This window comes from Megascapheus bottae, chromosome 10 (genome assembly GCF_031878675.1).
Source record: "Megascapheus bottae isolate mThoBot1 chromosome 10, mThoBot2.hap1, whole genome shotgun sequence".
NCBI lineage: Eukaryota > Metazoa > Chordata > Mammalia > Rodentia > Geomyidae > Megascapheus > Megascapheus bottae.
The window spans coordinates 27371225-27442586 of record NC_143518.1 but is presented as its reverse complement, the minus strand read 5'-3'; the positions used below and the strand labels follow the sequence as shown (position 1 = coordinate 27442586).

The 71362-nt window shown below is 42.1% G+C and overlaps 2 protein-coding genes and 1 non-coding gene across 9 annotated transcripts in view; 2 read left to right on the top strand and 1 right to left on the bottom strand.

Moving 5' to 3' along the window:
* Window positions 1–19686, bottom strand: part of Vamp4 (vesicle associated membrane protein 4) — a 23802-nt gene extending 4116 nt beyond the window's left edge. For 2 of the 5 annotated variants that reach the window (XR_016536840.1, XM_090340440.1), the window contains exons 1-6: window positions 19513–19685; window positions 14896–15011; window positions 12615–12661; window positions 9529–9579; window positions 4592–4692; window positions 3855–3934 (exon numbers count right to left, since the gene is read on the bottom strand). Coding sequence is in view for 4 of the 5 variants with exons in the window: in XM_090340440.1 (XP_090196566.1) it covers window positions 3855–3934; window positions 4592–4692; window positions 9529–9579; window positions 12615–12661; window positions 14896–14961 (345 nt within the window). In the remaining variant the exon portion in view is untranslated. Of the gene's footprint in view, window positions 1–3854; window positions 3935–4591; window positions 4693–9528; window positions 9580–12614; window positions 12662–14895; window positions 15012–19161; window positions 19200–19344; window positions 19387–19512 lie in introns of those variants that run through there. The other 3 variants (XM_090340444.1, XM_090340442.1, XM_090340443.1) reach the window with 3 other exon arrangements.
* Window positions 19687–27499: 7813 nt separating this feature from the next.
* On the top strand, window positions 27500–27606 carry LOC150057776 (U6 spliceosomal RNA). The gene has a single exon (XR_016536944.1). It is a non-coding gene; the product is annotated as a U6 spliceosomal RNA (small nuclear RNA).
* Window positions 27607–36683: 9077 nt separating this feature from the next.
* On the top strand, window positions 36684–53374 carry Mettl13 (methyltransferase 13, eEF1A N-terminus and K55). 3 transcript variants are annotated; one of them, XM_090340437.1, is made up of 8 exons: window positions 36684–37097; window positions 39066–39822; window positions 40967–41166; window positions 43514–43709; window positions 45133–45300; window positions 49011–49226; window positions 51335–51466; window positions 52925–53374. In XM_090340437.1, exons 1-8 carry the CDS (start codon window positions 36927–36929, stop codon window positions 53197–53199), a joined length of 2115 nt encoding a protein of 704 aa, XP_090196563.1. In that variant the 5' UTR covers window positions 36684–36926; the 3' UTR covers window positions 53200–53374. The 3 variants fall into 3 exon arrangements, with proteins under 3 accessions (XP_090196563.1, XP_090196564.1, XP_090196565.1); XM_090340438.1 differs by lacking the exon at window positions 36684–37097 and adding an exon at window positions 38057–38147; XM_090340439.1 differs by lacking the exon at window positions 36684–37097 and having other exon boundaries at window positions 39305–39365.
* Window positions 53375–71362: the final 17988 nt, after the last annotated feature.

Below are 71362 nucleotides of genomic sequence, written 5' to 3'. Positions count from 1 at the left end.
AGAAAACTCAAGGACAGTGCTCAGGCCCTGAGCTCAAGCCCAGGACTGGCAAAAAAAAAAAAAACAAACAAAACTGTACTGCACAAAAACTGTAACTAAGCATTCATATCCAAGCCTTTTCAAAGGTTTGACCTATGGTCTGTTTCTTATGCTATTTCTACTGTGAGATTACATGAAAAGTGTATACTTCAACAACTCTGCCCAAGTGCCACAATATGATGAACCTACAGACAACAAACCCAGGGTTTAAACTCCATGGTCCTTCCTTATGTAAGGGTTACAACCTCCCGAATGTGCCTGCCCCATGGATGCCTGAGGTGGTACCAAGTCTACATAACTATTTGTTCCTGTATATGTATATCTATGATGTTTAATTTGTAAATTAAGTACTAAAGACAGTAATAACTAATATTAAGATAAAATAACTGTAACATTATTCTGTAATAATACTAGCTTCTCTCTTGAGTCAGGACATTTTTATATTACTGTTACTGTAACTGTTACTGTGGCTTGAGAGACTACTGTACATATGGAAACATATTTTATAGCACTCATGTTCAGAATATATAAGAATAATTTTCTTCTTGTTTTCTCCATGGTGTTTTAATTGCCATTTCAAGGAATCTTTTTAGTATTACGAATACTTTGTTGTTTTGGTTCAAGGACTTACTATAGGCCAAAGCTGGCCTAGAACTCATTATGTATGCCTGGCAGTACTCAAACCCAATCCTTCTGCCTCAGCATCCCCTAGTTTTAAGATTACCAGTGTGAACCACTGTACTGGTTAGGAACACATTTTAGATTCTGCATGAATAACCTCATTTATAAATAATTTGCTAAAGAGTTTTCTTTCCGTCAGTTTCAGTTAAGAAAAACCGGAAGTCGTTTTACTCAACTGACATTTTACTCAATTATCTATGGAAAATTGTCACATTCATTGTTTAATTCTAAAACAAATTCTAAATTTATCTCACTTATTTTACTTATTTGTTATTTGCGTCAGTCCTGAGGCTTGAATTTAGGGCCTGGACACTGTCCCTGAGTTTTTTTTGTTCAAAGCTAGCATGCTACCACATGAGCCATAGATCCACTTCTAGTTTGGTGTTGTTTTTTTTTTTTTTTGGGGGGGGGTGGGTTTTTGGTAGTTAATTGGAGATAAGAGTCTCATGGGTTTTTCTGCCAGAGCTGGCTTTGAACTTCAATCCTCAGATCTCAGCCTACTATGTATCTAGGATTACTGAGTATGAGCCACCAGTGCCCAGTCTGACCTTCAATTCATGATGAATTAAAGTCCTGTTTTCATAAACATTTTCAGATATCTGATTAAAATTGAATCACTTGTGACACTTTGGTGTCTTTGTGTTTATGACAGTTACAAAGTAATCAAGAGAATAACATGAAAGCTATGCAATTTATTCACCAGTTCCTATTAAAATTACTTAATATGATAACCCAAAGTAGGCTCAAACTCAAGAACATCTGGAAATAGGAGCTAAATTTTCAATTGGTGTCTGGTCCCATACTGCACTGTAATGTAAAGAACTTTTTTTTTTTTGGTGGGTCATGGGGCTTGAACTCTGGGTCTGGGTATTGTCCCTGAGTTTTTCAGTTTACCCTGGAGCCAAAACCCTACTTCCCTTTTCAAATGATCAACTGGAGATGAGTCTTTCGGTCTTTTGTGCCAGGGCTGGCTTTGAACCGCAATCCTCAGATCTCAGCCTACTTAGTAGCTAAGATTACAGGAATGAACCACTGGTCAGATTACATCAAGAATTTTAATCCCTCACTTGTCTCTTCCGTAGCAGCTCGTGCAAATTGCGTACAATGGGTAAAAAGGAAGGTAAGCATTTTAGAAAATAAATGGAAACTCCTGGCTGCTCAGCCTGGGCGCTGTCCCTGAGCTCTTCAGCTCAAGGCTACCTCCCTATCCTTGAGCCAAGCCCCACTCCCCGTTTTCTAGAGGTTAACTGGAGATAAGAGTCTCAGGTCCTTTTGTGCCAGGGCTGGCTTGGAACCTTGATGCTCAGATCTCAACCTACAGAGTAGCTAGGATTATAGGTGTGAGCCACCGCGCTGGCTCTAAGTGGTCTTTATAAAGTTATGGAACAATGTTGTTCATTACGATAAATGCTATGGGTGGAACCAAAAGATCATATAGAGACTTCTTCGCAAAGAGTTAAATTATTTCAAAATTAAAAATATATTCTTAAAACCATTTTGTTTTTCATTTGAATCTCCAGAAGTACAAATCTTTAGATATGGTTAAGAAGGTAGGCAAACTGCACATGGGACTATGTGGAAAGAATGTGTATATGCTGGGGAAAAGAAGCGATGGCTCATGAGTCCAGTTTTCCTAAACTAGTGTAGAGAAATATCTATAGAAATAACAAAATTACAGAAAAAGTAGGAAATTAATATTTTTAAACACTGAATGTAAAATAGAAGGTTTGAATTCTACACAAGGAGAGCAATGAAACAGCTCTACTTCAGGAAGTGAGGATAAGACAACAGACAGACAAAACTAAGTAAATCCAAGGCAACTCCTGGAAGAAACCCTTAGCATATGGCAAAGTCAAGGTTAAAACATTATTTTTGAACTTGAAAATGCAAGATCGTACTAAGCTCATGTCTACATTTTTCAATTAAACCTAGAATAAGGAGAAGACAAGATTTGCTCACAGAATGAGAGATTCATTGTAAAATTCTGAACACTTTCTGCTTAATGACTGGAGTCATACTTGATTTAAGAGATAAATTCACTACCATTAGGTATTCTACAGGAATATATATGTTTGTAATATAGTGGTTCTATATTTTCCTTGTTAAAGAATTATTTCTCTGGGGCCGGGAGTTTGGCCTAGTGGTTAAAGTGCTTGCCTAGCATGCATGAAGACCCGGGTTCGATTCCTCGGTACCCCACATACATAGAAAAAAGCCAGAAGTGGTGCTGAGGCTCAAGTGGTAGAGCTCTAGCCTTGAGAAAGTCCAAGGACAGTGCTCAGGCCCTGAGCTCAAGCCCAGGACTGGCAAAAAAAAAAAAAAAAAAAAAAAAAAAAAAAGAATTATTTCTCTGGAATAATGCATGAAACTTTTTTCCTTAATACTTTTTCCAGAAGAGATTCTGACTATACAATGCTTTTAATTTTTCCTCTCTGAACAGAAAATCCAATTTTTCTCTAGCTCTTATTTTTTTGCCAGTCCTGCGTCTTGAACTCTGGTCCTGGGTGCTGCCCCTGAGCATCTTTTCCTCAAGCCTAACTTTCTACCACTTGAGCTATAGCACCACAGCTTTTTTCTGTGATTAGTTGGGGACAGTATTGCCAAGGGGGGGGAAAAACTGTAAAAAGAGTTAGCTAAGCTGGGTGCAGTAGCTCATGCCTGTAATCCTAGCTACTCAGGAAGCTGAGGTCTGAGGACAGTGGTTCAAAACCAGGGCATTAAAGAAGACTCTTATCTCCAATTAATCCCTGGAAAATGGGGTTGTGGCTCAAGGGGTAGGGCGGTAGCCTTGAGCTAAAGAGCTTAGAGTCAGTGCAAAAGTCAATTCTTCAAGCTCCATGATGCACACACAAAAAAGAGTTGGCTAAACTACGGGTAAGATGTGTATTCCTTTCATGAACAAATCTAGTCAATACTTTTTAGGCACTGCTTGAGTCCTTTAGTTATTTGTGTCCCCAAAGGAAATAATTAACTCAACAGGCATTTACTGACTTCCTACCATGGCCCATGTTCAGAAGAAATAATGCACAAGACAATTATAGTTTCTGTCCTCACAGAGCTTACATTTTAGAGTACTGCTTCCTCAAGTCTTTGAGATCCTGTCCAATCTCCCTAATATTTACTGACTTACTCACCTTGCAGCCACGCCACCACATTTGCCTTCTAAGTTGTTTGGATCTGTTGCTAAAAGCAGTTGCATTGTCCGATAAGCTTTCTGTATCACATAGATGGAGAGAAAGATTTAATGACAGAACAGGATTCTTTAGTCACACAAAGATAAGAAAATATTCATTTCAATAGCTGCAAATTAATTCTCAGTATAAGAAAATAAACAAAACAAAAAAAGCTTGGCACATCCCTAGAAAAAATTACTCATGAAGTGATTCGATTCTTAGAGACCTTTAAGTCATTCTGAAGTAAACTATGAAATTTTTAAATGACTGCATTTTGATTAAACAAGTCTGTCAAGAATTAACCATTCACCATTTGAATGACTAATATGTGCCAGGGATGGTTACAGCTCCTGGGGCCAATATATTCAGTTGGTAAAGAAAGATTAATAACTTACCAGAGAAGGCATAAAATAACAATATCAGATTTAAAGTAATGAAAATCAATGTAGCAAGTCATAAAAAAACAGCTCTATAACAATGTATTTTAAAATTCTGCATTCTTGCCTAAGCAATTAGGAAATGATTCAATAATAAGATGATTCAACGTAAAGGGAACTAAAATTATATCATGAAAATTATAGCTTTCAGAATCAAATATTAATTTACTAAGCCAAAAATTTTAAGCAACAGCTAAACAAATAGGAGGCATACATTAGAAAGCATGGGTTAATATCAATAAGTATGTGTGGTGTCTGTACCTGATTTGTCCTGCAGTTCATCTAGTCTCTCCCCTCTTTCAATTACCTTTGTAATATTTTCTTGCATGACATCAATAACTTCATCCACCTGATTCTGCACACTAGTTTAAAAGAAGATATAATTATTGATTATCCTAGACTGTTCATAACTTCTGAAACTTTTTTTTTTTGGTGGGTCACTGGGCTTGATCTCAGCCTGGGCTCTGTCCCTGAGCTCTTCAGTTCAAGGCTACCACCCTACTCTTGAGCCAAGCCCCACTTCCCTTTTTCTAGAGGTTAACTGGAGATGAGTCTCAGGTCCTTTTGTGCCAGGGCTGGCTTTGAACCTTGATGTTCAGATCTCAACCTCCTGAGTAGCTAAGATTACAGGTATGAGCCACCACACCCAGCATAGTCCTGGGTATTTTAACAGAGAGAGAGAGAGAGAGAGAGAGAGAGAGAGAGGGAGGGAGGGAGAGAGAGAGAGAGAGAGAGAGAGAGGGAGGGAGGGAGGGAGGGAGGGAGGGAGGGAGGGAGGGAGGGAGGGAGGGAGAGGGAGAGGGAGAGAGAGAGAGAAAGAGAGAGAGAAAGAGAGAGAGAGAGAACTCAAATTAATAAAATTAGAAAGATGAAACAGGAAATATCACAAGGGATATATCAAAATAATCCAAAGGATTATAAGGGAATACTTTGAAAACCTAAACTCAAATAAACTAGAAAATCTAAAAGGAAAAGATAAAAATTTAAATATAGCTGACTTACCAAAATTGAACCAAGAGAATATAAGCCACTTAGGGAGCTATAGTAGGAACAGTAGAATCTCCAACAACAACAAAAAACCCCAAGGCCATCTGGATCTAGCCAAATTCTACCAGACCTTCAAAGTAGAGCTAACACCAGTCCTCTTCTCACACTTCCCATGAGATAAAAAAGGAATACATGTTACCAACACCTCATTCTATGTAAAGTCAGGGATATTTCAGGGTATTTACCCTAAATGACAGGATAAAAAAGTGAATAAAGAAAATACATTATAACTAAATTCATAGTCTGGTAGCTAAGTGATAGTAGAAACATAATGGTATTTAACTGAACTAGAAAACTTGAGAGCTCAGTTGAAAAGCGAGTTTGGAAAGGAGGAGTAAGATTCATACCATGGCATTATTGTCATATAGGAAGACAGGACAGGGACAGATGGAAGAAGGCATTTTCAGTGCTGGTTACATCCTCTTGTAGTAGTACAGAGACTACGTTTGTATGTGGTTTTGCAATCCAGCTTATCACTTATTATGTTTGTGACTATGGAAGTTACTTTGCAAGTCTCTCAACATTAAAATGATGGTGATAATTTCTGTCAATAGAGTTAAAAGTTATAGTTTTTCAAAGACTCAGTACAGTGCCTAAGTATGTGCTTTATGTACTTTTCCATTAGGAAAAAAAAAATTGTGTTCTGTAAGACTTAGTCATCCCTTATTTTATAAAGAAAACATGTATTTTCATCATTAACATCCCCATCTTGTGGCCTTTTAAGGTACTGCTGACAAAAGAAGTTTTAAAGTTCTGTTTATTGTTGTAACTACATACATTGATGCTTACTCATGAATATTAACCATTCAACAGAGTAGCATTAAAAAATGCTATTATTTAACTTAGAAGCAAAGGAAACATCCTAAAGAAAAACCAAATCTTTATATAGCCACACGAATAACTAAAATCTTGCCCCCCTACATTCCCTAAAAAGTGATATTGGTATTTTTGTTCTTTTAATCAGTTATCAGCATTAATAGTGAAAAAAATAAAATCCTTCATATTAAAAGTAATAATAATTAATGGAAAATCATAGTCAAATAAATAAACAATGCTGATGATCTATGCAGTAAAGAAATGCTCCCTTTAAGTGTTAGTGGCTCACATCCGTAGTAACTACTTGGTGGCTAAGATTGTGAACATATGGTTCAAAGCCAGCCTAGGAAAAAATTTCATGGGTGTGGTGGCACATGCCTGCCACTCCAGCTAGTACAAGGCTGAAAATAAGGGGAATCATATTTCCAGACAAACCTAGTAAGAAAAGTACAGAAGATGACTCTATTTCAAAGGAAGAAGTGAGGCATGGTGGCTGTGTCTGCCATCCCAGGTAGGTCAGGAAGTGTAAGATAGGAGGATCATAGTCCAGGGAGAATATAGCACAAAAATGGTTTCATCCATGGCTCAATAGTACAGCACCTGCCTAGCAAGAATGAGACCCTGAGTTCAAACCCTAGTACTGCCAAAAAAGGAAAGAAAAAAAAAAAAGGAAATTTGCTTTTGAAATGTTAAGAGGTAATAAAATACCTTAATGAGAACGATCAACTATGGGTCCTAAACTAATGCCAGAATTTTTTTTTTGGAAAGTGGTATGACATGGTATGACAAGTTCTGCTGTACCATGTTGAGCACAATGGTGAATGTTGTCCTGTTTTGATTAGCAATTCATGGGGCCGGGAGTTTGGCCTAGTGGTAGAGTGCTTGCCTAGCATGCACAAAGACCCGGGTTTGATTCCTCGGTACCCCACATACATAGCAAAGAGCTGGAAGTGGTGCTGAGGCTCAAGTGGTAGAGTGCTAGCCTTGAGAAAGTCCAAGGACAGTGCTCAAACCCTGAGCTCAAGCCCAGGACTGGCAAAAAAAAAAAAAATGATTAGCAATTCATGAAGTTAAGCCATTAAGGCTTAATTTGAGCATCTGATGACTGCTAATTACTTGTGGCCAGTCTCCAACTTCAGAGTAAAAGCCATTATATTTTCTCAGTTAAGTCCTTACTACTCTAAAAGTCTTTGACAAAGTTATCGTCCAAATTTAAGTACCTATACATATATTCTATGCTAACTACTGTGTACAGCTGGCAGTGGTTTTAAGGTTCAACTGGAAAATCAAACTGAAAAGACCTTCTTTCTTAGGGATTACAGATAGGTAAAGCATAATTATCAGGGCAAAGACATCAGTATATCATCACTACTGCCCTCTACTTCAACAACAAATGAAGTGTAAGAAAAAGGGGCTGTGGATGGACATAGAAGTCATTCTGGCTCAGCTATAACACACTGGTACCCTTGCAGGCACTCACACATCATATAGGCTTGATTGAGCACAGCAGCTCTGACTCTTTGTAGAATGCCTTGGTGATTTTTCTGGAACCTTAAAGGGTGGTTTGAGGCTATTTTCCATGCACAGCCATGTCTCTCTTAGGAGACTGTCATAAAACAGTTTCTTATCACAGTCCAGGTACTGATAAAGTATGAACACATTTCTGCAGGCAATATTTGCAGAATGTAAACACCACTTAACTAAGCAGGGCTATGCTTGTGGCTCATGTATGTAATTGTAGTTACTCAGGAAGCTAACATCTAAGGATTGCAATTCAAAGCTGGCCCAGTCAGGAAAATTTGTGACACTCTTATCTACACCACCAAAAATCAAGTGAAGCTCTGCCTCAAGTAATAGAGCACTAGTCTTGAGCAAAAGAACTCAAGGGCAGTGCACAGGCCCTGAGTTCAAGCCCTACAACTGAAAAGAAACCAAATAAACCCACTTAACTGCAGTCTAGAAATGGCTACTCTTCCTTTTCTCTGTGGTATACTGTATGAATTAGAATCAAGTGATTTACTGCTATCCATTCCTTTTCCTTTTTCATCAGAATTAATATCTTCCCAATATCAGATATTACCCCAGCATATTACTCATCATCTCATGCTAAGTGATACATATTGCAAAAATTTTAAACTAAAAATTAGTTAAGCCCTAATCTAAAATTTGGATTAGGGTTCATAACAGATATGAAAATATGTAGAAGTAGATTAAAAATGCTATAGAAAAATTAAATCTATTCTCTTATGATTCTGAAAATGCGAATTAAAAATAATTAAAATAGATCTTCAGGTTATGCTAAATCTAATAGATCTGACAAAATATAAACAAGAAAAAACCCAAATCTTACATTTACTGAGTATAATTCAAGGACAGCTTTGTAAAAATTAAAAAGAATGAGGTTAGCCAGGCACGGTGGCTCATGCCTATAATCCTAGGTACTCAGGAAGCTGAGATCTGGGGATCACAGTTTAAAGGCAGCCTTGGCACTAAAGACAGTGAGACTCTTACCTCCAATTAACCACTAGAAAACTGGAAATGGCACTGTGGCTCAAGGGGTAGGGCGGAAGCCTTGAGCCTAAAGAGCTCAGGAACAGCACCCAGGCCAAGAGTTTAAGTCCCAGGACCAACACACACACACACACACACACACACACACACACACACACACACACACACGAATTAGGTTACATTTAGTCTACAGGAAGGGTCAATAATTTCTGCTGCTCTTTCTCTCTTTTTCCTCCCACCAACCTCTTTTTTTTTTTTTTTTGCCAGTCCTGGGCTTGAGCTTAGGGCCTGACCACTGTCCTTGGACTTTCTCAAGGCTAGAGCTCTACCACTTGAGCCTCAGCACCACTTCCGGCTTTTTTCTATGTATGTGGGGTACCGAGGAATCGAACCCGGGTCTTCATGCATGCTAGGCAAGCACTTTAACCACTAGGCCAAACTCCCAGCTCCCCTCTTTTTTTAAAGACAGGGTCTTTCTATGTAGCCCAGAATTGCTTTGAACTCCTGATTCACTGAGTGCTGGGATTGTGGGCTGGTGCTTTCACATCCAGGTAACCATTTTTTTTTTTCTGTATAATATCAAATGTCAGGCAATTTAACATTTGTGGGCCACAATTCTCAGTTGTGAGAACACTCACCTCTGCCATTGCTACTTAGAAAGAAACAGAGGTAATAATAAAACAAACTGGGCCATGCTGCAATAATACTTTGTTTACAAGGACAGGCTAGGGCCAGACGTGGCTCATATCCTGTAGTTTTCCAAATTCCTGGTCAACATAGAAATACGACAATTATTCAAACAAAGGAGTAGCTTGAGAACTTACTGCTTAATTTTATCATTTCTAACTCCAAATCTTGGTCCAGATGGTCCCCTTCTGAAAAGAATACACCAATATATATCAGTAATGATAGACTTAAACAAAAACAGAACGCACACATCCATACACCTAATCAACCTGATTGCATGTTACTATCAGCCCAGATGGGTTGAGATCCTTGTGTAATCTAGTCAAGTGTTTCCCTACCCTTAATTTTGTGAAAATAAGCCTGGCCCCCAAATCAGGGTAAAAGTTAAGTGATAAGATGACAACATTAGAGTTGTTGAAAGGTGGCATACTGTAGTGCAAGTTGGGGGTATTATAGAAAAAAATAAATCAGGCACTCACAGAACACTACTGAACTTTATGCTTAAGCATTTCTTCCTCATGGGCAGTCTCCTTGGAACCGTATTTGATACTAAGCATCTATTGTCTTTTTTTTTTTTTTTTTGCCAGTCCTGGGAACTGAACTCAGGGCCTGAGCACTGTCTTTGAGCTTTCTCAAGGCTAGAGCCCTTCCACTTGAGCCACATCACCAGTTCCAGCTTTTGTTCTATATATGTGGTACCTAGGAATCGAACCCGGGTCTTTGTGCATGCTAGGCAAGCACTCAACCACTAGGCCAAACTCCCAGCCCCTAAGCATCTATTGCATAATCATGTTTGTTTTTTTAAACTGCATTGGTACACAGGCAGCCATAATTAACCTAATTATTTTCAATGTTTTTGAGAAATCGGGGCTTATATAATTGGTGGCAAACAGTTTTTTCTTAATCATTAAATTCTTTTTTTTTTTTCTGGTCCTGAGGTTTGAACTCAGGGCCTGGGTGCTGTCCCTGAGCCTCTCTGTGCTCAAGGCTAGTGCTTTACCATGTTGAGCCACAGTGCCACTTCCAGTTTTTCAGCCTAGGCTGGCTTCAAGCCAGGATCTCAGATCTCATTCTCCTGAGTATAGGCGTGAGTTACCAGCACCCTGTTTAATCACCAAATTCTGAAATATGATATTCAAGCCAATGTTTTTGGGAGCTGGGAGTGTGGCTTAAGTAGCAGAATGTCTCAGTATCAACAAAACAAAACCATAGCACCTATACTATACCAATTAAACTGCCAGTAAATTACAAGAAAAACTAAATGTTACAATTCACTTTTAATTTAGGGTAGGATGAAACGTGGACCAAGAGGGACAATGCAAAAAAAAAAAATCATTAAAAATACTAAAGTTTGGCTTTTTCACTGCTTGTTTAAGCAACAGGTACAGCCCAAAGACCCTTTGCTATCTTAATAGAAAAAGTGAAGATGCCTGTAATCCAGCACTGCGGAGTCTGAAGGACTGAGAGTTTGAAGCCAGCTGGAGAAAAGTTAGCAAAACCTTATCTCAAAAAATAAAACAAGGGCCAGGAGTTTGGCTTAGTGGGAAAGTGCTTGCCTAGCATGCATGAAACCCTATTCCTCAGTATCACATACACAGAAAAAGTCACAAGTGGTGCTGTGTTTCAAGTGGTAGAATGCTAGCCTTGAGAAAGCTCAAGGACAGTGCCCAGGCCTTGAGTTCAAGCCCCAGGACCAGCAAAAAATAAAAATAAATTTAAAAAAAAAAACAAAGTCTGAAGGGATGTAGCTCAAATAAAGGGATATTTGCCTAGCAAGTCCAAGGCCCTGAGTTCAAGCCCCAAGATAGTCAAAATTAAATAAAAAAAAATAATCTCAAAGCTTTAATCTTTCAGTTATACTATTATAAAAATTACAGGTTAAGTTACAGATTCACAGTAAACATATGCAAACATATATGACAACTTGTATACAGAATATTTGAAAATTTTTAACTTAGTAAAAAGATATTTCCAACATTACTTGTCATTAGTGAAATGTAAACTAAAACCAAGAATTACTACCTGACTCCTATGAGACTAGCTGAGTGAAACAGACTGGCTTACTGGTATTAATGACAATTAAATGACAATTAATGGCAATTAAACTTTTTTTAAATAAATAATCATTTTATTTATTTATTTTTGGCCAGTCCGGGGCTTGAGCTCAGGGCCTGAGCCCTGTCCTTGGACTTTCTCAAGGCTAGAGCTCTACCACTTGAGCCTCAGAACCACTTCTGGCTTTTTTCTATGTATGTGGTACTGAGGAATTGAACCCGGGTCTTCATGCATGCTAGGCAAGCACTTTAACCACTAGGCCAAACTCCAGGCCCCGCAATTAAACTCTTATACATTACTGTGGAGCATATAAAATTGTATAATCATTTTGGAAAATGGTTGTAAATATACAGTAGCCTTTCACTTCTAGAAATTAGCATTATGTCCACATAAAAAAACATACTAATGTTTATAGCCCCTTTACCTGTAACTGTCAAAAACTAGAAACAATTGAAAAATCCATATGCAAGGGAATAAGTAAATTTCAATATTTACCACATTACAGTGTTAATTAAAATATTCATCAATTGTAATACTCATTGTAACATAAAAATACTTTATATAAAATATATTTATAAATGAATGCTACTGAGAAAACCCCCAACTACTGACACATGGGTGAATCCTCTAAATAATTATTATGAGCAAAAGAAGCTTAAAAAAAAGGAGGGGGTGGGAATTTGGCCTAGTGGTAGAGTGCTTGCCTAGCATGCATGAAGACCCAGGTTCAATTCCTCAGTACCACATACATGGAAAAAAGCCGGAAGTGGTGCTAAGGCTCAAGTAGTAGAGCTCTAGCCTTGAGAAAGTCCAAGAACGGTGCTCAGGCCCTGAGTTCAAGCCCAGGACTAGCAAAAAAAAAAAAAAAGGAGGGGATATATTTTATAAGTTCATTTATAGAAAGTGCTACAAAACACAAGCCATAGGTTCCATAGTTATAGAAAGCAGAGCTGTGATTACTCTGGAGTGGATTACCAAGAATTATAACTGAAGAAACTTTGGGGGTGATGTTCTTGTTCATTATTGATTTTGGTAAGGATTTCCTAAGTTTATAATACATGTTACATTGCATACTGTACACTTTGAATACATGCATTTAAAGCTATGTCAATTAAACTCTGATAAACTTGTAAAGCAATAAAAAAAAACAAAAACAAACAAAACTTACAGAAAAAAGTCTTCTTCTTCATCTGAATCATCTTCCAAAAGATTTCTCTGTCAAAAAAAGAAAGACTGAGATTTCAGATTGACAATGAAAAACTTCACTTGCTAACAGCTCAATGGGAAGTGGAAGAAGGGTAGAATAAATGTACAGGGCAGAGTGTGATACTTAAGTTGAAAAGTGAGAGAATGCCATATTAAATATTCACTTAACAATTCTTTTTTTTTTTTTTTTTTGGCCAGTCCTGGGCTTGAGCTCAGGGCCTGAGCACTGTCCTTGGACTTTCTCAAGGCTAGAGCTCTACCACTTGAGCCTCAGCACCATTTCCAGCTTTTTTCTATGTATGTGGTACCAAGGAATTGAACCCGGGTCTTCGTGCATGCTAGGCAAGCACTTTAACCACTAGGCCAAACTCCCGGCCTCACTTAACAATTCTTGTTGACTATTTTCACATGCTAGGGCATTGTTCTACATACCAAGTACTAGCTGGTGTATAATATAATAATTGAACTATCCATTTATCAGGGTGAGGCACTAGCAGAGACATGGAATGGTACACAATACATCCACACGTATTAGTTATCACATGAATGTCAGGGTGTGAGTGTCTCTACTTAAAAATAAAATCTATACAGCCAGGCACCAGTGTCTTACACCTGTAATCCTAGCTATTCAGGACACTCAGAACTGAGAATTGCAGTTCAAAGACAGCCTGGGCAGTAAAGTTCTTGAGATTCTTATCTCCAATTAACCACTAAAAAGCAAAAAGTTGAACTGTGACTCAGTGGTAGAATACTAGCCTTGAGCCAAAAGACTCAGGGACAGCTCGAAGGCCCAGAGTTCAAGCCCCAGGACTGGCACATACAAACCAATAAATGCTACACTGGATGGGAGTTCAAACAACTCCCTTCCTCCCTTCTTCCCTTCTCCTTTGTAATTCAAAGGATGAAACTCAAGCATTTTACCAGTAAGGTAGAGTCTGAAACATTTTGAATCCCAGATGTGTTTGATTTCAGCATTCTAACTAAGGAGTACATATCTGAACAAAAATTAGGAAAGACTAGAACAATAAGCACAATGATTTTTATCAATAACAGAAGCAAAATTCAGTTGTAAATAATCTAACTACTACTACCACTAGTAGTAGCAGTAGTAATTGTAGTCATAGTCCTGGGGACTGAACACCCAGGGCCTTATATATGGCAGGTAAGTGCTCTACCACTAAACTACAAACTCAGATATAATGTAACTTTTAATATGCTTACTATGAAAAAAACAAGGTTAGAACAGTGTATTGGCAGCTCAGAAAAAATGATACTCTAAGACCTCAGAAGTTTCTGTCTTCTGATCTACTGTTTTATCCCTCATTCTTCCTCCAGTAAAGCCACAGATACTAGAATTCTTCTTCCCCAGGGAAGGACATAGAAACCAGAACCTCCTTTCCCCAAAGACAGCCATAAAACTTAAAAAGGTTATCCTAATCTTCCCCTACCTTTCTGTTTAGGAGGTTGCCATTAAAACCTTCTCTGATTTACACTGTCTGACTGCAGTCATGAGACCTCAGCTCTGGAAAGGATCCAGCCTCATAACTTCCTTCCTTCCAGAAGTCAGTGATGATGCGAAGGGAGGCTAGGGCAAATCTGGATAGATAGGCCTTGATGAGCTTCCCTCCCTCCCACTTAGTCTATTACATTAGATCACATGCTTTTTCAATAATCAGATTTCTACATGGTTGTCAATGTGTCATTGAACTGAGGCATAAAAATGGAGTCAACTTTGGTCTTTAGGCTTAAATCCGAAGGTTCCCATGTCATATAAAACAGACTAAGAGGGGCCGGGAGTTTGGCCTAGTGGTTAAAGTGCTTGCCTAGCATGCATGAAGGCCCAGGTTCGATTCCTCGGTACCACATACATAGAAAAAAGCCAGAAGTGGTGCTGAGGCTCAAGTGGTAGAGCTCTAGCCTTGAGAAAGTCCAAGGACAGTGCTCAGGCCCTGAGCTCAAGCCCAGGACTGGCAAAAAAAAAAAAAAAAACAAAAAAAAACAAAAAAAAACGACTAAGAGCAAATAAACTATTATTCTTTCTCCTGTTAACTTGTCTTTTGACATCTTATATGTCAGCAATGACCAGTTAAGATGAGCAGAAAGAATCTGTTCATCCCTTTTACTGTCCCTGAAACAGCCATGAACTTAACTTGTCATTTTTTCTATTATTAGAATTAAAAATATACTTAGAATTAAAAAACATACTTTGTATCTTTTTTCTTTTTTTAAGATTTTGAACTCACCCTTTCACTTTTCACAGAGCCAGTAACATCATCATCATTTAGGTGGCGCTTGAACTTGGGGGGCATATTTTTACTCACAAGGTACTCTTCTGTTTCCCAGCAGAGGAAGTATTCACCTTAAAGAGAAAATAAATCGGATCAGGTTGGAAACCTTTAAGCAGAAGCTAAATATGAGGCAGTGTACAAGGCCCTGTGTGATACGGACTCTCTCCCCTCTCCCCTGATTCACTCCAGTGACTCAGGCAGCAACACATCAGTAATGTTAAAACCTTGAAACTACCTGGAGAAAATGGACCTCTTCTAAGAGTTGGCAAAATGAAAGCACAGATAGTGGGTCCTAGAGGGGTGCATCCCTGAAAATAGTTTCCTTTATGATTTTATCTTGCAGCTGATGACAATAGTACACTTCCAGTTCCTCATTTTTAATTAGCTCAGTAAGCAATGATTCAGTTTTCTTATCTAAAAAACCAAGTCATTTCTATGCTTTCGCATAAAATTGGATAGTCAAGCTGGGTGCCACAGCCTGTAATCCTAGCTACTTAGGAAGAGGCTGAGATCTAAGGATCACAGTTCAAAGCCAGCCCAGGCACAAAAGACCATGAGACTTTTATCTCCAATTAATCACTAGAAAATGGGAAGTGGCACCATGGCTATGGTATTGTGGCTCAAGCTGTAGCCTTGAGCTGAAGAGCTCAGGGATGACACCCAGGCCAGAATTCTAGCCCCATTACCTACCAAAAATAAACAAACAAAAAAGACATTGGCTGTTCATATATAATACAAACAAAAACATTCAAACTATCATTTTCCACTGGTGCTGCAGGAAGAGAGCTAAATTTTGCAAGTTCTTGTGTGATAATGTAATTTATAATATTATGTACTTGTATATATATTCACTCACAAAGCACTCTATCTACCTATCAACTGACCTACCTACCTGAGGTATTCCTTCTGCTTTGTGACATGCAGTGCCTAAAATCCTCTGGATTGCTGGGTGCCAGTGGCTCACACCTGTAATTCTAGCTACTCGGGAGGCTGGAATCTAAGGATTGTGGTTCAAAGCCAGCCGGGAATAAGTCTGTGAGATTCTTATCTCCATTTAACCACCAGAAAACTGGAAGTGGCACTGTGGTTCAAGAGGTAGAGTGCTAGCCTTGAGCTGAAGAGCTCAGGGCAGCACCCAGGCCCAGAGTTCAAGTCCCACAACCAGTTGACCAAAAAACAAAACAAAACAAAACCAAACAACAACAACAAAAAAAACCACTTGGAGTCTTTGGAAGTGTGGAAAAGTCTTGCATGCTCCTAACATGACTGGTTGCAGGAAGCCCCAACTTTAGAATAAGTGCTAGCAGCAGGAAAGACCAAGGCATGATTAAAAGGTTGGGATGTTTCAGCCCCCTCAATCTCTGGGGTGAGAAGAACCTTGCAGGTTGAATTGACTCCCAATGGCCCATATAATCCAGAACACCTACAAATGAAACTTCCATAAAAATCCAAGGGGATGGAGCTCCAGAGAGCTCCTGGGTAACTAACTGGACACAGAGTGGTTCCAGGATGGTGGCATGGAAGGTGCATGGAAGGTACATGGAAACTCCTAGCTTCATCTACCACACCTTTCCGCAGGCATCTAATACATATAGAATATGGCCACATCCTTTGCAGCATCCTTTATAAAAAAAAAAAAAAAAACACAGCAAACTAAGTGTGTCCCACCATTCTGTAAGACTCTAGCCATTATGGCTGCCCCAGTTTGTAGCTGATAATCAGAAGCACGGGTGCAACAATCTAAGACTCCAGACTAGCATCTCAAGTGTATGTGTGATGGGGGTTAAACTGTGAGACTGAGCCTTCAACTTACAGCACCTGAATCTATCTTCAGGTAGATAGACAGGGTCAGAAATTGATTTCTCTCAAAAATTGGATGCAAACTGCTTGCTTTCTGGAGGGAAGAAATCCCCAAATAAAAATTTGGGGGTTTACGAAAAGTTATGATGGGGGAGGAGAAAATGTGTTTTTGTATATTAAAACAACTAGATTAAACAGTCAGTTCCCTTTGCTATCTCACAGACTTTGGTATATTAATATGCAGTGCGATTTTACAGGGAACTGATTATGCATCATAATCTGTGCGCTGATGGCACAGGCTTGTAATGCTAGCTACTTAGGAGGCTGAGGTTGAAGATCTTCGTTTAAAGGCAGCCCATGCAGGAGAGTCCATGGGACTTTTTTTTTTTTTTGTCCGTAGTGAGGCTTGAACTATGGACCTGGGCGCTGTTCCTGATCACTTCAGCTCAAAGCTAGTGTTCTACCACTTGAGCCACAGCGCCATTTCCTGTTTTCTGATGGTTAATTGGAGATAAGAGTCTCACAGATTTTCCTGCTCAGGCTGGCCTTGAACCACGATCCTCAGATCTCAGTCTCCTAAGTAGCTAGGACAGGCATGAGCCACAAGTGACCCAGCTTCATAGGACTCTTACCTTCAATTAACCATCAAAAAGTGTAAGTGGAGCTATAGCTCAAGTGGTAGAATGCTAACTTTGAGCGAAAATGCTCAGAGACAGCACAGCGAAAATGCTCAGACCCAGACCCTGAGATCATGCCTCAAGGCCAGCAAACAAAAACATCTAAGAAATACTAGTAAAGTCAGCTTCATGCCAAGACAAATTAACACAAACACCTTTTTTTTGGGGGGGGATGTCTCCAATTTGGAAACTTAAGCACTTGTAACACAAACCACTCGTGCCACCCAAGCAACAACTCTAGAATTTTTCATGCCTCAATATTACTGTCACATATAGCTGGCCCATTTTACTTTTCCTACATTGTCTTCTGAATCATTCATGCTGAAATGTTTCAGAATGCATGGGAAAACATGACAAAGCAAACAATTGAAAATCTACAGATTTTTCTTTAATTTTAACTGTTTTATTTATATTTAATCCCTACATAAGGGTGCTTCAACAGTTCAAAGCAAACAACAGGCTTACATAACACTTTTAAGATGCAATAAAACTAAATGAGGAGTAAACCCCATAAGTCCCATAATCCACAGAAAAGCTTCAAGAAACCAAGAAATGGAAGTGCCATTAGCAGAGCAGAAGGAACATTAATTAACTATGTTTGATGAAACACAGGGCAACTGATAATATCTGCAACCAAACAACCAGCAGAAATTAGACTTTCTCAGAATGCAGACTTGGGCATATCTCCTTCAAAAACGACTTGTCAAGCAGGGTGCAGTCACGTCTGTAATCTTAGCTACACAGGAGGTTAACATATGAGGATCTCCATTCAAAGCCAACCTGGGCACTAAAGAGTTGAAACTCTTATCTCCAACTAATCTCTAGAAAATGGGAAGTGGGGCTGAGGCTCCAGGGGTAGGGCAGTAGCCTTGAGCTGAGGAGCTCAGGGGCAGGGCCCCAGGCCCAGAGTTCAAGTCCCATGACACACAAAACAAACAAACAAACCTACTTGTTAGGGAAGTGAAACTGTGGCTCAAGTGATAGAGCATTAGCCCAGAGAACAAAAAAAAGCTCAGAGTTAGGTGCCAGGTGGTGAGTTTAAGCCCCTGAACCCCCACCAAAAAAGCAAATACAAACAAAAACTTGTCAGTTCAGACATTTGAGTCTAGAAACGTAAGCAAGGGAGCCACCACGGTATTATCTCCATATTGAGGGCAAAACACTACACAATTCACTTGTGTGGGGACAAAAACAACAACAAAAACAACACCACTTTCATCATACGATTAAGACATGCATTTTCTTTTTCTTTTGCACTACTACGTTCTCCAGTCGATGGCTTTAACACTGAAACTTCTAACCGGTTTAATTAAGGTCGATTTCTTTTTCTTTTCTTTTGCTTAACAAAGCAAAACACACACACACACACACACACACAACCACAACAAAACAAACATCACCATCTGTATGTATTACGTTGCACAGAAAGCTGAAATTTGGTGGAGCCTTTCCTTGGCCACCCCCCACAACACCGGCCGCCCCCCGCCGGTTTCTCATCAGCAATCTGGGTTGGCTGTCAGTTTCCCGGCCACACACACACACACAAAATATATATATATATATATATATATATAACCGCCCGGAAGGGGAAGCAGATGGGAAATGGGGTTCCCCAGACCCGTCAAGTGTCCGGATTCACCCCCAGCACCTCCGGGTGACTGGAGTCCCAGCGGGGCCGGCGCTCTTCCTCCCCAGCCCCATCCAGCAGGTAGCTCAACCCCACCCCCTCCATCCCCTTCCCCACCTGTCCCCCAGGCTACGACGTCGGCACCCCACTCCGGCTCCGCCTACCCCGGGAGCCCCACTCGCACCCGTGGCCGCCACCCACACCTCACAGATCGCCCCCAGTCCGGCCGCTTGCCCGGCATCTCCCGGGGCACCCCTCAATCCCCAGCCCCCTTCCCATACACCCCAGTCCTGAACCTGCCTTCTCCCCGGCCTCCTCGTCACCGAGCCGCGCACTTCCCGCCCCCCCCCCACCGCCCGCGTCCCGCCAGGCCTGCCGGAGCCCGGCCCCGCCGGACGTTGTGGGGCGACGAGGACGGGGGCGTTCGTCTCCGCTTCCTCCCTCCTCCGAGCCAGCCGGCGCCGGTACCTGAGGCTCCCTAGGAGTCGCGGGCAGTGACAGGCTGCGCTGGGCGGGCGGAGGAAGGTGCGAGCAGCCGACGAAGGAGGAGGCCGGGCCGGGGCTACGGTGGGCGCGGACCCCGCGTCGGCCGCTGCGCCGCAGCTGCGCCCCCGCTCTCTCATCGAGCCGCTCGACGCTCGGCGTCCTGGCGCCAGGCGGAGGGGGCGGGCCCAGGGCGTGCAGACCATTGTCGAGGGAATCGATAGGTCGGTCTCCAGGACGACTGGCCCGAGTTAGGCGGCCGGCGCCTGAGGTGGTCAGTGCTGTCGTGGACCGGCCGAGGTCGGTGGGACAGGCTGCTCGGGGCCGTGTGGAACATTTCCTGAAGGGAGACCTGGTTTGCGGAATGAGAGTAGTTCGGGGTGGTTGGTCCAGCTCTCTCCGCTGCCCCCCCCTCCGTAGGATGCGGGGTGGGGTCGTGTGCACACCGGGAACGGGGCGCCGCTTGCTCGGGCGCCGGGAGGCCGCGGGGCCTGCGGGGGACACAAGGCCCCCGGCCTGCGCGCCTCGCACCGAAACGAACTCCGGCGGCTGCAGGCAGAGGAGTCTTTTTCTTCTAGCTTACCAGCTGTGCTTATCTGGTTCGCTTATCTGCCCCGGGAGGGGCGGGGAGGCAGAAGGTGAACCCACGCAGCAGCGATTCCCGCCAGCATGTGAGTGGGACTGGTAGGGAGAAACGGGGAGCGGGCGAGGGAATCCCCTCTGTAATCACCTTTATTTATCATACCAATTATTATTATTTTTTTTTTTTTTGCTTTTTGCCAGTCCTGGGGCTTGAACTCAGGGCCTGAGCACTGTCCTTGGGCTTTTTCCTCAAAGCTAGCACTCTACCACTTGAGCCACAGCACCACTTCTGGCTTTTTCTGTGTATGTGGTACTGAGGAATCGATCCGGGGTCTTCGTGCATGCTAGGCAAGCACTCTACCACTAGGTCAAACCAAAAGTGGCTCAGGTTTCAGAGTGTTAGCCTTGAGCAAAAGACAGCGTCCAGGCCCTGAGTTCATGTCCCAAGACTGGTAAAAAAAATTTTTTTTTTCTTGGAAATACATGCAGGTAAACACCAAGTTTATTAGTAAACGGAAGTGAGGCAAAGATAGATGGATAGCGCTGGCAGGCTCTGGCCTGTGCAGCACATCCGATACCAGGTGGTGGAAAAGTAGATGAGGATTTGGCTCAAGTTCACCTTACCATAAATGATCTGATATCTGGTTCATTCCTCATTACCCTGTTACACTATCTTATCAATTGGGCCCATAGATCTCAAACTTGATGTATTAACTCTGGGTTATTACAACATAAACGTTTGGCGTAAAGCATGGATTCTGCCAGATGCTTCCTTCCAAATAGGGGTCCATCCTTGAGATAAGCATATTTCTTTTCTTTGCAAACACTTCTTGTGCTTAGAGGAGTTATTTTCCCCAGGAAAAAGATAGTTCCCAGGCAGCACTAACTGGAATCAAATCCAGGGCTTCATGCATGCTAGGCATGCTAGACAAGCACTCTACCACTAGGCCAAACTCCTGACCCAAGGATGTGAGTCTTAAAAGAAAGAAAATAGTGCCTGTGTGCTTTCAGTCTGGCTATTCATATGGTGTTTGTCTCTGAATTCCTGGCTGTGTCCTGTGCCTGGTTTACTGATCCTTCCCACCTTAGTAAACCACCCTTGAATGGCCAGCACCTGCCTTAGTCACATTGCTCCTTACCGCCATGTATTTGTTGAAACCTCAAATCTAGAAATAACTGGGCAAAAGAGTCCAAAATTTACATTTTGTTTTGCTTTCTCGTGTTATCCATTCTTCCCACTCCCACATTCTTGCTGAAATTAACTCGTTTTTTAAAAAAAGAATGTACCTTTATTGTGCCCATCATAGGGCCCTGTCCGTGAGTTTTCTCACTTAAGGGTAGCATGGTAGCATGCTACCACACTACCACTTGAGCCACTGAGCCTGGCTGATTTTATTTTTTTAATAGCAAGCCTAAAAAAACCCTCAACTTTCCAGAAATAGGACATTTTTCAAATAAGTATTATATATCCACCAATGGAATAGTACACAGCCATTAAATGGAACTATTATATATTCATATATATGTCTATATATATCCATATATATATCAGCATGGAATACCTTTGTGGTATGATGTTGCTATGAGGTGAGAAAAACACGGTGAAAAAGAGTTTGTGGATTCTACTTTCATTTACACATCACATTCACACACACACCCACACACACAAGGAAACCTGGTAGTCTGGGAACTGAACTGTGTTCCTTCAGAATTCATACATTGAAGCCCTTTCTCCAAGTGTATAGAGTTTTTTATATAGTAGTGACTATACTTCAATGAAGCATGCAAGGTATGCAAGTATATGGACAGAGAAAAGAGCTGAGAGGAAACAGTAAGAAAGTGGCTATTTATAATTCAGGGAGATGAGTTTCATCAGAAACCAACCTCCATCATGAACCTTTAGCTTCTAAAACTGTAAGAAAACAAATTGTTGTGTTTAAGAAGCCAATCAGCCAATGGTATTTTGTTATAATAGCCTTGGGAGACTTTAGTGCAGAGAGAAACCTTTTCTTGATGTATAGTGTTTCATATTTCTCTCAAAAAGTGGCCACCATATACCATATGCCTCTTTGTAAATGCTGTTTTTATTATCAATATACTCCTTATTTCTGTACAATAACTCACTGCTGTTCAATATCATTTCCCTCATTTTATTGATTTAGAAACCAAGAATCTCAGATGACATTATGTAACTTGTCCAAGGCTAGAGAATGAATACATTAGTCAAGGTTGCTGAGTTGTAAGCTGAAATTAAGGTGAGATAAATATTTTATCTAATAAGTAGACCACATACTTTGCCTAAAATACAAGTAAGGCAGTTTACTTGTAAATATCACCGAGGCAGAATCTACTGAACTTGGGATGATCTTACTTGATCTAGGAGGTTTTCTTTTCCTGAAAGTCAGATACAACTTTAATTTCTTACGGAAGTGGTGCAATCATCATTAGCACTACCTTGACCTATTTATCCTTCTAAGTGAACTCTAAGGGAGGACAGAAAGCAAAATGATGAAATATCACTTTTTCTTTGGTACCACTCCTGGGGCTTGAATTTAGAGTCAGGGCTGTGTCGACTCAGGGTCTTGAGTAGCTCAAGGCTAGTGGTGCTCTACTACTTGAACCACAGCTCCACTTCTGGCTTTTTTCTGGTTAATTGGAGATAAAAGTCTCATGGACTTTCCTACCTGGGTTGGCTTTAAACCACACTCCTCAGATCTCAGCCTCTTGAGAAGTTAGAATTATAGGTATGAGCCAACGAAACCTGACTCTACTTTGAAAACAGCAACAGCATTCTCAAAGCAGGAGAAACCTCTCAACTAGTATGTATGAAGAGGAATCGAAGGAAGAGTACTTAGTCTGTATTACATTGCTATTATAAAGCATTGGAATCTGGGTACTTTTTTTATTTTTTATTTTTTGTGGGTCATGGGGTTTGACCTAGGCCAGGGCCCTGTCCCTGAGCTCTTCAGCTTAAGACTACCACCCTACCCTTGAGCCAAGCCCCACTTCCCATTTTCTAGTGGTTAATTGGAGATAAGAATCTCAGGTCCTTTTGTATCCAGGCTGGCTTTGAACCTTGATCTTCAGATCTCAGCCTCCTGAGTAGCTAGGATTATAGATGTGAGCCACCATGCCTGCCTTGGAATCTGGGTACTTTATAAAGAACAGAAAGTTCGGTTAGCTAAGCCAGAGAGGTTAAGAGTTTAATATCCAGCAGGTTTATTATCAGTTTGGCCTGCCATGAGGTTCCTATTGGTTATTACGTCTTGTAATAGCACGATGGTGGTGGCACAAGTGGCCTATATGAGGGGAGGCCACGTGGCAAGATAGGAAGCCAGCACAGTTCTGTTACATTTCACTTGATGACACCAATAGCAATCCCTTCCAAGAGCACAACCCTAATGACATGTCTTTAGTCTGGTGACTTAGATCACACCTAATAACTACCTCACACTAAGCTCCACCTGTTAAAGGTTCCTCAACCTCCCATCATTTCTAAGCAGCATCTTTGAACAAAGGTATGGTTCTGGAAACATATATATATTTTTTTTAATTTATTTTTTTTGCTGGTTCTGAGGCTTGAACTCAGGGTTTGGAGTCTGTCCCTGAGCTCAGTATCCTAAATAGCTAGGCTCATCCTTGTTTTGTTTTGTTTTGTGGGTCATGGGGCTTGAACTCTACCTGGGCGCTGTCCCTGAGCTCTTCAGCTCAAGGCTACCTACACTCACCTTTGTGTTGTTGATGATGGTGGTGGATGTGGAAGCTCTTTTGCTCATGGATACCACTGCCAGTCTACCACTTTGAGCCACACCACCACTTCCAGTGGTTAATTGGAAACAAGAGTTTCATGGACTTTCCTCTCGAGGCTGGCTTCAAACTGGGATCCTCATTTTGTAGCTCCTGAGTATCTAGGAGTGAGCCCAGCAAACTGATGACTTAAATTTCTCCTTTAAATTAAGGAGTCTTCTTAGATTCCCTTTAATTCTCCTGATACTCTGCATAAATTGAGCACCTAATAAATATTTGTTGAACAGGTTCTAATTTTATACAGTTTTCAAGAGGAAAAGACAATGTGGGGGGCGGAGGAATGTAAGAGCTGGGTGTGGTGGCTCACACCTGAAATCCTAGCTCCTGTGGAGGCTAAGATCTGAGGATCTCGATTCAAAGCCAGCCCGGGCACTGAAAACGGCGAGACTCAAGGCCAGGAGTTTGGCCTACTGGTAGAGTGCTTGCCTAGCATGCGAGAAGACCCTGATTTGATTCCTCGGTACCACATACGTGGAAAAAGCTGGAAGTGGTGCAGTGGCTCAAGTGGTTGAATGCGCCTTGAGAAAGCTCAAGGATAGTTCTCAGGCCCTGAGGCCCTGAATTGAAGTCCCAATACTGGCAAAAATAAAAAGAAAACCCACGAGACTCTTATCCCCTGTCAACGACTAGAAAACCAGAAGTGGTCCTGTGGCTCAAGGGATAGGGCAGTGGCCTTGAGCTGAAGAGCCCAGGGACAACACCCAGGCTCAGAGTTCAAACCCCATCTCACACACATACACATACACACACACAGACACACACACACACACACAATTCTCTTTTAAGAGTATTATACACAACAAAATACCTTCATATTCTTCTTGCCTCATAGACAAGATAATGTAGAATTTCCCCATTATTATAGATTTGCTGCTCTTCTCTGGACAGTTTCATTATTATAGTTGGGTTAGCAAGGGTTTGGGCCCATTGTTACTGATTTTTCTCTTGCCACTTCAAGACCAGAAAGTGAGATAAAAATGTGAGGAATGAAAATATGTGTTTTACAGTGATAACATGAAGAAACAAAAGGAAATGAGATCATTTAAATGAGATCAATTTAAAACATTACCAGTATCTACAGGGAACTCAAGGAACTAATCCCCCCCAAACCCAAGAAACCATTCACTAAATGGTTAAGGGAACTAAAGAGAGACTTACCAGAAGAAGAGATTAAAATGGTAGAAAAGCATATGAGAAAATGTTCATCATCCATGGTCATAAAGGAAATGCAAATAAAAACAACCCTAAGATACCACCTTACCCCAACAAGAATGGCCAAGATTTTGAACCCAGTGAAGATGCTGGCGGGGTTGTGGAGAAAAAGGAACCCTACTGAACTGCTGGTGGGATTGTAAACTAGTTCAGCCACTCTGAAAAGCAGTGTGGAGATTTCTTAAAGAACTGAAAATTGACCTTTCCTATGATTCTGCCATACCACTCCTGGGCATCTATCCTGAACATCATAAGGTATATATCATAAGATATGATAAGGACACCTGCTCAGCTATGTTCATCTCTGCACTATTCACAATAGCCAGGTGATATAAACAATCCAGATGCCTTACTGCAGATGAATGGATACAGAAAATGTGTATATACATATATATATATATATATACACAATGGAATTCTACATAGCCAACAGACAAAATAATGGCATTTGCAGGGAAGTGGATAAATCTAGAGCAAATCATGTTGAGTGAGACAAGACCAAAGGAACAAAAGGCGCATGGTATCCTTAATATGTGGCTATTAGATCCAAACAGTACAAGAGTGAGGACTCAATAGTTGCATACCCAATGCTATGGACATGGTACTGGAAATATAAACACAACTACATAGACATAAAAACTTATGACTCTATAGACATATGTTTTATTACATTGATTAATATGTATCTATGACATACAAACCCTCAGCCTAATTTTGATTATGTTCTAAAATCTAAGTGCCAGTGATAGTATATAGATAGAGATTCCCTTTTTGAATACTCATTTGTTAAACATGTCATTTGAAATCTGGTGTAAAAATCAATGTTAATAAATTATTTAATAAAAAAACTACCAATATCATTGCCTAATAAGTGAAATATCTTAGGATTCCATGTAATCATTCTTCCCATCCTCCCTAAGAGTGGTTAAATTTTTAGGAGAAAGAACGTCAATAAAGATGTTTTTCCGCCATCCAAGGTCACAGAATGTTGGAATTCTACCCATGCATCCTCAAGCATCACTAGATTTGAAACACCTGCTTTACACATTTCATCCTTTCCCATAAAGTTTGGGCAATGCAGAGGGCACCAGATAGTCTGAACAAAGAAAAGCTTCTGCAATCATAGGTCCTATGTGGGAGAGGCCACATGCTGGTAGGACTAAGCTCCCTGCTGGAATGCAGGTCTTCTGCTTAGTCTTGTGCACATAACTCTCTTCTACAGTGCCCTAGCACCATTCCTGAGGATCTTTTGGGGGTGGGATTGACATTTAAAAGTCATCTGATGCAATTAAAAAAAAATCTTGCCCTTAGGCTGAGGTCATAGCAAAGTGGTAGATCATGTCCTTAGCATATACAAGTTCAGCCTTTGTTATTTTTGTGGGTCATGGCGCTTTAAATCAGCCTGGGCAATGTCCCTGAGTTCTTCAGCTCAAGGCTACTCCCCTAACCCTGGTGCCACAGCCCTACTTCCCATTTTCTAGAAGTTAACTGGAGATGTCTCAGGTCCTTTTGTGCCCAGGCTAGCTTGAACCTCAGATCTCAGCCTCCTGAGTAGCTAGGATTACAGGCGTGAGCCACCGTGCCTGGCTCAAGTTCAGCCTTTTGCACCATCAAACAAAAATCTTTCCTTACAATGAAGGGTTAACTTCTTTCTGGGTGGCCAGACCTGTGATGTAGGGGGGAGTTTGCCTGATTCTCAAAGCAATCCAAGAAGACAGATGCTAAGACATTTGTTTGCAAAGACATTGGGTTTTTTTGTTGTTGTTCATTCAGAAAACGTACATTGGCCATTTGCTGTATATCTGTTACTAACTGCCAGGTGTGCAGTTTGGAATCAGACCCAGCTGCTGTCCTCACAGACTTCTAATTGTAGCAAGAAAAAAAACCAGACAAAAATAAATAGGTTATATAATTATAATTTTGTGATGAGTATTTCAGAAAGAACAAATGACTGAGAGAAATTCAAGGAGACCTATTTTAAAAATTAGGGCTGAAAGGCAAGTATCTCTAAAGAGAAGCTGTAGCCAAAAGTATAAACAGGGGGCCAGGAGTTTGGCCTAGTGGTAGAGTGCTTGCCTGGCATGCACGAAGGCCCCGGTTCGATTCCTTGGTACCACATGCATAGAAAAAAGCTGGAAGTGGTGCTGAGGCTCAAGTGGTAGAGCTCTAGCCTTGAGAAAGTCCAAGGACAGTGCTCAGGCCCTGAGCTCAAGCCCAGGACTGGCAAAAAATAAAAAAAAAAAGTACGAACAGGAAGCAATCACTAAAAAGCAAGGGAGATGGTCTTCCAGGTGGAAAGGGGAGCTAGAAGAATGAAGGCCATTCGGCAGGAAAGAATTTGGCACTAAAATTATTTTTAAAATAGTGTTTAGTGCTTGCTTCAGCAGCATGGAAACTAAGATTGAAACGATACAAAGAAGATAAGCATGGTCCCTATACAGGGATGACTGGTAAATTTATGAAGCATCCTATATTTTTAAAAATAGTGTTAAAATCACCAGAAACTTACTACCATAATGGTTCCTATGATCCAATATCATCCTCTCCTATGCTCCTTCCTTACCAAGCACCAGACACTCCCCTGCCTCTGTGTGTGTGTGTGTGTGTGTGTGTGTAATGGAAATTTAGTCAGCCTTTAAAAAGAGAACAGCCCTGTCACATGCAACAATATAGATGAACCTTAAAGACATATGCTTAATCACAGATGAATAGCATACAAATCCACTTAACATGAGCCATCTGTGGTAGAAGAATACATGGAGGTTAAGAGTAGAATTGTGTTGTACAAGATGAAAAGTCCTAGACACCTGTTGCATGACCATGTGACAGTCATTGACATTATTAATCTGTACACTTAAATATAGTTAAGACAGTAATAATCCTAATGTGGAAACAATCCAGTGTCCATCTATTGACAAATGGATACACAATAGAATAGTATTCAGTCATAAAATGGAAAGAAGTGCTGTTACCTACTATATCATTGATGAAACTTCAAATATTGTGCAAAGTACTAGAAACCAGTCACAGCAGATGACACACTATATATCATTCTGTTTCTGTGAAACATCCAGACCAGACATCTAAAGAGACAGAAAGTAGATGAGTGACACTGGGAGTATGTAGAATGGAAGGAGGCATGGGAAACTGGATTAACTATCATACGTGGGTTCGTTTGTGGTCATAAAAATGTTCTGGAGCTGGCTGCTGCTGGCTTATACCAGTAATCCTCACCACTCAGGAGGCTGAGATCTGAGGACTGCTGCTGGAAGCCAGTCCAAGCAGGAAAATCTGTGAGACTCCTATCTCCAATTAATCACACACACACACAAAAAATCCACAAGTGGAGATACAGTTCAAGTGCTAGAGTGCTAGTCTTGAGCAAAAAAGACAGGGACAGTGTCCAGACACTGAGTTCAAGCCCAGAACTCGCACAAACAAAAGTTCTGGAATCAGATAGTGGTTTTGGATAGATAGATAGATAGATAGATTGATTGATTGATTTTTGGTTGCAAAACATCATGAATATACTAAAAACTACCAACAAAGTTTATATTTAAATGATAAATTATATGGCATGTGAAATAGATTTCAAGTTTTACAATAGTAATTGTTTAATTTTTTAATGGGATGAGAGTATTTATTTGACTACAAATATTTAAATGACTAGAGTGAAGAAATAAAAGGAAAAGCTTAGCGATGAGCAGGGGATAGTTTAATTTTTTTTAATATTTGGATTTTGAATGGATTGTTGTGAACAAGAGATGAAAACAGGCCTTCAGACAATAGACTCCAATCAAGAAATTTCACAAAATTCACACTCCAGAAACTGGTGGATGTTTCTTATTCCAAACACCATGTGCACATCCTCCATGTTAAATAGTACTTACAATATATAAGGTTTCCTTTCCTGTCAGATATCTCCAGAAACACCACATGATATTGTCTGAGGACTTTGAGCTTCTGAATCATCATAAAACACAGCTAGTTCCTGGAAGGAAGTTCCTTATATTGGGGAAGTCTCTGTACCCAGAGTCAGATCAATGAGGATAAAAACACACTATTAAAAGATGCATTAAGAAAAATAAAAAGTTCTGGCACTATCATTTGAAATTCTCCTTAGGGGAAATAAAAAGACTTTCTTCACTCTCGTGGGCAAGAAAATCATTTTATTTTGGGGAAAGGATTACACATAACTTTTTTTTGTTGGACAAAAGAGAATTTTTATTTTTTAATTTTCTTTGAGGACTCTGGATCTGACTGTTGAAAAATATTTTGGGTGGAACACTTGAATAAATATTATTTATTAAATCTGTTTTGAAATCCATTCTCTTGGTGGTGAAAAAATTTTGTTGTGAATTGTGGACAGAGCTCATCCCCCCAAAGTGGACACATGAGATCCTCATGACTAAGAATGACGAATGTTAGAGTAAGTTGTTTTGTAGGTGGTTTTCTTATGAAAAGCACTGAAGTTTAGAATGTGATATGGAGAACACATTGTAATCAGTTCCCATGATAATGGACCCCACAATTTAAGCTACAAATGGGACCCAAAGTGTATACTTTAAATGGTAAATGGCATGACATGTGAAATATATTTCCATTAAAATGGTATTAGCTAAAAAATCACTTTAGGTTTTGCATGGTAAATTGATTATTGTGAAGAAGAGATGAAAACAGGCTGGGTCAGGAAGTTTCACAAAATCCACACTCTGAGAAAGACCCAAAGAGTCTGTATATCTCCCTTCATTTGATGGTTCAGTGTACCAGACACAGGCCATAGTGACCTTCTCATATCTGCCCTGCTTTCTAGTTTTTACCATGAATTTTCTCTTGGCCCCAAAGATAGCAACTTCTTATGCATTTGTCCTTTCCTCCCATCAACAAGGACATACATTCTTTGCGTCTAGGCATATGTGGAAATCCATATACCCAGAATAGAAAGCCTGGTAGGGGGCGGGGGAAGGGTGGAGTGTGGCCTAGTAGTAGAGTGCTTGCCTAGCATGCATAAAACCCTGGGTTTAATTCCTTGGTAACACACACACACACACACACACACACACACACTGTACTGTGGCTCCACTAGCCTTGAGAAAGCTCAAGGACAGGGCCCAGGCCCTGAGTTCAAGTCCCAGGACCTGGCAAAAAAGAAAAAAGAGCCATGGAATGAAGAAAATCCAGGGAATCAAATATAATACCCAATGGCAGTTGTGGATGAATTCACTCACAGTCACAAATGAGAGGTTTTATTAGCAATCAGTTCAGGCAATCAGTGTGTGTGTGTGTGTGTGTGTGACCAGTTATAATCATCTTAACTAATGTTGTAATCAAAGGGGTCAAGTCTGTTAATGTGAAAATCTATAAGTCTGAATTTCCTTTCTGTAAATTCCAAGCAATGTATGAAAAAGATTCTTAGCAAATGGCAAATGTTTTACCAATTAAGAAACACTCTTATCCCCATCTTAAGACTCTAATATTAGCTTGAGAATGGCAGGTCAACATTATCAAGAAACTGTTGACACCTAGCTAATAAAAAGGTGAAACATTACCCTTGGGTGTGGTGTCCATTTTCTATTATTCCAAGACACAGGATTTCTCAAAATCCAAAATGTGGAAAACAAACCTATTTACCAAGATTGCCAGGATGAAATAGTTTCCAGTATTATAGGAGCCACTCCCTGTACACCAAGGAAAGATTCCCTTTACCCAACTTTAGAGCCCACTCATGAAGTCCATTCATGCCTTGGCACTATGTCCAACTGGATGGCTCTGTCAGAATGTGAGAAGACATGAGCCCACAGAAATGCAGCAGGGTGAGGAGATGGGGCACTTAGCTCTGGTTTTGAGTTTCACTTGCACAGTGACCTCTACATTCCTTGCAACTCACAGTTCTACAAATCATGCCCCTTTGCTCTTCCTTGGGTCGTCTTTAGGTGATTTCCTAGGCCATCTAGAGGGCAACATGGGCTACAGCCTTTTATTTCCTGCCTTCAGCAAGTCACCAAACATTTCAACCTTTCTTAGATAAATTTCTTTCCAACTATCATGACTTTGGCTCTCTGTTGGCTTCTGGTACCTTGACAGGCCTATTTAAATTCTTACAGTAAATAGACACCTCCAAAACCTGTTTTGACTCAATTTCTCATTTGATCTGCTGCTGTTATGGTAAACTTCTGCCCCAATCTTAAATTTTCTCTCCCCACCATTTTTTCAGGTTTAAGACCTGGACTCAAACTCAGTACCTTGAACTTTTCTCATTGACTGGTGCTTTACCAACTGGACCATGCCTCCAACCCTCTGTTCCTTCTTTTCATAGGTAATTTTATTTAGATTTTTTATTGCTATCGTAATAAATTACCAAAACCATACTGCCTTAAAAGAACACATTTATTATCTTGTAGTTCTGAAGGTCAGAAGTATGACACAGGTGTCACTGGGCTAGAAAAATGGTGTCAGTGCAGCTGGATTCCTTCTGTAGGCATTATAGGAGAATAACATTCCTTCTCCAGCTTCCTTGGTTTATGGCCCCTTCCCTCCCTCTCCAAAGCCACTAACACCTGGCCAGACCCTTTTCATCCTATCATATTGCCAGTTTTTCCTCTTACATTTTAAAAGACCCTTGCCATTACACTGGGTTTACTTGGACAGTCTAATCTTCCTATTTTTAATATTAATGGATTACTAACCTTAATTGCATGCACAGCTTTAATTCCCTTTTGTAATATAACAGTCACAAAGTCTGGTGCTTAAGATGTGGACATCTTTAGGGAGTCTTCAAGATGTTCTAGCCCAATTTATCAGAAAATTGCTTAATTTCTGTTTTTCCAGCAATATATTTTATACAATAGAATCATTTATAACACTTTAAGGAAATACTAATGTGCATGACAACCCCCCCAAAAGTTGAGACAAGAGGTGTGGGATGGGATAAAGGCAGTTGAATTTTTTTCATATATTTTTTATTGTAGTTAACAAAAGGGTTACATTATATTCACCAGATAGAGGGTGCGTACTTTGATACCCTTTCTCATGACTTGGTCCCCATTTCCCTCTCCCCACCCCTGCCCCTCATCTTGTTTTCCCCCCTTCCCTATCTGATTTCAAATAACTAAATACCCATATATTCAATATATCAGATAACAAAGTGAAATACTGTAACAATATGAGATAGCCAAGGGACAGCAAAAGAGATGAGAGATAACATAGTACGTTAAGGACAACAATCACTCATTATATGGCTTTTGTTTCTAAATCCTGGAGGTCCTTTCATTTAGCCTCATGTTATATGGCCTTATGTATCTAGGTTTTATTCTATTGTAAATCTCTGCTAGGAGAGCCCAAGGTTTCTACTGATTATGACAAATGTGGGAAACCATTGAGCCTATGTTCCTTTGAGTCTGGCTTACTTCACTTTCTCAAGGCTAGAACTCTACCACTTGAGCCTCAGCACCACTTCCGGCTTTTTTCCTATGTATATGGTACCAAGGAATCGAACCCGGGTCTTCGTGGATGCTAGGCAAGCACTCTACCACGAGGCCAAACTCCCAGCCTTTAATATGATTATTTTCTAAGTCTTTCCATTTCCTTACAAATGGGGTAATGTTGTTCTTTCTGACTGCAGCATAGAATTCCATTGTGTATAAATACCACATCTTGTTGATCCACTCATCAACTGAGGGACATCTGGGTTGGTTCCATATCTTTGCTATGCTAAATAGTGCTGCAATGAACATCATTGTGCTAGTAGATTTAGTATGTCCTTGTTTCTGGACGATTGGGTAAATGGCAAGTAGAGGAATTGCTGGGTCATAGGGGAGCTCTATGTTTAGTCTTTTGAGGAACTGCCATACTGTTTTCCATAGTGGTTGAATGAGTTTGCACTCCTACCAACAGTGTAGTAGTGATCCCTCCTGGCCAGAGCCCCTCCAGCATCTGTTGTTATTAGATTTCTTGATCCTGGCCATTCTAACTGGGGTGAGGTGTAATCTTAGAGTTGTTTTGATTTGCATTTCTTTTATGACCAGAGATGTTGAGCATTTCTTCATGTGTCTATAGGCCATTCTTATTTCTTCTTCAGAGAAGACTCTCTTTAAGTCTTTGGCCCATCTTTTAATGGGATGGTTGTTTCTTTGGAGATTAGTTTTGGAGTGATTCAATTTTTTGAGCTGATGATATATTTTAGATATGAGGCTTTTGTCTGTTGGATGGTTAGTGAAGATCTTCTCCCATTCTGTAGGCTTTCTGGTTAATTTGCTAGCTATGTCCTTTGCCATACAGAAGTTCTGCAGTTTAATGCAGTTCTACTTATCCAGCCTTTCTTTGATTTGTTGTGTTTCTTTGTCCTTATCAAGAAAGTTTCGACCTGTGCCAAGGAGGCCTAGTGTATCTCCTATTCCTTCTTGTAAAGTTTTCAGTGTATCTGCTTTTACCCCTAGGTCTTTGATCCATTTGGAGTTAATCTTGGTGCAGGGTGACAAAGAAGGATCCAACTTTAGTTTTCTGAAGGTGCTTAACCAGTTCTGCCAGCACTACTTGTTGAAGAGGCTGTCTTTCTTCCATTCAATTTTTTTAGCTCCCTTATCAAAGATTAGGTGGCCATAGGTCTGTGGGTTAATATCTGGGTCCTCAGTTCTATTCCATTGGTCATCAGTCCTGTTCTTGTGCCAGTACCAAGCTGTTTTGATAATTATAACTCTGTAATAGAGTGTAAAGTTTGGTATTGAAATTCCTCCTGCGCTGCTCTTTTTGCTAAGAATTGTTTTTGTTATAGGGGGTCTTTTTTTATTCCATATGAAATTTTGGATTGCCTCTTCTATTTCTTTAAAGAATGACATTGGGATATTGATGAGTATTGCGTTGGATTTGTAGATAGCCCTTGGCCATTTTCCCAATGTTAATTCTTCCAATCCAGGAGCATGGGAGGATTTTCCATTTTCTTAGTTCTGCTTAAAATTGTTTAATTTCTTATTCCTTATTTTACAGCTAATGTTAGTAACAACCAACGAATTGAATACTATTATCAAACTTCATTTATATTTTTTTGAAATTATATAAGACTGGATTTATATTTATAGAAGTAAACTTTATAATATTAAATGGCTTTGTATAAACACAGTATTTTAAATATTACAGGTAATTATACGAGCCATCTTGGTATCTGACACTTTAGCTTATTGGCTGGCACTCTACTACCTAAGCCACACCTCCAACCTCTTGGAGTCCTTAAACCTTTTAAGTATTTTAACAGTAGCATCAGAGTCTAATTTTCAAAAATGTAAAATAATTCTATGTTAATGGTTCATACAAGTTTAGAATACCTTTAGTATGTTAACATGCTTGTTTCTGGTTTCTTAGGCTTAAAGAAGGAAGACAGGAGTCTCTTTTGCTAGAGAGATAAGTAAGCTATTTACTCACTTAGTCTAAAGAAATTGCAGACAATAATTATATTTCCAGGCATTATATAAGAAGCTGCAGCCTGGGCTGTGTTAGAAGTTACTTCTATTGTCTTTTTCAATACCATACCCTAACAGTAGGGCAATGGAGATGGTGGGAAAAAAAAGTATCAGGAAGTTCTTTGTAGAGATTTCTAGAGGGTGAACTCTGCTTCTTGGTTCTTTGCCTATACTGTGGTTTTATTGGAACAAGGCTAGGTTATATGAAAGTTTTATCAAAGCAGTCAGAATGTATTGATCCTTTCTGCAGGAAAGCCTGTGATCAGGAAAGGGCTCAAGGTGTCTTATTATGGAAGTGTACATTTCTCCTCCAGGGGACTTATGACAACCCCCATTACATATCTCTTTGTAAATATTCAATGTGTGTCTTCTCTGTCACTTCCGTGCCTACTGCTGCATCTGCAACGGTAACTTCTATTACAGGATGATCCGCTCATATTAGTTAGACACTTGAGATATGTGTGTGTAGGAAAGAGCCTCGTACCAGTGACTTACTCCTGAAATTCTAGTTACTCAGGAGACTAAGACCTGGCGTACTGTGGTTAGCTACCAGTAGAAAAAGTTCACAAAACTGAATTTGTAATTAACCAGCAAAATTCTGGGTTGGAGGCATGACTCAAGCCATGAACAAGAAACCTCAGCAATCACCAGGCCCTGAGTTCAAGCCTTGGTACTACCAAGTATATGTAGAATTTATAAAGTGTCCCCATCATTTAAAAGAAAGAAAAATACAAAAGGCTTTCATGTGGAGGTTGGAGGCTATGATTTTCTGCTTCTTTTGTATTGTGCCATACTGTAAACAGAAAGGGTGTCAAGCTTTCTCAAAGGGCCAAAGTCTACTTTGTTATGAACTTTCTGGGGGGTGTAGTAGCTGAAATCATCTCATAGGCTTTTCCGTTCTTATCTGTGGTAGAGAGGAAAGTGTGTGAACTCAGCCAGAGAGGAGCATAAGACAATGTTTTTTATGTTAAGGGCTTTTAGGTAAACCCTATACAACTACGCAACAAGAGTAACACATATTTGAACCTTCTATATTTTAAAACAGCAGTTTGTAATCCAAGCTACTTCAGGATATTAAGAGGGTCAGGGCTCAACACCAGCACGGGCAGGAGATTCCATGAGGCTCTCTCTGATCGCCAATTATCCGCTGAAAAGCCAGAATTGGAGCTGTGGCTCAAGCGATAGAGTAACAGCTTTGAGCAACTAAAAAGCTCGGAGGCAGAGCCTAGAATCTGAGTTCAAGCCCCCAAACCGGCACCAAACATAAATACAAAAGATTAAAAACACCGGGCTCTTCACCAAGTAACTTCCTTAGGATAGAGACAGGGAGTGACCATTTAAACGGACGTGTCTTCGTCCAACACATAAAACAAGCATTAGAGAGAGCTAAGGTCAGAAATGTTTGAAATGATGGTTTTCAGCGTTGCACTTTTCACTGGGGGGCGGGGAGAGAGGGGAGGAAGGAAGAGGGAGAGGGAGAGGAGGCACCCCAGTAACCTAGCTGTTCACGTTATCACACCTTTTTTTTTTTTTTTTTTTTTTTTTTTTTTTGCCAGTCCTGGGCTTGGGTTCAGGGCCTGAGCACTGTCCTTGGACTTTCTCAAGGCTAGAGCTCTACCACTTGAGCCTCAGCACCACTTCTGGCTTTTTTCTATGTATGTGGTACCGAGGAATCAAACCCGGGTCTTCATGCATGCTAGGCAAGCACTTTAACCACTAGGCCAAACTCCCGGCCCCTATCACACCTTTTTTAAGAAGATTAATGTACTTGACCCTTATTACAGAGGTGATGTCCACAGGGCAGACACGCTCGGATCCGGGCTGCAGAGCTAGGACGCGAGCACCCTCTCGCGGTGCCCAGGATAGCCGGCCCTCCTCCTGCCCCCCCCCCGTCCCGCCCGGCGCCCAGGCCCCGCCCCCAGGCCCCGCCCCCGCCCGTCTTACGTCAACAGTACGCTCTCCACGCAGCCGCCAGTAGTTGCGAGAGTTAGCGAGTCTTAGCCAATGAGGTGTCAGGAAGGAGACTCGGTGACCAATGAGCTGCAGGGACCGTCTGGGAGGCTGGCCAATCACGAGGCCTCGCACCGGATATGGTTACGGGGTTCGGACCCGAGCTGGGGTAGCGCGTGCGGGGCTTCTCCACGTGCGTGGGGCGCCCCGGAGCGGGCGTGCGGCCGTCAGTGGCCGCGTCAGCGCCGTCCCCCCCACTTTGGCTTTGGAGGGGGTGGGAAGCAGGTCCATGTGGCCGGCTGTCCGTGGACTGGAGTCCCGCCGCAGCAGTGACCCGGAGCCTGTCGGGCCACCAGCGCCCCATGCCACCTCGCAGGGAGTAGATCCTGAAGGCGGATGGCGGGCGCGGGGAACATGAATCTCCTTCCCCGGAGCTCCAAGGACTTCGGCTCCGTGGACTACTGGGAGAAGTTTTTCCAGCAGCGGGGGAAGAAAGCTTTCGAGTGGTACGGCACCTACCTGGACCTCTGCGGGGTGTTACACAAATACATCAAGCCCCGGGAAAAGGTAAGGGGCGCGGCCGGGCTGCATTCGTGGGCCCTGGGGAAATAGACGGGGAAGTTGTGTGTGGGGGATCCTGAAGAAGTAGACGGGACGGGAGCGGGGTGGGGGTGGGGGACAGGCTCTCAGGCCCTTCTGGCCCAAAGACAGCTCTGATAGAGTCCGCGGCTGGAAGATCTCGCCCGCCCCATCCACGTTCAGTCGTCCGCCCACACTGGATCCCTAGGGAGTAGGCGACCTGAGTGGCTTCCCTGATAGATATGTTTATTAAGGGGCCGATTGCTCACCGAGTTCCAGGAACTCTACACCACTCTTAAGCTATAATAGTATGGGGAGAAGGTGATTGAACGTGAACATAGATACTTTATATGTGGAAGTAAAATGATGAATCTCGTGAAAATGGTTTTAAAAAAAAAGGGATGGGCGAACTATAAAGCACTGCAGGGAGTGAGTTTGAGCCAAATGGATTATAGCAATAAAACTTTTTTTTTGTACTGTTAGTATATGCTAAGAGTAAGACACAAATCCTGTATGCATTTCAGAAGTACATTAACCGGATGGTTGGTAGAGATGGCTTTGTTTTGGAGGTAGGGAAGCAAAGTAACATTTGTGGAGGAAGCTTTATATGCTAAGCTTTATGCTGGGTGCGCTGGGTGCGCTGTGTGTGTGTGTGTGTGTGTGTGTGTGTGTGTGTGTGTGTGTGTGTGTGAGAGAGAGAGAGAGAGAGAGAGAGAGAGAGAGCGAGCGAGAGAGGGGGGGGGGCACATTTTTCCAGTTTTTACAAACTGAGGTAGTCATGAACCTGCTTCTTGTTGTTTGAGTCAATCCTGGGACTTGAACTCTGGACTTCAGTGCTATCCCTGAGCTTTGGTGCTCAAGGCTAGTGTTTTACTACTTGAACTATAGCTCCATTCTGCTGTACTGATATAGTCTCATGGACTTTCTTGCCTGGGATCTTCAGGTCTTATCTTCCTGACTAGCTAGGATTCATTGCATGAGCCACAGGAGTCCAGCAGTCGTGCATATGTTTTACAAGATGATGTTGGAGAGTGTATGGTAAGTTGTCATATTGAGGTTTAAGCTCAGTTCTGTGTGGTTTCAAAGCTTATACACTTCTTATCAAATGGTGCTTTTCCAGAGATGGTAACATTGGAACAGAATTTTGAAGGACGAATGAGAGATTACTCCATAGAAAGGGAGTCAACAGTTTGCATTTTAAGTTGGCTACCAAAATATCATGATTTCATGATGGAAGTAAAATTTGAATCCTCACAAAGTATAGTATGTTGCCTATTGAGCCAAAGGCATTAATGGATGGATGAAATTGGAATAGGCCTGGCTTAGGGTTTTTTGTTTTGTTTTGTTTTCAGTAAAACAACATTCTAACTAATGTGTTTGGATTCCATGAGTTCTTGCTGATTTCTGAGTATTACATGCTTCATTTCAGAGAAAAGGACAACTATATTGTTTCTGCAGTATAAAGCCCCATTCTCGAATAATCTAGTTGTAGCTAAATGTGTTTTCTTTCACTAGTGATAACAGTACAGTCAACTTTAAAGTTGCCCTTTTCTCACAATAACATCTTTGTCTTCTGACACCTGGAATAGCCAAGTTCACAGTTGCTTCTTGAAATCCTTGAAGTATGTTCTTTGATTATCCCCCTCTTATTTTATTCATTTGTTTATTTTTATTCATTTATTTATTTTTGTGCCAGTCCTGGGGCTTGAACTCAGGGCTTGGGTGCTATCCTGAGCTTTTTTTGTTCATCCACTTTTCTGCCCTACCACTTGATTCCAGCTTTTCTGGGTGTCTAATTAGAGAGTCTCAGTTTCATGTCTAGGCTGGCTTTGAAGGGGTGATCCTCAGAGCTCAGCCTCCTGAGACACCTGACTCCTTACTCTTTTTTTTTTTCTCCATATATCGCCTTCCTCTTATTGTTGGTTTTGTTGTTGGTGTTGTTTTTTCTTTCTCTAGGTTCTGGTGATTGGGTGTGGCAACTCAGAGCTGAGTGAGCAGCTGTATGACGTGGGTTATCAGGATATTGTGAACATTGACATCAGTGAGGTTGTCATCAAACAGATGAAGGAACGCAATGCCAGTCGGAGGCCCCGAATGAGCTTCTTGAAGATGGACATGACACAGATGGAGTTTGCTGATGCCTCATTCCAGGTCGTGTTAGACAAGGGCACGCTGGATGCTGTCCTGACCGATGAGGAAGAGAAGACGCTGCAGCTGGTGGACAGGATGCTGGCTGAGGTTGGCCGTGTCCTGCAGGTGGGCGGTCGCTACCTCTGCGTCTCCCTGGCTCAGGCTCACATCCTGAAGAAAGCAGTGGGTCACTTCTCTCGGGAGGGGTGGATGGTGAGGGTGCATCAAGTAGCCCACAGCCGGGACCAGGTGTTGGAAGCAGAGCCTCAGTTCTCCCTGCCTGTCTTTGCTTTCATCATGACCAAGTTCAGGCCGGTCCCTGGCTCTGCCCTTCAGATCTTTGAGCTGTGTGCTCAGGAGCAGGGCAAGCCTGTGCGGCTGGAGAGTGCCGAGCAGCTGGCCGAGGCAGTACGGGAGCGGCAACAGTATGCCTGGCTGTGCAGCCAGCTGGGCAAGGCCGGGCTGGGGAGTGTGTCTCTGGACTTGTGCAGTGGGGACACTGGGGAGCCACGCTACACCCTGCACGTGGTGGACAGCCCCACCGTGAAACCAACGCGGGACAATCATTTTGCCATTTTCATCAGTGAGTTGGGATTGTGCCCTCTCTTTCCCTGGAGGGGCTGGCTTCCAGGGGCTGGGGCTGGGCGCGGGCTTCACTGAATGGATATGTCTTTGCATTTTTACTTATTTAATCTTCCGGAAATGTTATCTCCAGAGAGTTAGACTCGCCAAGGCATGATGAAGGAGAACCAATAGCTCTCCCAGTGTGCTTATATTTGAGGCCTTTTCTTTCAGTCCTGGCAAAGTTATGTGCTGGTAGTGTGATGTTAAACAAGCTACTTTTATTTTTGGTACCTCAGTTTCCTCATCTATAAAGTGGGATTGTAACCCTTTTATAGTTGTGAGAAGTATAACGGCTCTTAGAGATAGTACCTGGTACTTGTCTAACATGCATGAGGACCTGGGTTCAGTCCCCAATAACACAGCTGGGGGTAGGTGATAACATTGCTGAGTTTAAACCCTGTAGTACCAGAGAAGTTGTGTTTGATATGTGATAAATGCTTTATATAAATGTCATCAGAAAGAATATAAAGAGTACCTTGCTTACCTTACTAAGGATCAAGACATGCTTTCAGTAGTAGGAAATTCTAAGTGGATGCTAGGGGTTGCAGCCATGCTGGTGGTTTGTTTCTTGATAGAGGTGCCATTTTTCCAAGTATTCCATAATCCCATCTGTCTTCTTTTGGGAGTAAATCACGTAGTGGCTGTAAACCCAGAGTTGGGTTAGCCTGTCTGGTTCTGAGTCCCAGCTTTGCCATTTTCTAAATGTGAACTTCCTTAAATAATATAATTTCTGTGCCTGTTTCCATTCCCCTGTCTCCCCATTTTTGTAAACAATGAGAAAAATGCTATCTATACCTTGGGCATTGTGAGAATTCTATTACTTTATACTTATGAACTGCTTGGCGTCATACCTGGTATGGACAAAGCGTTAATATTAATCACTATTGTTCTTGTTCCTTTCAGCCATGCCTCCACTTTTCTCCACCCTGTGTCCTGTCACATGTCTAAAGGGCTGCTTTGCTCTGAGTGTTGTATGCTAGGGTGTTGATAGCCCCTCTGTGGGTCACAGGAACAATAGGGCCTGGGACAGTGACTGGCTCTCTGCCATGTGGGGTTTGAACGTTCTTGCCAGCTCTGCTTATAATCATGTTCTTCTTTTTTAGTTCCCCAAGGCCGTGAAACGGAATGGCTGTTTGGCATGGAGGAGGGCCGGAAGCAGTTGGCAACCAGTGCAGGCTTCAGGAGGCTGATCACAGTGGCCCTCCATCGAGGTCAGCAGTACGATGGCATGGACAGCATTCAAGCCGAGCTGTCAGCCAGAGTCATGGAGCTGGCCCCAGCCGGGATGCCCTCCCAGCAGAAGGTAGCAAGCCTTTGCAGATACCAGCTTTCACTGTTATCTGGACTTGCACTAGCAGATGTCCAAGGCAGAAGGAGCCTTAGAAGAACTGGAATGTGACCTTAGTTTGGTCCTGAGAGGTGTGTTAGCTTAGAGTTAATTGGGCAGAAAATATTCTCTTGTAGGATACTGGTATCTCACTCCTGAAATCCTAGCTACTCAGGAGGCTGAGAATTGAGGGTCATTGTCCGAATCTGTTTTCTCTTGCCCTGTAGTAAAGAGAGGAAGTTGATTAATTGAATAGTTGTGTGTCAGTGTGTGTGTGTGTCGGTGTGTCTGTGAATCTTTGTAGAGATGGCAGGATGGAGATGATGTACACCTTGCTGGCTCCAGTTCTTCAAACTGCTGATTGTTCAGCCTTCTTTTCTTGCTTTTGACAAGGACATCTTCACCTGTCTTGCTTCTCTGAACTGTCATTATCTGAGGATAAAATGAAAAGGGCCAAAACAGTTTGATGCATTTTTTTCAGGATATTAACATTGCTGGCCATTTCAGGAAGGAAACAGGGTCTGCTAAAGTGGGCAAATGATACAGTATTATCCGTTATACCTGCTATGTTGCTATCTTGTCAGTTACTCAGTTACACGAGTAATTGACAGTAATTTTATTTATTTGTTTGTTTGTTTATATTTATTTTTTGCCAGCCTGGGGCTTGAATTCAGGGCCTAGGCACTTGAGCTTCTTTTGCTCAAGACTAGCACTCTATCTACTTGAGCCACAGTACTACCCCTGGCCTTTTCGGTTTATGGTGGTATTGAGGAATCAAACCCAGTGCTTCATGCATGCTAGGTAAGCACTCTACCACTAAACTACATTCCTAGCTGGGTAACTTTAAGAACTTGATTTGTGTGTTTGTTTATTTATTTATTTGTTGGTTGGTTGGTTGTAGGGCTTGAACTCTGGGCCTGGGCACTGTCCCTGAGCTCTTCTTCAGGTCAGGACTAGCACTCTCCCACTTGAGCCACAGCACACTTCTGGTTTCCAGGTGGTTAATTGAAGATAAGAGTGTCATAGACTTCACTGCCTGGGATGACTTTGAAATGCTATTCTCAGATCTCAGCCTGCTGAGTAGCTAGGATTACAGGCATGAACCACTGGTTGTCTGGTGATTTTTTTTTTTTTTTTCTAGTCTTGGGGCAGTACTCAGAGCCTGAATACTGTCCTTGGGCTTTCCTTGAGGCTAGGGCTCTACCACGTGAGCCATAGCACTACTTCTTGCTTTTTTTGTGTTTGTGGTACCAAGGAATTAAGCCCGGATCTTCCTGCATGCTAGGCAATCACTGCCACTAGGCCAAACTCCTGGTCCAATTTGTCTATTTTTTGATAGATGGAAAAGCCCAAGTATCTGAGGAATTGCTCTAAAAGTACAAGTCCCTTGCTGGGCACTAGGTGGCCAGTGCCTATAATCTTAGCTACTCAGGCTGAGATCTGAGGATCAGAGTTTGAAGCTAGCCCAGGCAGGAAATCGCCAAAAAAGCCGGGAGAAGAACTATGGCTCAAGTGGTAGAGTGCTAGCCCTGAGCAGGAAAGTGACCGTGCCCTGAGTCCAAGTGTTAGAACCAGCACAAACACATATACACAAAAAAGTACAAGTCCCAAACCCTGGGTTTCCAGACCATGCTCCTCCCCACTAGCAGACTTAAATTGATGGATAAATGTGTGCTTGAGTTTTCCTGGCTGAGTTGGTATTCAGGAGACAGATATTACGTCAGGGAGGCCCAGATCCTCTCGAAGCTTTGTTACGACCTCTTCTCATCACTGACTGAGTCTGAAAGGTCAGAAATTACTGTTAATTAAGAAATAGCCTTGGCAGATCTTTAAAAAGAGATAGATTAGCCAGGCATGGTGGTAAATGTCTATAATTTCAGTATTTGAGAGGGAGGATCCTAAGTTTGATGACAGTCTAGGCTACATAGTAAGACCCTGTCTTAAAAAGTAAAGAGCAAAAGAAATAGTTGTAAAAATGGTGGAGGAGATGAGAAGTTTTAGAGGGAAATATAAATATAATTTTTATTATTCTCCTGGAGCATTGAGAGGTCTTTTAGTGGTTACTAATGAGTTCTTATAGTTGGGAGAGTGGAAGAATTAGTTACATTTCAGTAGTAGTTTAGGAGATGTTTTTGTGTTGGTCATTTGCAGACAGTGAACTAAACTTTTTTTAGATGTATGTAAAGGCCCCTTCAGATAAGCAGCACACTAGAACAAGTCTTTGTGGGGGAGGTATCTCAGAACCCTGGCACGGGAGGGATCGATAACTTCTCATGTTTCCTAGTTGAGCTGGTCTGTGTCTGGTCTCTGGCTGTGTCTCCAGGTGCCCTTTCTGTCTGTGGGTGGGGACATTGGCGTCCGGACCGTGCAGCACCAAGACTGCAGTCCCCTGAGTGGTGAGTACGTCATCGAAGACGTACAAGGGGATGACCGGAGGTTCTTCCGACGGCTGATCTTCCTCAGCAGCAGGAATGTGGTGCAGTCTGAGGCCCGGCTGCTGAAGGATGCTTCTCACAGAGGTAAGGCATCGTAGACATGGTCCTGGGACCATGGTCCATGGGCAAGAAAAGGGGTCTTGATTTAAGGGTGACAGCTCTCCATCCCTGTGACCCAAGTCATGTGGCTCTGTGGACAGCCCTTTCTCATCTGGGATCTCAGTGTGCTGGTGGTAATAAGCAGAAGGGAGGTATTTCTTCTCTTCTGAAATGATAGGAGTGGGAGCCATGTGCTAGAATAAATGTGATAATAATGCCTTCAGGTTAAAGGCCTCTGTTTACAAGTCGATGCTCCTGTGAGGTGAGCCAGAAACATGGGATTTGCTGTCTTTTCTAGTGTCATTCACTCTCACTTGCCTAAAAGGGTTTAAAAAATTTTTTTTGTTGGTTGTGGGGCTTGAACTTGGGACCTGGTCACTGTCTCTGAGCTCTTTTGCTCAAGGCTATTGTTTTACCACTTTGAGTCCACTTCCCAGCACCACTTCCCAGCCTATCTATGTGGTACTGAAGCTTCACGTATGCTAGGCAAGCACTCTACCACTAAGCCACATTCCTAGCCCATGTATTTTGTCTTAATCACTTACTGAGTCTTTTCCTATTTACTTAGTTCTTCAGATACTTAGTTTTCTTATGTGCCAAAAGTTGGAACCGATAGGTTTTCATAAAAGGTAAAAGTCTTGGTATAGTAATTGGCATAGAACAGGTGATTAGTAGCTGTACATCTTCACTTTTTTTGTTGTTTGTTGTTGTTGTTGTTGTTGTTGTTGTTGCGGGGGAGGGAAGCCCTTATGTAGACTGCTAGTTTCTGCAACAGAAATGCTGTTTCTGTGGCCAATTTCAGGCTATCCAAAAGAGATCAACCACTTTGTAAAATTTTTGCTTTTTTTTTTTTGATTAAAGCTAGTCTTGGGGTTTGAACTCCAGGCCTGGATACTGACTCCGAGCTTCTTTTGTAAGGCTGGTACTCTACCACTTGAGCTGCAGCACCACTTCTGGCTTTTTCTGCATAGTTTACTTTCTTGCCCAGGCTGGCTTTGAACAGCAATCAGATCTCAGCCTCTTGAGTGCTAGGATTATGGATGTGAGCTACTGGCACCCAGCAACTTCTTGCCTCTTTTTTTTTTTTTTGGCCAGTCCTGGGCTTGAGCTCAGGGCCTGAGCACTGTCCTTAGACTTTCTCAAGGCTAGAGCTCTACCACTTGAGCCTCAGCACCACTTCTGGCTTTTTTCTATGTATGTGATATGAGGAATTGAACCCGGGTCTTCGTGCATTGCTAGGTAAGCATTCAACCACTAGGCCAAACTCCTGGCCCAAATTCTTGCCTCTGTAATAGTTGACTTTCAAGTCTATTGAAGCCCATTTCTGCACACTGATACTTGTATTCCTTACTTCCAAGGACTAGAGTAAGAAGCTTAGTAGTACTTCATTAGTGTAAATCTCTTTCAGCCCAGAAGAAACGGAAAAAGGAAAAGAAGAAGCAGCGATCTACCAGTGCTTCTGATGATCTCCCTCCTGCGCCTGGGCAGTCCATCGATAAGAGTCACCTCTGCTGTGAGCACCATAAAGCCATGATTGCTGGCCTCACCCTGCTAAGAAACCCGGAGCACCTCCTAGGTGAGAGAGATGCCATGCTCTCCACAGTAGAGAACATGGAAGGTTATAGTAGTAGCTAGAGCAGTGATTGCAAACTGGCAGTCACACACACATTTATATCTTTCTTCCTTACAGCTAAGTCTTGAGGTATTTCAATCTGTCATCTCAAAATGCCTACATGTGTTGGTGGATAAGTCCTTCCCTTTCTTCTCTCTTTCTCATGCCAGTCTCGGGGCCTGGGCACTGTCTCTGACCTTTTGTGCTCAAGGTAGATGCTCTATCACTTGAGTCACAGCTCTACTTCTGGCTTTTTGGTGGTTGATTGGAGATAAGAATATTATAGACTTTCTTGCTGGCTGGCTTTGAACCTCAGTCTTTAAATCTCAACCATCTGAGGAGCTAGGATTACAGGTGTGAGCCACTGGCACCCAGCCCGTTCATTTCTCTTGAAAATTAAAGTATTAAAATTTTGGATTTTGAATTATGCAGTTGGAATTTTACCTTTTACATGTCCATGTTTTAGATTTAAAAATCAGATACTCCGATATGTGGCTGTGTGATTTTTTTTTTTTTTCAGTAGTACATTTCTTTTCTTTCTTTCTTTCTTTTTTTTTGCCAGTCCTGTGCCTTGAATTCAGGGCCTGAGCAATGTCCTTGGGCTTTCTCGAGGCTAGAGCTCTACCACTTGAGCCACAGCATCACTTCCAGCCTGTTTTTTTTTCTTTGTATGTGGTACCGAGGAATTGAACCCAGATCTTTGTGCATGCTAGGTAAGCACTCTACCACTAGGCCAAACTCCTGGCCCATCAGTAGTACATTTCTTGAGCACAAGATGAAAATTCTTGAACTTTAACTTTAAAAATCCCTATTATGTTTAGTGCAGAGATGGCTTTATTGCTATCTGGATCTGACCACATTAGCAAATAAGAACACGTTTCATACTTAGAAACGTTTTTTACCTGAAGTCCTTGAATATGCCTTATTGAAGTATTCTGTGTTATGTACCTAGAATCTCATTTCTTAGCTGTAATCCTAGGGTCTAGCTTCTTTTTTTTTTTTATTGTAATTAGTAAAAGGGTTACATGATATTTGCCAGATAGAAGGTGCATTAATTCACATACATTGATACCCTTTCACATGTCTTGGTACCCATTTCCCTCCCCCCCACACCCCCCACCCGTCTTGGTTTTTCCCCCTTCCCTATCAAATTTCAAATATCCAAATATAAATAAATTCAATATATCAGATAACAAAGTGAGATGCTATACCAATATGAGATAACCAAGGGACAGCAAAGGAGATGAGAGACAACATAGTACATTAAGGACAACAATCATTCATTATATGGCTTTTGTTTCAATATCCTGGAGGTCCTTTCAATTAGCTTCACATTATATGGCCTTATGTATCAAGATTTTGCTCTATTGCAGACCTCTGCTAGTAGAGCCCAAGGTTTCTACTGATTATGACGAATGAGGGAAACCATTGAGCCTAAGTTCCTTTGAGTCTGGCTTACTTCGCTTAATATGATTTTTTCTAAGTCTTTCCATTTCCTAACAAATGGGGCGATGTCATTCTTTCTGACAGCAGCATAGAATTCCATTGTGTACAAATACCACAACTTGTTGATCCACTCCTCAACTGAGGGACATCTGGGTTGGTTCCATATCTTTGCTATGGTGAATAGTGCTGCAATGAACATTGTTGTGCTAGTAGATTTAGTATGTCCTTGTTTCTGGATGGTTGGGTAAATGCCAAGTAGTGGAATTGCTGGGTCAAAGGGGAGTTCTATGTTTAGCCTTTTGAGGCACTGCCACACTGCTTTCCATAGTGGTTGAACGAGTTTGCACTCCCACCAGCAGTGCAGTAGTGATCCCCTCCTGGCCACATCCCCTCCAGCATCTGTTGTTATTCGTTTTCCTGATCCTGGCCATTCTAGCTGGAGTGAGGTGTAATCTTAGAGTTGTTTTGATTTGCATTTCTTTTATGACCAGAGATGTTGAGCATTTCTTCATGTGTCTATAGGCCATTTTTATTTCTTCTTCAGAGAAGACTCTCTTTAAGTCTTTGGCCCATTTTTTAATGGGATGGTTGTTACTTTGGAGGTTAGTTTTGGAGTGATTCAATTTTTTGAGTTGTTGATATATTTTAGATATGAGGCCTTTGTCCGTTGTTTGGTTGGTGAAGATCTTCTCCCACTCTGTAGGCTTCCTGATTAGTTTACTAGCTATGTCCTTTGCCATACAAAAGCCCTGCAGTTTAATGCAGTCCCACTTATCCAGCCTTTCTCTGATTTGTTGTGATTCTTGGTCCTTATTAAGAAAGTTTCGACCTGTGCCAAGGAGGCCTAGTGTATCTCCTATTCCTTCCTGTAAAGTTTTCAGTGTGTCAGCTTTTACCTCCAGGTCTTTGATCCATTTGGAGTTAATTCTAGTGCAAGGTGACAAAGAAGGATCCAACTTTAGTTTTCTGCAGGTGCTTAACCAGTTCTGCCAGCACAACTTGTTGAAGAGGCTGTCTTTCTTCCATTCTGTTTTTTTGGCTCCCTTGTCAAAGATTAGGTGGCCATAGGTCTGTGGTTTAATATCTGGGTCCTCAGTTCTATTCCATTGGTCTTCAGGCCTGTTCCTGTGCCAGTACCAGGCTGTTTTGATAATTATAGCTCTGTAATAGAGTCTAAAGTTTGGAATTGAAATTCCTCCAGCGCTGTTCTTTCTGCTAAGAAGTGTTTTTGCTATAGGGGGTCTTTTATTATTCCATATGAAATTTTGCATTGCCTCTTCTATTTCTTTAAAGAATGACATTGGGATATTGATGGGTATTGCATTGAATTTGTAGATAGCTCTTGGCAAGATTGTCATTTTCACCATGTTGATTCTTCCAATCCAGGAGCATGGGGTCTAGCTTCTTTTAGTGTTGGTTCTGTCTTGCTTCCTTTTTCCTGTGGTTGCTGAGTTTTCTTTCTGATTCAGGCTACGACTGGGCCTTTATTTTCCTGTGATTTATGAAACTAGATGGATTACTCTTATTTGGTCAGATGTCTGGAAAGGCAGTGAGGGACTTTGGAGTCTAGAGTCAGACAAGGGGTATTGTATCTGCCCAGCAGTATGATCATGAGTAAGGTTATTGGGCTATATTGTTATTCCATCTCTTGAGCTATGGGTGTATTTAGGAAGTGTTACAGGATTTTTTGATACCATGCAGCTGAGTGCTTAGGAATCTTTAAGAGACCATAATACGCTGCTGTCGCCGCTGTGGGCTGCCGGGCTAGGTGCGGTGGCTCATGCCTGTAATCCTAGCTACTCAGGATTGTGAGATCTGAGGATCAAGGTTCAAAGCCAGTCCAGGCACAAAAGGACCTGAGACTCTATCTCCAATTAACCTCTTAAAAAAAAAGAGAAGTGGGGCTTGGCTCAAGGGTAGGGTGGTAGCCTTGAGCCAAAGAGTTCAGAGACAGTGTGCAGACGAAGTTCAAGCTCCGTGACCCACAAAGAAAAGAGACCATAATACTAACACATGAACCATCTTCTGGATCTAGTCAATATGAAGCCATGGGTGAGATTTCAAATGTAAGTTGACTGTCAGATGTCTGGTATGAGAGAGGGAGGCCAGTGCTTTTTAAGTCTTGTATTTATGAGTAGAGCTGCAGCATGACTTCTTTGTCCTCTGTGGATGGTTCTCCACTCCGCGGTGAGCAGACGGCTTAGTGATGCCCTCTTGTTTCATTACAGACATCCCTCTGGCATTGTTGGTGGTGGGCCTGGGTGGAGGCAGCCTCCCCCTCTTTGTCCATGATCATTTCCCGAAGTCCCGCATCGAAGCTGTGGAGATCGATCCCTCCATGTTGGAAGTGGCCACTCAGTGGTTTGGCTTTTCACAGAGTGACCGGATGAAGGTCCACATTGCAGATGGCCTGGATTATATCACCAGCCTGGCAGGTGCAGAAGGTACTGAGGAGGGACTACTAGAAGGGGTATTAGGAAACACTGGCCTGAAGGCTTCTGGAGTTCATCTTTCCCAGGGTGGCATCAGCATCATTCTTCATTCTAATCCTTACCATTCTGGTGATGGTTGATGCATTCATACTGATCGATGGATCCTTAGCACTATGCTGAATGTTGGAGTGTATAGCAGCTAGGAAAAAGGACTGTTAGTGGCATACCGCTATGCTTCTCTTTGGACCCTTGACCTTGCCATTCGTCTGCACACCAAGGAAGTTGAAGCATAGCTAGGTAAACAAAAAGGAAAGAAAATAAAATAGATAAGATATATGTTGAGAGGTATTTTCTGGATCCTTTAGTTGAAGGTAAAATCAGAACCGGAGTACAGTGGCATTCATATAGATCAGTTGTTCTCAGCCATAGAACATTTAACAGTATCTGCAAACTTGGTTTTCATTGTCACAGAATGGGTCAGGGGGAGGGAAGAAGCTGCTACTGGCACTTAGTGGCCAGAGGCCACTGACTTACCATGTTACAGTGCACAGGCAGCCAGTGATGAGAGGATTCACCAGCCCCAGTTGTTAACTGGGCTGAGGTGAGAGGCCCTGATGCAGCTGTTACTTGGGGGGAATGTTGATAGTCCCCTTGCTACTGGAAATAAGGCTCCATTTTGCTCTAATAATTTCTACCCTGGATTTGGCAAAAGTCCTGTTTTTTTTTTTTCTTTTTCTTTTTTTAGGCCTGTTCATTTCTTGCTAGTATTAGACACAGTAACGCCTCAGCTCCTGGTGACTTCAGTGTTTTCTTGAGCTTGAGGCTGTCAGGGAGAAGGGGTCACTTCTGCAGAGAGCACAGGCCACCCTTCCCAGGTCTGCTTGTTCAGTAATGGATACCGTCATTATCCTTAGTTGATACTGTCTTTCAGGAAGTCTGAAGGGAGGATGTGGGGCTGGAATGGTCAGATGGCAGCCTTGACTTTTTAATTGCAAATGGAACTTGAGCTGTCAGTCTTTACAATTCCATCACTGAGGTCAGCTTGGGGGTCCAGGCTATCTTGGGATAGCTGAACCATGTGAAGCAGTGTCAGGAGTGTGTGGTAGGTGCTCAGTTCACACGGGTGCTGCTGTCACTGCTGGTCAGCTCTCAATGGTCCTGGCCACCTATGCTGACCATCTTTTAAATTATGTGAGAAGTCAGGCTGCAGACATGAGTCAGGCTTTTCCTTGGATTTTTTTTCAAAGAAATCAAAATCAAGGCTAGTGGAATGGTTCAGTGGTAGAGTACTTGCCTACCATGTTCACTCTTCAGCACTGAGAACAGGCAAGGTAATCAGAAACAGATGGGTGTTTTATACAGTTATTAGCATACGATACCCTTAAGTATATACTGATGACTGAGTCATTAGCTCAGAGTTACAGTTCGCTGGAAATAAGTCAATGGCATTGCAGGCTTGCTTACTGTCACGTAACCTTATGGGAAGGAACAGATCTTGTTCTTTCTCATTCATTTACCAAAATCATGTGTTTCTTTAGCCAGCCCTCTTTTTGAGTAACCAGAAAAGATATTGTTAACTTAAAGTTTCAGAATATAGACTTCTTTTGTGGAACAGGAGTTGAGGAAATTAATCTTTGCTGGGCTAACCCTTAGAATGCCTACTTGGCTGCTTTGTCTAGTTCACCAGTTCTCAGCTCTGACTGGATGGATGGAGGAAAATACCAGAGTTCTCCCATTTTTTTTCTCACCATCCTAGAATTTTTTACTTGGTCAGGAATGTGACCTAGGTTTTCTGAAGGGTATAGAAAGAAGCTTATCTGGTTGATGCTAATAGTCCGTTGGGGTTAAAACCCATTTGTATAATATATAATATTTCTGCTAGGATGGGCCCCATTTGTGTGTACCTGTGGAGGGTGCAGTTAGATCTATGGAAGTTTATTATGGGACAGTTGAAACTCAGATGGCAAGGATTCCTGGGACTGTGACATCAGTGCTCTGGACAGATCACATCCTTCTGGTTATCTTTCTCTGCTACCTTCCCAGAGCAGGCGGGGTGGAGAAATGTAAATGGTGATGTTTTGTCCAGCAAAGACAGGAATGCATTTGCTTCTCTTTTCCAGCCAGGACATCCTATGATGTCATAATGTTTGATATAGATAGTAAGGACCCAACGCTGGGAATGAGCTGTCCTCCCGCAGCATTTGTGGAGCCATCTTTCCTGCAGAAGGTCAGAAGTACCCTGACTCCTGGAGGTAAGTGAATTACAGGCTGGGAAAAGAAGAGGGAGGGGGCCTTAAAAACAATTTTTTTCTTTGATTATAAAAGCTACTCAGGAGGCTGAATTCTAAGGATGAAGGTTCAAAGCCAGCCCAGGCACAAAAGGACCGGAGACTATTATCTCCAGTTAACCTCTAGAAAATGGGAAGTGGGGCTTGGCTCAAGGGATAGGGCGGTAACCTTGAGCTGAAGAGCTCAGGGACAGCACCCAGGCTGAGTTCAAGCCCTATGACCCACAAAATAAACAAACAAACAAATAAATAAATGAATGCATGCATGCATATGTAGCCTGGCACTGGTGGTTCACACTTGTAGTCCTAGCTACAAGGAGGCTGGGATCTGAAGATCATGGTTCAAATCTAGCCTTGGCAGGCAGGTCTGTGAGACTTACCACTAGTCAGCCAGCAAAAGGCTGGAAGTGGTGCTGTAGCTCCAGTGGTTGGTAGAGCAGTAATTTTGAGCAAAACAAAGCTTAGGGATATCAACCCAGGCCCCTGAGTTCAAGCCTCAGGACTGACACATACACACATGCAAAAAAGCATGTAATCAGGGTGCTGGTGGTGGCAAAGCACCAGCCTTGAACAAAAAGCCAAGTGAGAGAGTGAAGTCCCCAGTTTAAGTCCCAATACAGGAGCAGAAAAACAAAAACATTGTGTGGTTTGATTTGTACCTGACCAGGTCAAGCCCTTAACATCATCCCCTCCTTCCAAGGGCAACCACTCCTCTGAACCTAATGTCCCTGCAGCTTAGGTCTGTATAAGCACCCCCCTTTCCCCCCCAGGTAATTGAAGTTCTAACAAAGATTTATTTCAGTATTACAGGATAAAACAAGGAGTGATGCGGTGAGGCATTTCTTCTTTTCTGTGCAGGCTATGTGAGAGAAGGACTCCTGGTTTTCTCTTTCTGTAGATAGGAGTACGTGGAATGCATCGAGTGTCTGTTTATGAGACTCAGCCACAATGTTGTGTTCATTTGTTGTTGTTGGTCATGGCGAGTGCACGCCCCACTCTGAGCTACAGCTCCACTTCTGGTTTTCTGGTGGTTAATTGGAGATAAGAGTCTCACAAACTGTTTTTCCCAGGCTGCCTCTGAACCACAATTCTCAGATGTCAGCCTGTTGAGTAGTGAGGATTACAGGCATGAACCACCTGCATCTGGTTGTGGTGTTCACGTATATATGACTGTACATCTCCATTATGTGGGTTTGGGTTGTTTCCTGTTCGTTGGTTTGGACCTTCCAGCCTATTCCATGCCGTTTGGTGGAATACTGGAAAGTCTATTGGGTGTAGACACACGGTACAGCTTCCTGCTGCGGTGCCTGTGTCTGCTTAGCCTTGAGCCTCTGTGGACAGCAGTTGGCACTCTTGAAGCTGATCCTTGTCTCTTGTCATGTCTGCTGATCTGTGGTCACCCGTATCCTTCCCGCCCCACAGGCGTCTTTATCCTCAACCTTGTGTGCCGAGACTCGGGGCTGAAGGAGTCTGTTCTAGCCGATCTCAAGGCAGTGTTCCCTCTTCTGTATGTCCGGCGAATCGAAGGAGAGGTGAACGAGATCCTGTTCTGTCAGCTGTCCTCAGAGCAGACGCTCACCACCCCACAGCTCCTGGACATGGCTCAGACCTTGGAGCGGACCCTGAAAAGGCCTGGCCGGGGTTGGGATGACACATACGTCTTGTCAGATATGCTCAAGACTGTGAAGATTGTGTGATGGCTGGGGCTAGGTAGCCTTCTCAGCCCGGGAGGACCCTGAACTCCTCATATGATAGGAATACAATGCACAATACTTTCAGACCTTGTATTTTTTCTTGGTTTCATATTCAGCAACCTCCAGATTGCTAAGGTTGCCTGAAGAGCTGGGACAATAAAAATCCTTCCCACCCTAATCGTGTCTCACTACACAGGCCTGATTGGCATCATAGTTAGCATCCTCTTGCGTTAGCTTCCGTGTGCTGGGATTACAGGTATATGCCACCATGCCCTGTCTATCCTGTCCTCTTCAGTATCACGGCTTGACGAACCTTGTTTGCACAACATCTCCTTCCATGCAGGAGCTCCTAGTAGATGCTACATGCCTTAAGGAACATGTGCCAAGGACTCGAGACATCTGATTGCATCTCTGCTTCACTGACTTGTATGTGTGTTGTCCCTCTCTTGGTTCTGGAGGAATGATCTCAAGTGAAAAACAGAGCACACTTTTTTAGACAGGCAACTGTAGAAATATGTATTATAACTCATACACATACACACACACACCACACACCCTCTGCTGTAAAGAGCTGTGGAGGAAGTAAAGATGTTTAAGAATAGCCAAACAACACAGATTAGCATAATCTCCGTTCTGTGTCAGTTAACCTGAGATAAAGAATAGCAAAGCAAAGACTTCTTTCCAGAAGTCCTCTAAAATGGCTTTTAATATCATAAAATGAAGCATAAATCAGTGTTGGACTGAGTGTAGAGAATGTGTTTAGGTCTGGCCTCAGAAATATCTGATGGTCTTGAGGGAGGAGTCTTGCTCTGGAGCCAATAAGGGAAAGGTTCTATCTCTTGGCATGTTCCAGTTACCTCCAAGGCCTCATTGCTTTCTGATCTATATAGCTAACAGTGTTAGGTGATCCAGACCCAGTGTGTGATCCAGAGGCTACCTTTCCTTGGTAGATCACCCTGTAGTGCTATGTGGAGTGTGGAGAAACAATGACACTTCCTGTGATGTGGATGGGAAGAGGCACTTGGGCTTTGATGCCTTTAAAAGTATGGATAGATGTTGTAGTAGGGGATGTGAGATTGGTTGTGTCTGAAGGCTGGACTGGCTGTTGGGCCCCCAGCCTGTGGAGCTGTTGGGAGATGGCAGAGTCTTTAGGATGGGGGCCCAGTGGGAGCTAGGGCCTGGGGTGCCTTGGAGGGGCTGTGGGGACCCGAGCTCTTACTTCTCTGCCCCTTGGCTGTTGTGAGGTTCTGCCTTGTTCTCCAACCATGAAGCACTGCATTACAGGCTCTAGTGCAGTGGGTCTGCCCAGTCATGGAGTGCAACCCCCAAAATTAAGACAATGTTTCTCTCCTTGTAAATTGGTTCATCTCAAGTGTTTTTCCCTCCCCCAGTCCTGGGGCTTGAACTCAGGGCCTGAGCACTGTCCTTAGGCTTTCTTCAAGGCTAGTGCTCTACCACAGCTTCATACATGCTACGCAAGCACTCTACCAGTAGGCCATACTCCGGCCCCTCAGATGTATTATATATATATATATATTTTTTTTTTCCATATAAAAAGGTGAATTTATTGGGGAAGTAGATGGTGAACTGACCTGCCAGGGACACAGTGCAGACTCGGGAGCTGACACTGTGACCGAATGTATTATATTTTTGTTGTTGGTCATGGGGCTTGAACTCGGCCTGGGGGCTATCCCTTAGCTCTTCAGCTCAAGGCTACCATCCTACCCTTGAGCCACAGTGCCACTTCTGGTTTTCTAGTGGTTAATTGGAGATAAGAGTTTCATGTTCTTCAGTGCCCAGGCTGGCTTTGAACCATGATCCTCAGGTGCCTTGCTTTTGTCTTGTTTTATAAAGATATTAAACTAGTCAGAAGTTTGATTTGTAGAACTCCCAAATCAGATATAGAACAGCCAGGTATATGACAAGGCAGGGGTATGACCTGAGGAAAACCAGAGAGCAAATGTCCCATGCAAGAGCAGTGGCTGTTCCCCCTGCAGAGATGTTTTTCTCTGGTATGGACAATGGATATCTTGAAGATGAACCGGAAGCTCCAAAATGTGTAGGTTTAAAAGTGTGCTCTAGCCGGGCACTAGTGGCTACTCAGGCTGAGATCTGAGAGTTGCCGTTCAAAGCCAGCCTGCACAGCCAAGTCTGTGAGACTCCTTTACTCCAGCTAGCCACCAGAAAACAGAACGTGGAGTTGTGGCTCAAAGTGGTAGAGCCCTAGCTAGCCTTAAGTGAAAAAGCTCAGGGACAGTGCCCAGACCTAGTTTAAACACCATGATTGATGACAAAATGTGTGCTAATCAAAATCCATCTTCAAACTACTGAAAACTTGATATGGGTCAGAGCAAGGAGGCAGAGTGGGTTGAATATTGCTGCAGAACTTGGGAGGTGAGGAGCAACCTGCCATACTTCTCATGGTGTTCCCTCTGTCCTTGGAAGTTAAATTGTACTCACACAAGCGCATGGGCTTATCCCTACCCCGCTGAAATCTTTTAAGGAAATGGCAGTCATAAGGCACTGTGGCATGAGACCCCTGTCATGACTTTAGCTATTCAGTTTGCTCCTTGTGTGCTCACACATGTTAGACTCTAGAACATTCTGATGCTCCCCTAGAATTGTCCTTTAGGGTAGAATGTAAAGTTGAATACTGCTGCCTGGACCCCTTTAGTCTCTTCTGTGGGTAGAACCATAGTTCTCACTTTTACTATACCGCATGGCGTCACTTGGCCTGCTAATCAGAATCTCGTACTTCCTAAGATGCTCATCACCCTAATCCCAGCAACCTGGGAAGAGCTTGCAACAAGGGCAGCAGGTGGTTTTGATGATGCTAGCCAGCTGACTCCACTGAGGGAGATGGGGGCGAGCGCAGGGTCATGCGGAAGAAGCAGGGAATTGCACCAGATTCAGAGTGAAGCAAGGTGAGGAAGATCGCGCTGCGGGCTTTGGAGGTAGATGTGCAACGTGGTCAGCCAGTAGAAGCCATGGAAGGTAAGAAAATGGAGGAGGCATTTCGAGGGAAAAGGTGCTTAGAGCTAACCAGCTTATTTTAGTCTGGTGGTGCTACACACTTATTTCTGCTGGCTTAGGTTTGTGGTAACTTAGGACAACCCTAGGGAACTGCATTGGGGGAGCTTTAGAGGGCTCGGGCCTGGGCCTCACCCCGGAGATAATGAGGTAGTTCATTTGGGGTGAGGCCTGCACATTGGGGTCTGGTTTTCTGAGTGGTTCTGTGGTATAGCCAAAACTGGGGACCAGTGGGCTTCTGTGAACGTTACATTCTGAGGGAACGAGGAAGGAGTTGCTGTGAAGCACAAGTGAAGCTATCCCTTGCTTGAGGGGACTCCCTTCCCTTCTTGCCTAGACTGGAACCCACATTTGAGCACCTTGTCATCCGGAATGACCTCTGAGTAGCCTAGAAGGTCACCATGCAACAGAGGTGACTTCCATGGGGCTCTAGCAAACTCACTTTTCCATGTAACAGCCTTGAATGAGTGCTGCTTAAGGCAATCAGCTCTCCTCTTGTGGCTTGTCCTGCCTTTTGGCTCCAATCAACTTGTTGACAGCTAGTGATGGATAAGGAGCAGGATCATTGGGTCTTCCTTTTCTGCATCCACTACACTTTTAGAAGCTGTTTTGTCCCAGCTTATGTTAAGCATACAGGAAGAATAGACAGCTCTTTCTTGTTGAGGAGACAGAACACGCTGACAAACTACAGCCCACGGATATGTTTTGGAAGCTCATGTGTGCCAAGGGTGAAGTAGTGTAGAATACAGTCAGACAACTTCCCTGGGAGTCATCATAGATCCGTGTCAGGATCCTGAAAGAGTCCAGTTTCAATACAATTCCCACTTAAGGTAGCCCTGCTCTGGCTTTGCCTCTTATTTTGGTCTGTGCCAGTTCTCATGCTTCCCAGTAGATGGCACTAGAAATCACATATAAAACCTTTTCTAGGGAAAGCAAAACACCAGGGTGCTGTTTCTCCTGAAGTGTAATGTATGAAGGCATATGTTGCCTGTTTTTCTTTCACATCGCCCTACCCACAGTGCCCTTGACCTTCTTGTTTGCGAGAGCGGTGTTTTCCATACAGTCTCTGAAGAGTACACACAGAGCAATCTGTGCCACATTCCTGATTTTAGAAAACATCAAGAGATGGTAGTAAAAAGATAAAGGAACTGAAAGCTAGAAGTAAGACATAAATATAATACTCAGCTGAGTTCAAGTTGATATTCTCTACCAAGATGTAAACAGTTTTTTGTTAGCTTGACATATAATATTTGTTCAACTTTATGAGGTACATAATGACAATTTGATACAGGTATGAGAACTTGGATGTCTTTGAACATAAATCATTTTATGCACTGGGAAATTCCCTACTCTTTTAGGCCTCTTGAAATATAGATTGCATTCAGTGGTAATCCCCCTTTGTGAGCCACCGAAAACCAGAACTAATTCCTCCTGTCTGTGCTTCAGTGTTCCTTACTGAGGAATTTGTCTTTCTAGTTTTATTTTTACTTAACACCTACCATGGTCTCTAGTTCTTTTCTTGTTATTGCAAGTGATGAGGATTTAGTGATTATGGCTGAATAATCTGAAACACTAGCACACACACAAGCACATGTACATACATACACATTCATTTATCCACTGATAGGCATCTGAGCTGATTCCATATTGTAGCTATTGCAAATAGCACTATAATAAATGAGAGTATCCTTTCAGTGGTCAGTTCTTTGAATTCCCTATAAATTCTGGGTAATAATTATTGTTAAGAAACTTTTTTTTTTTTTTTTGCCAATGCTGGGGCTTGAACTCAGGGCCTGGGTACTGTCCTTGGGGTTTCTCAAGGCTAGCGCTCTACCACTTGAGCCAGAGCACCACTTCTGCTTTTTTTTTTTCCTGTGTATGTGGTACCCAGGAATTAAAACCTAGGGCTTCATACATGCTATGCAAGCACTCCACCACTAGGCCATCTCCTGGATCCCAGGAAAGCATTTCTTAATATTTTCACCATTCTGTGGGTTGTCTCTTCACAGTGTTGATCATTTTCTTGTTAGGCAAAGAAAATTGGTGGGATTCCAGTTTTCTATTTTGGTTTCTTCTCCTCCTTCTTTTCTCCTCCCCTGTCTCATGTCTCCCCCATCTCCCCCATCTCGTCTCTTCCCCTCCCTCCTCACCTCATCTCTGTCTTGTCTTGTATCTGTCCGTCTGTCTTTGTGGGGAGGGTATTCTGTCTAAAAGAACATTTCCTACACCAGTGTCTTGAAATATTTCTTAGGTGTTTCTGATTTTACCTTTAGGTCTTTGTTCATTTTGAGTTGATATTTGCATGCAATGCAGGGAAGGGATCTAGTTTTACTCTTTTATGTGTGTCTTTGCCAGTGCTCTTGATTGAAGAGACTGTCCTTTCTGTGCTTGGTGCTTTTGCTAAAAATCAATTGGCCAGAGCTGAGTGTTATGATAAGCCTGTGATTGAGTGCTTGGCTAACTTGCACAGCCCTTAGATTCAATCTGCAAAAACAAAACAATCCATTGGTTATATGTATGTGGGCTTATTTCTGGCTTCTTTATTTTGTTCTATTGGTCTCTGTGTTGATTTTCATACCAGTATGGTGCTGTTTCAGTTATTATAAAGTCAGGTATTGTATTTCTAACTGTCTTGCTCAGGTCTGCTTTGATCATTTTGCGTTTTTGATGTTTCCATACATATTTTTGGATTTTTTTCTGTTTCTGTGAAGAAAGCCATTGCTATTTTGATGAAATTTTCATTAAGACATACAATGCTTTGAGTTGTATTGTCATTTTAACCACATTAAATCAGTTCATGAACATAGGTTTTTTTCATTATTTTGTATCCATTATAACTTTTCATCAGTGCTTTGTGATTCTCATCATAGAGATCTTTCACTTTCTTGCCTAAATTTATTCCTTAGTATATTGTTTCTATAGCGATTATAAATGGAGTTTCTCTTTTTTCTTCATTCTTTTATAGAAACGTGCCATTGTTATTTGGACACAGCAGGTCACTCACTCCTGGTGCTCAGGGTGCTGACACAGGAGGAATGCAGAGGACTGCAAGCTCAAGGCCAGCATACAGACAGTACACAGTTACCCTGTCTCAGAAAACCAAGAAAGAAAAGTTACTGTACTTCTGTATTTGCAAATCTACCAAATTTCTTTATCAGTTCTAATGAATTTTGGGGAAGTAGGTATTTCTGTTTTCTGCAAATATAGGTAAATTGACCTTCTTTCCTTCTTCTCCCCCCCCTCCTCCTCCTTCGCTTGAACTCTGGCCTGGGCACTGTCCCTGAGCTCTTTAGCTCAAGGCTACCACCCTACCCCTGGAGCCACAGCTCCACTTCCTGTTTTGTAGTGATTAATTGGGCTGGCTTTGAACTGTGATCCTGAGATCTAAGCCTCCGGAGTAGCTAGGGTTACAGGCATGAGCCATGGCACCCGGCTCTGCTTTCTTTATAGTAGATGTTCTGTTGCCTAATTGTTCTTGGTGCAACTTCTAATCCTGTATTAAATAAGAATTGTGAAAGTGGACATCCTTGTTTCAGATCTTAGTGAAACTACTTTCCCTTTTCCTCTTTTCAGCATGATTTAAAACAGTTTTTGGCCATGATATGAGAAAGGGTATCAATGTATGTGAAGTAATGCACCTTCTATCTGGTGAATAGAATGTAACCCTTCTATTCATTACAATAAAAATATATGAAAAAAAACAAAAAAATTTTTTTGGTTTGTTTTTCATAAAACAGGGTCTTGTTTTTCATGAAACAGGATCTTGCTCTATAACCCAGGCTGGAATGGGATTCACAGGGTGAATAAATTTTTTGCAATTAGATTATTTTGTGTGAGTACATACAGACTAGTGGGTATTTTGTGTGAGCATATATATATAGAGAGAGACTAGTGGGATTTTCGATTGTAAATTTTTCTGAAACTGACCACTACAATTTCGTTATGGAAATACTGCATCTTTCAGATCTTTGAACATAGAGTATATTTTCAGACTATATTTTCATTTATTTTAGAACTCTAATTTCAGAAACATTTACGATTTTTAGTGTACATATCTTTCGCCAGATTTAAATCTTGATATTTAATGCTGTTACTAATATTTAAAATTTTTACTCTGATGTTTAGTTAGCATATACAAAGTTTTTTTTTTTGTGGTCCTGAGGTTTACACTAAGGCCTCATGCATGCTAGATGGGTACTTTATATGGTTTGAGCTATGTCTCTGTTTCTGATTTTTGCTGGTTATTTTTTGAAATGGTGTTTAGTGAACTTTACTGCCTGCTCAGGTTGGTCTTGAACTGTGATCCTCCAGATTTCAGTTTTGAACATTCTTAGGATTATAGGAATGAATTGCCAGCACCTGGGTTCTCATTCTTCCCACCACCTCATATTTCATTTTTGGTAATTTCTATTATGTTTTTGAAGTTACTCATGCTATTAGGCAATGTTTAACCTGACATTTCATCCATTGTCTTAAAAAAACAAAAAAAACCAAAAAAAAAAAAAAACTGGGGCTGGGAGTTTGGCCTAGTGGTAAGATTGCTTGCTTAGGATGCATTAAGGCTTGGGTTTGATTCCTTGGTACCACATACATAGGAAAAGCCAGAAGTGGTGCTGTGGCTCAAATGTTAGATTTCTAGCCTTGAGAAAGCTGAAGGACAGTGCTCAGGCCCTGAGTTCTAGCCCCAGGACTGGGGGAAAAAAAACAAAAACAACAACCCCCCTTCCCCAAACTGTGAATTACAGTCAGATGCTGGTAGCTCATGCTTGTAAATACTAGATCTTCAGGAGGCTAAGATGCAAGGATGATGGTTCAAAGCCAGCCTGGGCAGGAAAGTCTGTGAGACTCTTACATCCAATAAAAACTACCAAAAAAGTTGGAAGTGGAGCTCTGGCTCAAGTGGTAGAACAACTGGTCTTGAGCAAAAGAAGCTCAGGGACAGTGCCCAAGCCCTAAATTCAAGCCCCAGGATTGGCCAAAAAAAATTGGGCATAATATTTTTCATATTTACAAGCTTGTATGTATATCACATATGCTTCACACATATTTAGGCTTTCGTATTGGCATCTTTAACATGTAAATCCATGTAAAAGATATTTATAAAGACTTTTTTGGGGGGAGGTTAGTCATGGGACTTAAACTCAAACCTAAGCACTTTCCCTGAGCTCTTTTACTGAAGGCTAGCACTCTACCATTTTGAATTACAGTGCCACTACATTTTCTGGTGGTGAATTAGCGATAACAATTTCACGGATTCTCCCTGCTCATGCTGGCTTTGAACTGAGGATCTGAGCCTCTTGAGTAGCTAGGATTATAGGTGCCTGGCTATAATGACCTTTAGTTGTTTTTTCTGGTCCTGAAGCTTGAACTCAGGATCTGGGAGTGATTTCTAAGCTTTTTTTTTTTTTTTCTTTTTTTGTAAATTGGAGATAAGAGACTCCTGGGTTGGCTTTGAACCTCTATCCTCAGATCTCATCCTCCTAAGTAGCTGGGATTACAGGCATAAGCCACTAATGCCCAGCTTATGATGACTGTTTTAATGTCCTTTTCAACTAATTCTATCATTTGTGAATAATTTGAATAATTCCTGATTCTTAGAAGGCTTGTTATTATTTGATGAGATGCTAGGTATTGTGAGTTCTTGTATTACTGAGTGTTAGATATTCTATATTCTTAGAAGTTTGTAGGAGAATATATTTATTTAGAAGTCAGAAACACTGAACACAGAATAATTTTTGTATAAGGTTGTTTTTTTTTTTTTTTTTTTTTTGGTGCTCACATTTCTGAGACAGAGAACCCCGTTGAGTACTTCACCTTACTTTTCATGATTACAAAGTTTTCTGTTCAGTACAGAAGTATGGATCCTTAAACATTTTAGTTTTAAGCTAAGGGCACTTGCTTAGCAAGTGTAAGGCCTTGAGTTCGGTCCTCAGATCTGCAAAATAATAATAAAAAGATTCCCTCTGACTTCAGTGCTGTCTTTATTATCATCAAGGAGCCTAGCTAACCTGAGCATTCTGGCTGGCTCGCTGGGACTGTGCTGTTTGTTCACTTCAGAGTCTCTCAGGCTGTCAGTTCCCACATCTTAGACCATCACCTGGAAACTCCTTAGGATCTATTTCAGGGCTCATCTCATTGGCTTCCTCTTCCTCAAAGATTATGGTCCCTTATTGCTTGATTTAGTCTGTATTAAGTTGTTTCAAGTGGGAAAGAAAATCTGGTTCCTATGAGTCCATCTTTTTTGGAAATAGAAATCACAGCATGTAATTGAATTCAAATAAGACCGGTATCTTGTCAAGACTTCTTTAGCAATCTTTTTCCCTATTTGAGAAAACCCTGGCTCCAAAAGTTTTAGTTTTAAGCTAACTCATGACATCATCTGAAAGCATTCAAGGCTGACCACAAAGATCTGCTAGGATTCTCGATTCTAGTTAACTGAGATAGCCATTTCAGGAAAAGCCAGAGAACTTTCAATTGTTCTGCCATTCTTTAAGGCTTAACCTGGCTTTTCTTCCTTTTCCAACACACCCTATAATTTCATCCTGGCTTTCTAGTTCTTTTAGATAGACAGCACTATTGAATATATTTCCCTTTAAAAATACTTTCATCCCCAAGGGTTTAGTTTCTGGAATGCTGAAAAGATCCCCCATAACTGTTATGGGGTAAAGATGAGGAGGTGACTGGTTGTTCAGAAGTATGCAGTCCCTTTCTTCTCTCAATCATCCAGGGAGTGAGTCCAGATTTCTGCAGTCTCTGGGTCCCAGTGAAATCCTCTGGTGTCATTGAGTCAGGTTTTTTGGTCCTTACTAGTTTAAGCATGACCTCTGACTTTGCTCCTTCTCTCACCCTTTTAGCAGGATCTTTAAGCATTCACAAGGGAGCAAACTTCTTATTACATTGGACCATGGGGGAAAATAGACATGAACTGCAGTGATGGATTGAAGGTGGTAATTTTTTTTGTTCAAGTCAGAAACCTTAAGTCTGACATGTTAGACAGTAAATGTCACCTATTAGCTAAAAAGCCATGAGATTACTAAAAGAACACTTTTTCCCCATAAGACACCTGTGGCGTAAATGGCTCCTGCTGGCCAGATGACGAGATGATTAAAGCCCCCCTTTCTGCTACACACAATCATTACAAGGAGATGGGAGCACTTCTTTGCAGCGCAGCAGGCTATGGAATGAAAGGGAGAGGCCAGAACAGGAAGTTCTGTCCCATCCCACACATCCACAGGTATATCTGTGCCCCTCAGAACAGCCACATTCACATTCACTGCTTGATTCCATAGGTTGCCTCAGAATCTTGCCTTTATAACCACTGGAGTTCAGCTCCATGACATCAGCCATCTGGCCAACTTGGTGATCTCACAGGGGTGGTCTTCGGTTTCCTGTTGGGTAGAATGCCCCTGACACGGGGAGAAGAAGGTTGTATTAATGGGTGAGGATCTGAGGGTTGGCTGCAGAAAGCTGCTGATAAATCAGACAGGCCCCTGATCATTCCAGGAGTGCCCGGAAGGTTCTCTCATGCTCTATTCCCACCCTACACCACATTTATCATCGATAGAATGGAGTTAAAGTCCTCCAGTAATGGATGCATAGAGTATGATTTAGACATTTTAATTTGTATTTGCCTATCAAATTCCTACTTAAAAGCAGATGCTTAGTTATATCACTTCAGGTTTAGATATTTCATCTTTATCATAGTGATCCCCTTCCTTCCATTTTTCCTCAGAAGATGAAACTGGGAAGATTTTATCAAATACACTAGAAGCTAATGTAAACTGCCTAATTTTGGTGGACTAATTTTGATCCCAGCGTTCTCACTGCTCCCCTTTATTTCTCAATAGGATCTTTATGACTCTATAACATTTATTTTGGCTCTTAGCAGTAGCACATGTAGCCAAATACTCTTTTTGATATTAGGAAAATCTTGTTTTGGAGGCTGGATTGATGAGTAACTATCATAACCTCCCTGGCTGTTTTCCTGTCTATAAAGTAAGTATCCACTTTCCAGGGATGTTGCTTTGAGGATTCTAAGTGATTAAGTATATAAAAGTGCCTGCTATGCTTAAGACATTAGAGCATCTATTGTTAGTCCTACAGTTCCCATTATTTAAAAGGACATTCTCATTCTAGTTGAAGCATCTCCTCCATAAACCATATCATATTTCAGATTTCTTGAATCTCCCTCTTCTCTAAATTACTTTAGCACTTACAATTCTATATTTAAATGACTATGTATAGTAGTGTAAGCCCCGTCAAATCATGATTTCTATATATCTGAGTGAATCTGGACCTGCTGAAGTCAAATTAGGAAGTAGATAAAATTTGCCGTTGTCACCTTGTTTTCTTTAATTGTAGGCCACTTGATTCTCCTTCATGCCCCCCTAAGCCCTCCTAATAACTCAGATAATTTATCAAGAAGAGAAATTAACATCAGAGCAAGGGGCTACATCTTGCCATCTTCTTGCCTGTGACTCTGTAGAGACCTGAGGTAGCAGCACAGGGCCTCACATAACCAGACAGAACAAGCATGGTAGACAGAGCTTTTTATAACAAAACACTACTCCTTTGATAACAGATGAATCCATAAAAACGAGTGTCAGAGTTCAGAGGACATTCCTTTACCCAAAACAGCCCTCCCACTCACCTTATTACCTCCCTCTAATCTTAATTGCAGACATCACTGGCACATGACCTTGAAGATTACATTTTGGAGCATATAAATTTTTGTGTGTGTGTGTGTGTGCCAGTCCTGGGCTTGAGCCCAGGGCCTGAGCACTGTCCTTGGGCTTTCTAAAGGCTACAGCTCTACCACTTGAGCCTCAGCACCATTTCCAGCTTTTTTCTATGTATGTGGTACCGAGGAATTGAACCCGGATCTTTGTGCATGCTAGGCAGGCACTTTACCACTAGGCCAAACTCCCAGCCCCTGGAGCATATAAATTTTGTGGGACAAACAGGTCATGAACTATGCAGTGTGGGGAGGGGGAGAGGAACCCACCCAGAACACTTAGGACAAAAGGATCCAGGCATGTTCGGTAGAGACAAGAATAGTTTCCAGAAAAGCTATTAATTGCATGAGCTGTAGGCAGAGAAGTTTGCTAAAGATATAGTCAGAGGACTTGACTGGGTCAGACCTTGGAGCAAGAAAGAGCTGAAGTATTCTAGGAACTTGGAGTGGTTTGGTTGGAGAGGAAGGTTGACAGTCTGGGTTCCAGCCATACAACAGCATTTGTTAGGTTTGACCCTTAGCATTTGAAAGCCAGGGACAGGCTTAGAGACACCATGGGGTTGTGCCTTGTAGGGGGCTCTAGCAGTGGGATGGAGAATACATTAGACATCAGCTCTGAGAGACCTAGTTACTGACTAGGAGAGGAATGAGAGGGTCACAGTAGGAGCTAGTGATGGGGGTAGAGAAGAGGGTATGAATTTGTTAAAGAATAAAGGCTTTAAGCCAACAACACTTGGTGGTTGACTGTATGCCAGCATTGAGAAAGACTGGGGTTTCCAGTCCTGATCATTAGGTATATGGGAGAGCCATTTTCCTGAACTAGGATTCTGGAGGAGGGGCTGTCCTCTTAGTTCTGACACCCACGAGCAGTCTGCACTTGACAAACTCCATGACCTTGAGTCTTCATGAGGAGACTCACCTCTCCTCATGTCCATAAGAGTCGTGAGCCATATGTGTAGGAGGCAATCCATCCATGGTGATTAACAAGAAAAATGTCCAAGAAAAGCATTCTCTTCAATGCTACAAATGTATGTTTTACTTTCCTCAAGACGGTCCTTTAACATGATGTGAATACAGAGCAAGTTATGCGTGTATGTATAGTGCAGTTGGCTTGTGTTTGCATATTGATAACAGTGGAAGGACTTAGAAAGTATTACTATTTACCTAATGGTTGGTGGGAGGATAAGAATGGAGATGGGAAAAGAATGGATATGGGAAAAGGCATGGGAGCAAGATTTCTTTCAACGTGTTCCTTTTTAGATGCTTTACAATAGAATCGATATTATAAAAGTGATATACATAGGAGCTGCCACTTCCTAAGTCAGATAATGAGGACATTTCTTTTTGGACATTACCTCTTCCGTTGCTCTCTCCCAGTTTTTCCTTCCCATTCTGCCCTATAAGTTGTATAGTTCCTTTTCAACATAGACTCTTTTTGAGGGGATGGGGGTGGTCTTGGGCTTGAACTCAAGACCTGGACACTGTCTCTGAGCTTTGGTAGTCAAAGCTAGCCCTCTGCCACTGAAACTGCAGCTTCACTTCAGCTTTTTGTGGTCAGTTGGAGATTGAGTCTCTTAGACTTCCCTGCATGGGCTGGCTTCAAACTTAGATCCTCAGATCTCAGCCTCCTGAGGATCTAGCATTACAGGTATGAGGCACTGATGCTTGGCTGAATGTTTACTTTTTCAATCATGTAGTTGCAACTACATGCTTAAACCATTAAGTTAAACTTATGGGTGATTTCAGTGTGATGAATTTCAGAAACTTGTGTTCCCCATTTGGCTTTGCAATGCCTGAGGTTTTTCTTTTTTTCTTTTTTTAAACCGTTCTTTTTCACATAACCCATTTCTTCAATAGAGGTTTCCTCTCAACTTCCCCCATTGGCTCTCATTTTATCCCAGGTCTTAGCTCTAATATCACTTCCTTTCTATACCATTTGAATTCCTATCTTCCCATCTACTTCCTATTCATTAGATTCTTAGTTTCTCACAGGATGTTAGGATGACACAAATTTTTCCCCCTCAAATTGAGCTGTATTTGGTGGGTTACTTTTCATTCTATCCATAAGACTATTTGATACTATTTGCAGCTATTTATTTAAAACATTTTGTTGTTGTTGTTGAGCGGATCCTTTATATAGATGCCAAAAGGTCCCAAGAAGTTGTTCAATGGACTTTTGGAAACAGTTGGCTTTCGGACATGTCCTTCTGTTTCCTTAAGGACTGGTCAGGCTAATTGAATGCTTAGCTTGCCTTGCTTGACCTTGACCTTTTATATCCTCACTTACCTCAGCAGAATACTAACTAGTCACCTATTCCAGTTGCATTTGCTGAATGAGAAGCAGAAATCCTTCAGCCATGAGGTTGATGTAAGGGCATTTTTTAAAAATTTCAAAATGAAACTAAGGACTTAAAAAAAAATCCAAGAGCTGATATTTTGAATCAAGTAAACGGGAAGCTCTTTAAATCAGGGCCTGTCTTTCCCATCTTTGGGTCCTTGGCACCTTAGACTGTAGCTTGTGTATAGCATGTGCTCAACAAATAAGTGCTAAACTTGATTGCGAGATTCCCACCCCCATACATATACAGACACAGAATAATGTTTAGGAGTATGTTGTTGAAGTAGATCTGAATTCCAATTCCTAAAACACTTGTCCTCATTTGTAAAACACATACATGTACAAATTGCCATGTGTTTTGTTTTTAAATTTTGGAGATAAGTGTCTTAAATAGCTCTGGCTTCCCTCAAACTTGGCAATTCTCCTCCTTTAGCCTCCTGAGTGTGGGAAATACAGATGTGCAGGACCACACCCAGCTGTCACTTACACAGTCGAATGGGCTTACTGAAGTAAAGACTTTCATACACTGTTGGACATTTTGTTCTTGTCTCATTGAACATGTGATGTTCCATCATGTCATCTAGCTATTTACACTAAGGAGCTCAACCAAGACAGGGAATAGGGAAGGTACTTGCCTTTCATATTGAGTGTCTTGTTGAAGCTCTGGTTGAGAGAACAAGAGAAGCAGGCCTCTGGAGCTGTGGATCCCAGGCAACATAAAATGATTAAAGTTCAATGCAGGGAAGGTAGGTATGGGGGGCGTTTATCTCAGCAGTGGAGCCCTGATGCACCTCTTCCTGATTCATTAGGGGGTGGGGCAACAGGAAGAGGACTGATGAAGGGGGCATGGAGGAGGGTTGTCCAAATAGATGAGCATTCCCAGTGCTTGCTTTAACGCCTTGATTGCCAACAGCCCTGAGGAGGCCAGCACTGGCTGCTTCTGTTTTGATTCAGCACTGGCCCTGTTGATGACAGAGTCTGAGTCACAGGGGGTCAGGTGACTGCAGCTCTTCAGATGAGTCATTGTCTTGTTCCACTAATGCCCAGCCCCTGAAGCCATCTGGGGCTGGCTTGTTTACAGAGAGAAATCTACAGCTGTCTCCAGGTACAGACTATAGATTTCAGCATTTGTAACTGGAGCCCCAAGGACCAGAGCAAGAATGAGAAGTTGGGCACAGGTTTAGCTTCCATCACCCAGGATGTATGTTCCAGCCATGGGATGGCCCCTCTACCATGCATAATTGAGGAGCACTTGAGAGACTCCTCACAGAGGTGTTGGCTTGGCTCTGGGAAACCCATAGGGCAGATGAGAGTCACTGCAGGGTCTGAGGGCAAGCAAGTTGGGAGTCATGACTTGGCCCAAAAAGTGAGGGACAAACCTTTCTACTGGCCAAATTGAGCTGCGAGCAAGAGCGTACAGACTGTTTACTCAGGCTGCTCAGGCCTGCCTCTTGTGGGAAGAAAAGAGGAGACTGGCTTTGGGGTACAAATGAGAAATGTCTAATGTACATCACTAGCCAGACAAGGTAGTTGGCACTTGTAACTCAGCTTGGTTCATCTGCAAAATGAGAAAACTGGTCCCTGTTAGGGTCCGTGATCAAAGGAACGAGTCTGACACAAAAGTGGAATTTGGAAGTTAAGTTAAACAGAGTTTTATTCCGCGCCTAGCATCGAGAACCATACTGACCAGTCAGGGCCGCCTCTAAGATGTGAGCGAGAGAACGACCCCGCCTGAGTTTATAGGCTGCTTTTATAGGCCCCAGCCATGTGGTTGGGCTGGCTATATACAGGTGGCCAATGGAATTCAGCATGGTTGATTGATGGCTGGGGCAACCACTGACACCTTTGCTGTTTGAACTGACCTATCATTTCGGTGGGCTTCTGGCGCACTGCTCTGACGACAAAGGAAGGGGAGGGAATTCCCTGGCAGGCCTAGGGGGGTGGGGTGGGGAGGAATTCTGGTAACTCCACCTGGTTTAACTGCTCTTGTAATCTGAGCTATTATCAGGGATTCTGCAGCCCCTGAGTTAGGACAAGTCCTCCTTTGTCATACAGATGGGAAATGCCTATAGGGGATGGATTTTGGGGAAGTCAAGAAAAGGGTCCCTTCAATCCCTACTGCCACAAGAAATTATCTAGGCCGGGCATGGTGGCATATGTCTGTAATCTCAATGTCTTGGAGGCAGAGATGAGGAGGATTGTGGTTCAAGGCCAGCCCCAGCAAAATGTTGGTAAGACCCCCTCCTCCTACCCTCTTCATTTCAACAAACAAGTTAGAAGTGGTGGTTTACATCTGTAATTTGAACTACAGGGGGATGTGTGAGTGGCTCAAGGTCTCTGTCAGCCCCCCAAAAAATGTGAGACCCTGTATGAAAGATGACCTCAAGCAGAATAGGCTGGAGGTATTACTCAAGCAGTAGAAAGCCTGATGCCTAGAGTTCAAAAAACAGTACATGAAAAAGAGAAACAAGATATGAAATAACTATTTTAAACTGTCTACAAAAGTGATGCAGCCACATTTGCAAAGTGAAACAATGGATTTTATGTCCAGAAATAGTGTTTAGAAAAAGCACTTTTCTTTGGTGGTGTTGGACATACAGAGCATTAGATCCTAAATTAATTGGAATCTGTGTGGATCTACCACTTGAGCCATTCCACTATCCCCTCTTTTTGGTGGCATGAACTCAAGGCCTGGGTATTGTCCTTAGCTTTTTCCCTCAAAACTGGTGCTCTACCCCTTGAGCCACGACTCTACTTGAAGCTTTTTGTTGGTTAACTGGAGACAGGAATCTCACAGATTTTCCTGCCTTGTCTGGCTTTGAACCAGCATCTTCAGATTTCAGCCTCTTGAGTAGTTAGGATTATAGGCATGAGCCACTGATGCCTGGCTTGCTTTGATTGTATTTAAGATCAGATTTTGCTTTATGCTGGGGCCAGCCTGGACCATGGTCCTCCTATTCATGCTGGAATAACAGGCATGCATCTTCATGCCAAGTTATTGGTTGCTATGGATACTTGGGAACTTTGCTAACGAGTCTCATCTTGAACTGCTAACCCGGAATTCTAGGTTTACAGGTTTGAGCTATCATGCTCAGCTTCTTATGTCTAGTGCTGGACATGATATTCTGGAGGCTCTCAAGGAGTGCTGGTTCAACCAGTCAGTAAAACATGCAGTATTTGTCTTATTCAATGAGAAGACACTGTGTAACAGTCTACCCTGGCAGCTCCTATGGGAATACTGTGTGAAATACCACTGAATCAGCAGAGGAGGCACAGCCAGGAGCTCAGCTTGTGCTTATAAGTGATTTACATAAAATTAGTGTGTGCACAGTCTGCAGTCTTTGAAAACATTTCCAGACAGATGATTGCTCTGTCGAAGATGTTTAGTTTGTTTTCAGAGCTATGGTATGACAGGCATACTCCTGCCCTCTCCATTTCTGAAGCTAGGGAGAAAGAGAAGCTAAGTAATGACAGTCTCCTTAGATAACTCACATTATTGCAAAGTTAACAATCGTGTAGATGGGGGAAGGGAACAATATAGGAATAAAATTCAATGCATAATCTACGAAGTTAAAAGATACATGAAGCTAGGCAGGTAGCTCATATCTGTAATTCTGACTATTCAGGAGGCTGAGAACTGAAGATCGTAGTGCAAAGCCAGCCTAGGCAAGAATATCGATGAGACTCTTCAAATAACCACCAAAAAAGTCAGTAGTGGAGCTGTGATTCAAGTGATAGAGCACTAGCCTTGAGCAAAATAAAATCAGGGACCGTTCCCTCAGTTCAAGTCCAGGACTGGCACAAAAAGAAAATTGAGTGAATGGATAGGGTTGACAGGGATGGGGAGGATGATAAAAAGGGTAGACTGATCAAGATGCATAGTATTCATGAACTGCTTTGCTGAATGGCAAACCTTTTGTACAACTTCTTAAAGATAACATATATATATATATATATATTAAAATACCATGTAATGCACTTGAAGACTTTGCACAGATGTTGATAGATTAGGACTCAAAATGTCTCAAGGAAAGAGAAAGTACTAGTACCTCCACTTCTTGGGG

What these genes read in the sequence shown, in the direction of transcription:
- Mettl13 (XM_090340437.1), top strand. Translation starts at nt 36,927, where the DNA reads ATGGCGGGCGCGGGGAACATGAATCTCCTTCCCCGGAGCTCCAAGGAC. An exon ending in GGATGCCCTCCCAGCAGAAG is followed by an intron (nt 41,167 to 43,513) that starts GTAGCAAGCCTT and finishes CTGTGTCTCCAG; the next exon opens with GTGCCCTTTCTGTCTGTGGG. An exon ending in CAGCCTGGCAGGTGCAGAAG is followed by an intron (nt 49,227 to 51,334) that starts GTACTGAGGAGG and finishes TCTCTTTTCCAG; the next exon opens with CCAGGACATCCTATGATGTC.